The following is a 69,716-nucleotide window of genomic DNA, read 5'->3' as shown; positions in this document are numbered from 1 at the left end:
TGAACAACTGTGCTGGCCACTTCAGGGAACTTTATCGCACAAGAATGTATAGCTTGAATGAGCATTTGACGGTACTCAACACCCTTTTCAAGTTCCCCTCCCTGAGTCTTCATGACTTCCTTTTTCAGAGTAAGGACTACCTCATTCACGTTTCTGGGTGTGATCAACTCAAGAACAATGTCAAGTGTCTTTCTTTGAATATCAAGGTTTGGACTCGATAATACCCTGAGGATATCCATTATCATATCAACCATAATGTCTCTGTGGGACGACTTCAACTCGTTCAGTCGATCGAGCACAATCAGCTTTACATTGTTGTCACTCTGAGACATAAGAAGCTGACAGTAAGTATTAGCTGCGGCCCTAATGGCTGATGGGGCCGATGATAAAGATACAAGAGTGCCAGCACATTCATACATAACTGCAGCTGAAGGCGCATTCAATAGCGATATAATGATTTTTATATACTTCCCTTTCTCTGCCTTATTTGTTCTGCAAACTTTCCGAATTAACTCCAAGACAACCATCTGTAGTAGCTCCCCCCACTCGGACACTCTATCAGCATTTGTCAAAAGATATTTAATTGCTTGATCCTGTGCACAATTGTAAAGCATTAAGAATGCATTCCGCTTAGCTGAAGGGTCTTGATCTGATGATAGAACCTTCTCTATCATCTCAGGTGCATCGACCAGAAGATGCTCACAATGAGGAAGTTTGTAAATTGACATGATTGCGAGGATTGCATTTCGCCTGACATAAGGGTGACGATGCTCCAAATTGGAAAGAATGGAAGGAATCAAAGGCTCAAAAATCTCAACCTCACTCAACCTACAAAGGAACCTCAGTGTCACACCACGGATGTACTCATTCGGGTGCTGAAGATTATTCCTCAAATTCTGACAAATCAATATCATCTCCGGTAAAACTTGGCCCTTCGCATCAGTTTTCTCAATAATTTCCAAATAAAACAGTAAGAGTTTCTGGACAGTGTGGTCATCAGAAGGCAGAACATATCGAACAATTGTGATAAACAGCTGAGGTAGGGATTCACCGTTAAGTAACAACATTATAGCTTTTTTCATTGCGTCAATTTTCGCAGGCACGTCGCTACTTTCCAGAGCTTCCTTTATCTCATTGGCAAGGGCGGATGCCCCCTTCTCAAAGTGGACTAGCAAGGAGCACGATTTCTCCATTTCTTCGTGCCCTATTTCACCAGAAATCAAGTTCACAAATCACTATATCCTTGCACTAAATTTAACAAATATGAAAATAAAATTCCAAAAAAAAAAAACACGAACCCAATGCACCACGTAAAAAATATTTCCAACAGTCGATCATCACAGAAAAAAAGTAAATAAAAAAAACAAGTTAAATCGCAGCTCGCGATTAGATCCAGGATAAATATGCAGATTTCAAAGACAAAATCGTAAAATTCCTACGAGTTATCATCATTATCTCAACTTTCGATAGCTAATGCCGATGATCATAAAAGATAGAATCAAAGTAAATTCGCACACCAAAGATAACATTCGGATCCGGACGCAGAAAATTGTAATCCCGAGAATAATGATTGTTACCTGAAAGAAGAGAATAACTGGATCGAACACCTCGGGGAAGTAATCGGAGGGAGAGATTCTGAATGTGATACCAGATCTGTGCAAGTGTAGCTGTGTAGATGATGTAGCGTAATTGCAAACGAGTAAGAATCGATGAAGCAACTGTGCACAAATATTTTGTAAAACTTTTACATATTTATTTCAAGCAATTATATATGTATATATATAATATATATATATGTATAGAGTTTTGATATGTTGCACACCTACCGTGCACACTTATGCGAGCACCGATGAGATGTCACACACCTATTGGATGCACAATTTTTTTATATTTCATCACATCCAATAGTTGAGTGACACATCATCGGTGCTCACATAAGTGTGCACGGTAAATGTACAGCATATCAAAACTATATATATATATATATATTATTAAGGGTGAAACTCTTAGAATAACTATATTTGAGGACATCAAAATATTTAATTGCATAATTATCCTTCTTACAAATCTTCTCAAGTAGAAAAAAATCTATACAAAACTTCTCTTTTAAACCGAACAATTCTTTTAAATTGAAAATAATTTTGTGTTAATTATTTAGTATTATTTGATGAAATTAAAAATAATAATAAAGTTGGATGTATTCAATCCGAAAATTTATTAACTTTTACCCAAAAAAACAAATTAATAAAAAGATAATTTAAAAATTGATAGAATGAGGAGGGCAGGTAGTCAAGTCCGATTAAAAGTACAATGATGGATGAAAAAATGCCCCTTCTTTTAATTGTTTTTTAAAAAAATCTTTATTTTCGAAAAATAAATATTTTAGTCGATTTTTAGTAATATAAATCTTCCATTAAATAAAAAAATGTATGAAATAAATGATATTTATCCAATGTAATTCCTATTGTTTATTGACTTACAATATTATAACGTATATCATTTAATAAATAAAATTAAAAACTTTTTATTAACTTTGTGACTAAAAATCTTAACTTTTTCAGTGTTTTCAATTAATATGTAAAATATCATATTTTTATGTAAAAAAATTATATTCACACAATTGCAAATAATATTCTTTTCANTTTACTTTTTATGTCGTTTTTTATTGTCAACATGAGTAAAGTTGATTCATGTGAGACTATCTCACAGAAAAGATATGTGAGACCATCTCACAGTATATCTACTCATATTAATACATTGATGCATTTTTAAAAATTTACAAACTTACATACAAACCCACATATACACACATACATATGAGGATTAAATAATTCAATTTTTTAAAAAGTAAATTTATTTACAAACACAAAATTTAAAAAATATATGTGAGACCATATCAAAAGAGACTTACTCATATATATATTTCCAATTCAAACACAAGGTCACATATCAATACACTGATGCATTTTTAAAAATTAACAAACTTACATACAAACCCACACACACACACACACACACACACATATATATGTAAGAATTAAATGATTTAAGTTTTAAATAAGTAAATTTATTTATTGATACAAAATTTAAAAAATTATTTCAAACCGGATATGTTATTTATGTCTATTAATTATAAATTCAAAAAATTAATAATATGTTATAATTAGGTACGAAATCTATATAATTTTATTTAAAAAATTACAAAAAAATATATAAAAATATTAAACAAAAATATACATGAATGGGCATATATCTATTTACAAAGTGAGCGTACTCAATGTTATGAAATTTAATGATTTTGTAGATTTTAAAAGTCTAGAAGTATTCGATTAAGATTTTTGAATATTTTGTAAAAATCTAGTGATGTTCGAAATTGACTTCATAGAGTCTTAAAAAATAAAGTGATATTCAACATTGACTTTTAAAAAGTCTATAAAAGACTAGATGTATTAAATATTTCAATGGATTTTTAACTTCATAAAATTCATTAACAAACAAATATTAAAACCCAATGTACAACTATAAATTGTCAAAAACTGTCTTTGGTTCAACCCAAAAATTTGGATAGATTATTAAAAAGGCAAAAACTTATGTGAGACGGTCTCACATGTCGTATTTTGTGAGACGGATCTCTTATTTGGGTCATCCATGAAAAATATTACTTTTTATGCTAAGATTATTACTTTTTATTGTGAATATCGATAGAGTTGACCCGTCTCACAAATAAAAATTCGTAAGACCGTCTCAAAAGAGACCTACCTCCAACTCGCATGTTATTTCTTTCTCTCTCTCTTATCTTATCATCTTCTCTCATCTATCTATACTGCTCTATTTGATTTTCAAAATATATCTCTACATATATATTTTTTCCTTTTAGATTTTTCATTTTTTGACTGATTGTTCATTTAATAATTTTTTTATTTTAATATCATACGAAGATTTGAATTTTAGAATTGATTTATTGATTTTTAATTAATAATTTATACAAATAAATATACTATTCAGTAATAATAAAAAGATTATCCAAAAAATAATATCATTTAATTTTTAATAACTGAATAATCTCACAATAAGTACGATAAAAAAAATAAAATAAAAATTGAGATTTTAAGTTATAATTCTTAAACAATAGTTATGATCTAATTGATAAAATAATTTGTTTATTTTACTGTTTAAAAATTATATTTTATTTTTTATTTCATGGCTTCTAATTTTGAAATTTTAAAAAGTTTATAAATTTATAATTACGCATTTTTTAATAAAATTATTGCACTAGATATAAGAAAATCATAAAATTGTATTTGATGATAAAATTGAAAGTAATAGTGAATTTTTAATAAATAAAATTAATTTTTTATTAACTTTTTGACTAAAAATTGTTTTTTAATTCTTTTTAGTATTTTTAATTAATTTGTAAAATATAATTTTTTATAAAAAAATTATATTCACAGAGTGATAAATAATATTATTTTCACATGAATATATATATGTGTGTGTGTTACAGATTAATACGATGATACATTTTTAAAATTTTACAAGCCTACATACAAATCTATATACATATAAAGATCAAATGATTTAACTTTTAAAACTAGCTGGTACCTATAAATTGGTGGAAAATGTGTTGAAGAAACACACAAGACAATGTACAATTGCTTGTTTACACCAGTATATATCATGTGGCTCTTACTACTGAATCAATATTTTCAAGGGGATTCGCCCAGACGTTTCCGGGCTCTGCATGGACCCAATAATTGGCAGTGATTAAAGGAGCAATCTCAGATTATATTGATTTCTTTCATGCCATTTGTGGATAACTTCCGACAACCAACAAAGACTGCGATTTCAATAAATTGCAATGAAGGCATGAACTGGACTTAGACGGGAAATGGAAAAGGAAAGAACAAAAGAAAGAACACTTGACTCGATACAGATTCAGTGTGTACTATATTTAAGCTTAATCATTCTCTTTACAGTATAGAACAGCGCTGCCAATTCTAATTTAACGTCGGTGATGTGAGGTTCCTTTCTAACTCGAGATAAAGAGGTCTGGTTCTTAAAAACAACAGTAAACTGGATGCTAGTCCTAGAACAGAAATGCATCCCCACCACACAAAAGTATAGAAATAACATTTTTTGCCCATGCACACTATTGGATCACCCAATAGTCCCGTGGTGGTTGTACCATTCATGTCATAAACAATGGCAGCAAGAAAGCCATAAACAAGTGAACCGATGGGGATGTTTGCGATAAGAATGTTGTGGTTTACACCAACACTGTTGGGCCCAAATAGCTCGGATGTTATCGAAACTGCGGCTGCAAAGATGAATCCGGAGCTGAACCCGATTAAGGCTGTGCCAACTTGAACTGCCATCATATCACTGCCAGCTACTGCAAGCAAAACAAAGGCGATTGGAGTAGGCAAGAGTGCAACAGTAAGCCATCCGGTTCTTGCAAAGCACGCCTTCCTGTAAATGTGTTCATTTTGTATCAACAGTCCTAAATGTATCAACAATGAGAGCGTTGAGTTTTAATTGGTAGAAACTTAGTAGAAATACGGTGAAGAGAGAATACATTGCGACATAAGATTTGCATGGTTATCAAAGTCATGAAATTATATTTACTTACGGTCGCATGAAGTCCGGAGCAGCTGAAAGCAGACGGCCAAAGAATGAAAAAGAGGAATATATAGTGATGAGTCTTGAATTGAATGAACTGTGGCCTAGTGACTGTGCTATCTGCCCAAGATTATTGCTGTACACCAAACCAATGGTTCCCCCACAAAAATATGCTACAAAGTACAACCAAAAATCCAACCTGCGGGTGAGCATTTTTGCTTTATGCTCTTCTCCGAGCATCACGAGTCGATCTTTCTTGATAATGATGTCACAAGAACAACCTTCGGTAGTCCTCATGTTCTGTCTCGGCATTTCATTCATTGATCCATCAACATCAGGGGAAGAGATCATACAATTTACCGAACTATTCTCTCGACTAAGGAGCTGCTTGTGTAGTTCAAGATCCTCCACGTCAACAAGGGTAAATCCGTGAAGAAAGAAACTCGTGTAAATAGCTTCGTTGAACCACTCTCGGGCATAGATGATACCAGGGATACCTAAGGGGAGGACGAGAAGAAATATGGCGCCAGCGAAAAGTAAACAAGCCATGAACATGTTCGACGGATGGAGGAAAAGAAGGTATAGGCCGGTGATGACCGCTAAAAAATTTAACAGGAGGAACGTAACTTGCTCACGTTTAATGGCATCAGGGGGGAGAGTAACCACAGGGGGTTGTCTAAGAATCGGGATAAGTGCTACAATCGATGTGACAAGGGGAAGCAATGCATTAAGAAGAAGGTACACCGAAGTTGATGAAGGGCTAAATGACTTTGCAGCAAGGTTGTATAAGGCTGCACTTAAGCCATTGAAGCTCACCATGAGAGACACAGCAAGTGGACGATTGGATGGGAAATTCCTTACGCACAGAACAAAGCAGACAGTATTAAACCAACAGATGCTGCATCCAGCCAATAAGCAAAGTAAAAGTACCTGCAACAGAAAATAAAAATGACTGTGTTTCATGTGTAAATTTAACGGATAAACAAAAAACAATAAATAGTTAATATTATCTTAATTTTTTTATGTAATAAGATATTTTTTATTCAATTTAATTTATTTAGGAGAAGTAAGAATTAATTTGTGTAAGCCAATCAGACACGCAACACGTTTTCAAGGGACTGGCAGAAACCTAACCACGAAATACGGCGGCGCGACCGTACCGTTTACCACCAACCACTGCACGCCGTACCCGACCAACCCCATGCTCGCCGCCGTAAACATCACCGTCCACAGCGGCAGATTATTGAGAGCCAGTCCCGACGACCACCCCAACGCCTTTCCGAGGTCAGATGCCGTGGCGAGGTAGTTCAGCTGCACCTGCGGTACCCCGAGCTTCATCTTCATCTCCGAAGAGTAAGCCGAGAAATCGAAATTCGTACCCGTAAACGCCTGAATCCATATCGTCGCCACCAGGATCATCCACTTCCGAGATTGCCCCGCCATTAGACTTCGAAATCGTTTCACTCGCGGCGGTCCAGACCTCGTAGACTCTGATTAAATTGGTAATAGCATGCTCGCCTCTGACGATGGGGATGGTTCGTACTTCGTCGGGGGTAAATAAAAAATATATAATATATCCCATATTTATTATTAAAGATAGCAACTCATACTTACTAGTTAGTTATTTGTGAGAATCAAATTTTTTTTATCATTTATAATATTTGTTAGTAAATGTTATTTGTGCGAATTTATTAAAAATTTTTGTATATATATATTTTTATGTTTAATAAAAAAATCAAATTATCTCAATAAATTTTATCTACTCATTAACATATAAATAATATATCCTAATAAAATAATATATATTTTTTTAAACAAAAATTATAAAAAAAGTAAAATGACATGCTTCGTGTAAAATTACTACGCAAAACGAATTTAAATTTAGAATTTTGATGAAGCTCTAACTAATTCTTTTGATTGTTTAGATAAACAAAAAAAAGAAAAAAAAAATCAAACCTTTTAAATTGTGAATACTATAATTTATAGTTTAAGAAATAAATATATATATTTTTAATTAAGTAGAAGGAAATCTTCCTTGCTTCGATTTTTTGTGCATATGGTTAGGTACAAATTTTGGTTAGTCGATCGGCAATTGGAATGGTGAGTGGCGCGTTCCTTTCAAAACAGAGACAGCCAACGAATGGTGGATGACATGACTGGCTGCTTACTAGTAGTCGTATTCTTATTCTTATTTTAATTTTTAATTAATGGCTTATCCAATGCATATTTGTAAAGTCACGTAAACAAAAACTGGGGTGAGACGGTTTCATGAGTAGTATTTTATGAGATAGATATCTTATTTGAGTCATTTATGAAAAAAATATTACTTTTTATGTTAAGATTATTACTTTTTATTTTGAATATCGACACAAAAAAACATAGTCTAAGTAAATATTATAGCATGCAAATCATTTTTGTCTAAATAAACCAAACTAAGCAAATGAAAATACGACTGAGAAAATATCGATAAAGAACTTATTAACTTGTTCCCCATCTTTTATATGAGGCGACTTGAGATCTAGGACATGGAAGTGAAGCTCTCCGATTCATGATCCCCAAGCATCTGCTACTGCGCTGCTGTCACTTTCTATTTGGTTTACAGGGCCATTAAGTGCATTTTGGTAGGCGGGATGCGTGAAAATTACTGGGTGTACTCTCCTTTCCGAAATTTTTCGATTAAGAAGCTTAAAATTTGATTTAAAGACCTAATTTTACTTCTCAATTGACTCTGTGCCTGTTTAAAATTCGAATGATAATGTAACTGCTCGATTCATTGCATTCCTGGAACGAAACGGGGATGATTGATGAAGAATGCATGTGAGCTGCTTGATGAAATGACCGTGTTCTATTTGCCTCGTGCGGGCATTTTTCTTTTTCGAGTAAAGATTTTGTCCTTTTCTTTTTTATGTTTTGCAGTTGCTGAAGATGAATGTGGACTGGAGTTTTGTGCACAGAATTTGGGAAAAATGGGCGGCAAACAATGTGGGTTCTTTAGGTAATCTTGGGGCATTTGAAACAAGTTTTGGCCCTCTGTACGTTTATGTCCCCTCAACTAGATTTTTGGTCTACTTTGTCATTGTCTGCCCGATGCCACAGACAGATTTTTCATTGCCATCTTCTGATTATAACAGAATTATATGACGTTTAGGTCCACCACTGAAGGCTGCATTGTTGCTAAACTATGATCCAACTGGACCTTCTCGTCTGCTATCTATCATGTGAGTGTTTCCACAATCGTTTTACCTATACCTACATTTTTTTTTGGAAAAATAAATTGCCCTTTTTATCCGGAGAATCTGCTTGTTATTCTCCTCTCATCGAACACCAATGAATTCACAGAACATTACCAGTGGGTTGTGAAGGGAGTCTCGAACAAAGCCATCCACTATAGAATCATCGGGATTCTCTTTAAAATTAAATGGACTAGCCAGTACTCTAGGTTAATCAGTAATGTATTTGGATTTAGTCCAAAATTGTTTCCGCAAAGATTATTTTATAATGATTAGAGAATTATTATTTAATGATTAGAAATTTAATTTCTCAAACCTAAGTTACAAAAAAATAAACTTGAGAGTTGATTTATTTATAAGCTAAATAAATTTAAGATGCAATTTTATTCGAGAAAGGACTAGGGGGGTTTTGAACTTTGCTTCAGATACTATCTTCAATATCTTGAAATTTTCTCAACCTTTTGCCATCTAAACTCTGATCCAAAAGTCCACATAATTAAAAATTCTGCCTCCTTTTATATTCCCATTTGAACTCGGATTTTCTGGCTTTTAAGATCAGTGAAAATTGAATCTTTGAAATCCAGAATTTTCCCAAAATCCTTTTATTCTTGACTATTTTTTTTATTCTTGTTTTACCCAAAATCTATTTGCTTGGATGTTTGGGGCACAGACTTTGTTATTCTTGTTTTAAAGTTCTGACTTTGTTGTTTGAACATGTCATACAATATTCTACTGTTATTATTTGCTTCGTCATGTTCGCTAGGCTGCAAACACGTGTTTTGAGGCTTGATTTGAGTTCTTTTAGTGCAGAGCAAGAGGGCATTAAAGCAGATCCCATCGAGCTAAGTCAGCTTGTTGGTTTTGTTAAGAAAAACAAACTCCAGACTGAGTTCTTCTTTGTTGGGACAAACCAATGTGAGTTTGCCAAATTATATGATGTTATCTTTATCTCATCAATTTTCCATTACACTGAAACATACGTGGTAAAACTGGGATATTTATACATCAAGTACTTCATGTTTTTTACCCTATAATATTATTTCCTAGCGTTGTTATTCTTCAAGTACATGAAAACAGTGTTTTTAGTCACCTCAATATGATGAAATCAAGAATGTCCATATTTTGAATGAGCTTGATGAAATCAGTATGTCCATATTTTGAATGAGCTGTGTATAGTTGATAGAAATGCTAATGGCAACATCAGGAAACTGTTATTTTCAGATTCTTGAGAATGTTGGTTTTAATTTCTTGCAGACCTAGTCACCTCGATTCATGAGAACTGGTTCTGTGCAAGGTGTTTGAATAGCTCAAACCAGGCTGGTGAAGGTGCTATCGTGATGCAGACATCAGCGTTTCTCCTGGTTGGACTGTAAGAATTCTTCGAATTGGTCTCGTATGTATTCATTTTCTGTGATATATGTCTGGTGTTTTGGGAAAAGAGAACTTTTATTCAAATATCAAATCATGTCATGAATTGAATTGAAAAATGATAATGGTCGCACACATATATAAAGTATATTATTTTTTTGAATTGATGAAAAATTCAGCTAAGAAAAATGGGTATGTTATGGTTATGAACATGTGTGAAAATATATTTGGGAGGTAAGAAAATTTTTTACGTCGGTAATATCTGGTGTAATTTAGGGCAAGGAAAATGATTTCCCCTATTGAATACAAACAAGGTGCATATATATATTTTTATTCCTGGGACTTTATTTCCATCAGTTCTTTATTATCCATGCTATTTAATTCCGTATTTTATCTGGTTAGTTACACCTCAATTGGAATTAAAGTTTTGCACCCGTGTTTAGGAGGGTAAAAACCCGATAATCTGGTTTGATCCTCGTGGAACTCGAACCAAATAGAACTGATCCGAATAACCTTGTTCTTAACCTAGCAATATATTTTTCGAACGGTTTTCATCAACTGGTTTGGCTTTATCACCAAGTATGAACTAAATATTGGGATTTTAAATGGCGAGGCCAGGGGATAGAATAAGGCCTGGTCGGATCATTTTCACTCCTAATGTTTAGCCAACACCCAACCCCATCAAAATTTCTAAGCCTCAATAATTTGTTTCCTCTCGCACATTGATAAGGAACAAATGATTCTCTGTGACATCAATATGATTGAATTTTGCAGATACGAGGGCTCGACTGGTTCAGCTTCTCGAGCTATGGTAGCTGTTGATCAATTTGCATGGCTGTTAAGTCGAAAAAACTTTTGAGTCTGTTCAGTACATTAAAAATGCCCAACTGAGACCAGTTAGAGATTTCTTTCTTCCAGACACGATATATGGATAATCTTTGGATCAAATTGTTCTACTTTTCATGTAGTAGCCACATCGAACATATAAAAAAATAAATAAATTTTACCCTCGAGAACATTATTAAAAATGAATTTATCATCAAACGAATCATCGTCGTCCTACAGCCCTTACGGGAGGAAACAGTAGTCCTTTAGTGTGCAATGCTTTATCTTCTTTCCTTTGCCTTGTATTGCATTTTTTCATAATAATCCGGTAACCTTTTTGTTTAAAAGATCGAGTTTGAAAAAAATGGGAAACATTTTAACAAATAGTTGTGGTGTGACTCGAATCTTTTTGTTTTCTTCGTGTAATAAATTTGAGTTACCGTGAAAACTTTCTCACCAAGTGTCTGGTTATCTTTTACCCAAACACTGTTTTAGATGTCTTCCATGCCTCACAATGAGGAAGCAGCATTACAAAGAGAAGTCTTCTATATAAATATTTGGTAAAAAAAAACTAAACATCCTATCCTCGAAATACAAACATATGTTCCATCGCCCTTAGGCCTAAGGTGTTATAGGCCTCTCGCCCTTGTGGGTTTTATTAGACAAAATTTTACCATACTCGTCCTAAAAAAACAAAAACAAAGGAAATCCAAACACATCTTCGATTCACAAAAACAATTATTTTATTTCGTAGGACACACTCAAATATGTACTTCTCCCCCACATTGAAATTGGAACCATTTGCTTAGACCTTTGAGTTGTCCGATTTGTCGGTCACTGGGACCAACTCAAATTCAGTCCACAACTCTAGCAGAGAATTTCCAAACTGTGGGCACTTGTAGATATTATATGTACGCAAATTGTTGAACAATGCCGATAATTTATTTTCACTGCATGTTAATATATCTTTTTTATTGCTTGATTAGATTAAATGTCGATCCTGTGAACAAATTAATAAGAATGGGAGTGTTTAATAGATTGACAATGCGTGAAACTTTCTGTTGAGAACATAATTTTGTTTTGATGATTATAAAATCAGTTCGTGTTGCTTAACATGTTTAATTAGTTGCATATATTGTTATTCAGCTATGTTTTTGCCCTGGTTGGAAGCTGGTGGTTAATCGCTATCTTAGCCTGGAACGAAATAAAAACATTGACTCGTGTAAGAATGAACGTTTGTTGCTATAGCTGAAGGTGATGTCACGGCTCAAATATTTTAAACCGTTCAACAGTTTGAGTGATATTCAATGAAGTTCATGGCCATTAGTCGATGAGTGGAGAAGAGATAATCAGAAAGATTACACTACATTAACATAAAATCCAATCTCTAATATCAGCTATATATGTTCATTTCATTAAAAATCCAACCTCTAATTTACTACCAATCTCACAACTTGGTCAATATTCAAAATGTATACAACTAACGAATAAAGATCGAAAAAGAAATAAAGATCTGAATGAGAGTTTAAACCCTTAGACGAAACCTCAAATACATTACGCCAGATTACAAACAACATTGGCCTAAAAATTATCCTAAGTCTGACATACGATCGAAATTTGTCTTCGATGTGACAATGTCACGTGTTGCATTCGACAAATATTGACATCGCTGTGACATCCAACTGTTCCAAAGTATCGACCAAAAGTAAAGAAAATTAATGTGTAATAAGTTATCATAAATGCTTGATGAAGAGAATCCAATCAACCTTGGTAATTCAACAAAAGAAATGGATATCCATCGATATTTATTTGTTTATTGGAAATTAATTTCGAAACAAATTGTTAATAAAATTTTATGAAATAGAGAGTTCACAGAGAATGCAATAAGCTTTCAGGATATGACTTTTCTGTGAAGTTTCTCTCTTGCTGAAATATCTTAATTAATTGGTCATTTTTTTTTAAAAAAAAATATTCCCAGAGTTGGTGGAATGTGCCTATCCATCGTGACAACACTTGAAAAGCAAACTGATTAGCTACGAATTTAGTGATGGAAATCTTAATTAATGATGGATTAATTGTGCACCGAAATCCGTTGTAAATCATGATTAATGATGGATTAGCGAAGAGATTTTCCATGGATAATTGACGAGATTTTTGTAGTGAAGTTATCACAAGATTCACAAGGACTCTTCTCTTATCTTGAATTCTTGATCTCTAAACTTAATTAGCATGCGGATATTGAGGATTGAATCTTTGCAGGATTAAAATTGGTTATATTTTAGGATAGAAAATGATTTAATTTGTCAACTGATCAGCTTACACAAGTATAGTTATATTGTAATAGAACCCAAAAATAAGTTTTAAAAAATTAATAAGTCAAAATACGTAACACAAAAATTCATATGAAACGATCAATCAATTTTATAAGACGGATCTTCGCGCCGATCCGACCCAAATCATAAAAAAAATATTAATTTTTATACTAAAATTATTATTTATTATTCATGATAACTATGAATCAGGTCAACTCATGTCACGTTTATAGATACTTGAGATAGTCTCTTAAGATATAAAGAACCCTTTTTACCAAATTTCCATCCCCAAAATATTAAAATATTTTAGAAAATCATGACACGTCAANTGCATGCTACGTATTTCTCAGCTAAAGTTTTCTACATATTTTCGAAGAACCCAATTTTCTTTCTTTAGATTTTCTATTCTTCGTAGGAAAATATAAATAGAGACATTCTTGAAATTTGAATTACTGATAAATATCAAAACACTGCTACGTATGGTAGGCTGCTGACTTCAAGAAATGAGTGCAGGAAATCTGAATTCAGATCAGTCAGAAGCCAACTCGGTATCCTCCCCACCATCTTCCCTAGCTTCCACTCAGCTTCAATTCAATTCTTCAGCCGTGAGCAAGGAGGAGGGGCAGCAGCCGGGAGCCGCTTGCACGAAGAACAAGAGAAGCCGTGAATCCACCAGTAGCAGTAAGCATCCCGTCTTCCGGGGGGTCCGGATGAGGAACTGGGGAAAATGGGTGTCCGAAATCCGGGAGCCACGCAAGAAGTCGCGCATATGGCTCGGAACTTTCAACACAGCCGAAATGGCGGCTCGTGCGCACGACGTGGCCGCGCTGAGCATCAAGGGTAGTTCTGCAACGCTCAATTTCCCAGAACTCGTGGGCCTGCTTCCGCGGCCGACATCGCTCAGCCCCAGAGACGTCCAGGCCGCCGCCGTGAAGGCGGCGGCAATGGAGATGTTCGATTTGAAATCATCAACGGCGTGCATTTCTTCTTCCTCCTCCTCTTCTCCTTCGTTGTCTTCCACTTCTTCAAAGTCGTCCCTAACTTCTACGGCGGATTTATCAACATCATCCGAAGAATTGAGTGAACTTGTGGTGTTGCCTGATCTAGGACCGTGTCCCGATTCAACAGAACTGAGAAACGACTTTGTCTATATCGACACATCGATGGAGGAAGGATGGTTATACCCTCTTCCGCCATGGCATGCCGCCGGCGGAGGTCTGGATGATGGCTGGGCCGGAAGTTCAATCTGTTTTGAAACCTTGCCGTGGAATTATTGACATGTAATTTTCTCACTCTCTGCTGTGTCAATTGCTAGCATTCCGAGGTTCCCTGCTGAATATTAAATACTACAAATTTAATATAATTAAAGTATTATTATTAAATAATGTGTTGAACAATATGCAACTTATTTTATTTTTATTTAGCCACAAATCTTACGCAACAATCTGCTCTTTCAATTATATAGCATTTTTTTTTATTACACGAGAATCCATTTGTCGCGATATATATTAGGTAAATTATCTGATTAATGTAACATTATGCAAATTATTGAGATATCCCAAATTTAAAAAATTTAATCCAGTCAATTTGGAATATCTGACGTAACTCTCTTACGTTCATAAACGAATAACTAGAGTGTAAAGTTTACAATATATTAATAGATAGTTCATAAGTACAATCCAACACATAACGATATATCTGAACTATGTTTGAATGAGATTTTCATGTTACTCTTATAAATATTGTTTTCATGGATGCCTATATTTAACTCTGATCGAAATGCACTACACTTGCATTCTGGATATATATATCATAGACACAAACCTGAACTGAGATTGAATCGTACATCGAATTTTTTGGGAGTATATTTAGAAATAGCATATTCTATTGCACTGATGTCATCTAAATTTCAAGAGTACTTTCAAATCATAATCAGATCGATGATTGAATTAGTTTATATTTAAAATAAATATTTAATCAGTAGAATCAGTCTAATTGGACGGTGTGTCAATTTAATCAGACGATTAAACTAAAATACTGTTATATTATATTATGACAAAAACTTGTGTGAGACGGTCTCACATGAGACCCACTCTAATATTATAATGAATAATATATTTTAACTTTAAAACTTAAAATATGTATATAAATAAACAAAATTATATATTTATCAAAAATCTAAAATTAAATAATTATAGACATATATTAAATATATCAATTATAGTTATATATATTTTTAAAACAAAATAATATATTAAATGAATTCTAATATTATTAAAATAATATTTTTAACCGTTTCCTAAAGAAGAAAGATTGCCCAATTGCCCAAAAAATTAACAGATAAAAACAAACAATTAACATCATGATTTAACAACTAAAACTACAAAAATTATTACCCATCGCTTTACTGCAAGATAAAAATTTGTGTGAGACGGTCTCACGGGTCGTATTTTGTAAGACAGATCTCTTATTTGAGTCATACATGAAAATATTACTTTTTATGCTAAGAGTATTACTTTTTATTGTAAATATCGGTACGGTTGATCCGTCTCACAGATAAAGATTCGTGAGACCATCTCACAAGAGACCTACTTTTACCGTAAAATGGAACCGAGGATGCATTGCATATACGAAACTGTGTATATCCAAAAAATCGAACTGTTTTGGTTTTTTTTTTTTTTTTAAATATACTCGCCTTATTTTGTGTTATACAACTATAATTGATATTTAAAAAAATCGAACTGTTTTGGTTTTTTTTTAAAAAAATATAGAAATTTAATTATATATTTGAGACAAACGAAAATAAAGATAAGTCTGCACAAATAATATATACAAAAATGGAGCATAATAAATACAAAATCGAGAATAATAAATTATTATTTAGACTATATTCTTTATAGTGACGTAACACCAAAAAAATACATATGATCCAGTTTAAAACATGTGCACAAAAAAATAAAATAAACGATGGTTGTCAAATCGTACATGCGGACATGTTCATCCAATGCAACGTTTTACCCACCACTTAAATTGATAGGCACATGACTGATTATTATTATTATTTTAAAAAATATAATAATTCTAATTTTTTTTAGTCATAATATTTGCTCTCACGTTATAAATAAATAAATAAAAATAAATAAATCACGTTATAAATAAATAAAAATAAACAAATCGGAAGATAAAATTGTACCATTCATTTATTTTCCTTTTGTCTTATATATGACATAATATTTGCATATTAGATATATTATTTTATCATATTCAATATATGAATATCATTTTATATAGAAGAACATAGCGAGTTGCCTAAAATATCAATTCTCATATTTAATATTATTTAATTTTTCATTCGCTCCATACAAACTAATTTTCATATTTAATATTGTTTTTTTTCCTATTATTTCAACATTCTACTCTTATCATTAAATACAACTAGTGCACCGACGCACGCGTTGCGTGCTTGTATAATATTTTTTTTATAATTCATTTAGTTTATATTTAAATGAGGATCAAAATATAATTATAAGAAATAGTGAGAAACTACATTGTAATTTTGATATATAAATTAAAAAATAAATAGAAAAATAAAAGAATTAAAAAAATGACCTCAGCAAGAATTGAACATATAACTTAATTTCTAAAAAAAACGACTTTATCTGCTGAACTACGCATAACTTACATTAAAATTTTAACATTTTATTAATATATATAATTATTAAAACAGATCATGACACTAAAGTTAATTACTCTAAGTGTCTCAAACTTAATATAATAGTATAGTTAAGTATTTCCAATAATTTACCTGAAAACACAAACAGGTCCAAATGTATCCGTGTATAATGTATACGTATACATGCTAATTAACTCCTATAATAATCTATAAATTGAAATCTAGGTATGATTTTTACCAATTAAGGTTGGAAGTCAATAGCTCATTTTTTTTTTGAAATATTTAAATTAATGCTGTATCCTTCTTTTGGAATTCAATTTTAAAAATTATAGTTACTATTTTTATAGTTACTATATAATCTATACATATATATATTTATTTATTTAATTAAAATTTATAAAAATAAAAATAAAATAACTGGCACAAAAATGGTTTGACAGAATGCGTAATGCACGATTTGGAGGTCCCCCCACCATGTGACACTCTGAAGTTGTTTTCTATGCAAATATGTTGTGCACATTTATACAATGTATTTTGTGTGTGGATTTTCATTGTACTTGGATAATGACACGTATTTTAGTCATATCTGAGCAAATAATATGCTTTTGTCGGGTTTGCCGATATTATCGATCCAAAAACTATAAGAGAAATCACGTCATTTTTTCATTAACGACATGAAATAACATGTATGATTGTTTTGTAACAATTGAATTAATTATAGACAGTGTATCCAATGTATGATAGAATAAATCGGTCTCTGTCGAACAAGTACCAAGTTTTTACGAATAGATCTCTTGTGAGACAGTCTCACGAATCTTTATCTGTGAGATGAGTCAACCCTACCAATATTCATAATAAAAAGTAATACTCTTAACATAAAAAATAATAGTTTTTATAGATGATCCAAATAAAAGATCTGTATCACAAAATAAGATTTCGTATGATTTCAAATTCGATTTCCATAAATCAAAAAAAAAAATTTGACCACAACCAGAATCCTTGTGACCTAAAGTCTTCATTGAAGCCAAAATTATATAGAAATTCGACGTCTAAGTTGAACTGACTCCGAACGAGTCGTTCCTTTTTACATGCGCAACTTTGAGCTTCGATCTCGGTCATTTTAGCTCCGATTTGGGAACTCTGACCACCGATTTAAAAAAACTCAAAATTGTTGTGACGACTGACAAAGAGAACCGGTCGGAAATCACCTGAAAAAAACTCAAACCAGTCGGAACTATACTTAGACTGCGTGAAACCCAAACCCCCAAAAATTGATCAAGAAAACCACCCCAAAGATGATATGGTAATTGAAGGTTGTCAAAGTCATTTGATATATTTCTAATTGAGTATTAACTTATGATTTTTGATAAAGGAATTTGTGTTAATTAAGATTTTCACTGAGGATCCCAATGTCATCAGCCATATCAATCATCGTCGTCGGTAAGAACATAGGAAAAAGCTCAATTTCATCGGTAGGGACAAATTTAATTACGACAGTGTTTTTGTTAAGAATAATGTTAAAAACAAAAATAGAAAGGTGTAAATTCTTTTATTTTTAAAAGCAGCTAAAAACTGTGGCATTATGCATGTTTGTATTCGGTTTCCCAAAACAGGCGACTCCCAAGAATATCCTATCTATTATTATGATACATATATACTAACCAACCCAATTATTCCGATCAAATTTGGCATCCGTAGCACCAATTTCATATCTCCAAAACAAAACCATATTTGTTTCACCAAAACTCTCAAAACACCTATTCTTGTGAAAAGAAAATTGCTTCCAAACGCACTAAATTGGGGTATTTGAAGAGAAGATTGAACAAGAAATCTGAACTCATAATCCATGCTCAAATCTGGATGACATACAAGACAGAATTTCCTTCAGACAAAGCATCTTTCAATTTCTATCACTACATAAAAATAAACATCTCCAAAGAAGCATAGTTACCAGAAATAAAATCTCATCACTACCATAACAGGTCTAAGATTTCCCAATCCAATTTCTTCACATGCTAACTTTAACCCACCAAACCTGAGACAATATGAGATTCAAAACGCAGATAGACGGCAATAGTAACCAAGGCCAGCTTGATGGCAAAAACAACCAAGACCAGTTTCAACCTGAATGACAAAGCAACCAACAAATTCACATCAAAATAAAAATTCCTAGCCGCAGCACCTCTGCAATCAAGTGGATCAAAGTAGCATCACTTTATAACTACACATACTTAAGCTTACGATACAAGAACGAAAAATTAATCAGCAATGCATAAATGCATGTTCACTTATAAAGTTTACATTCACAAATGCTAGTGCAACAGAGAAAAACTTGGATTAATTAATGCTTCGACAAAGATAAGCAATAAACTTAATTGGTCAATCATCGGGTTCATCCTTTTTTATGTATTTTCTTGTTATCTGGAGGATGGAATGGCTGGAAAAGTAATAGTTTGGAAATACAAGGCAGAGGGAGCATTGAACATATAAGATACATGCAAAATTGAATGCACATCTAATGGAGTACATAAAACCTAAATTAGGGTTAATTAGTTGAACTCCTTGAGGCTTCCAACTATTACAAAAATCCAATTAATTTTAAAAATTACCGCCTCCCTCTACTTTGTAGGAGTGTATAAAATATAATAAAAATGAGAAATGTCTATTATATCTCAAAAACTTTTCATAAAAATAATCAAAAAATGAAAAAAGTTGAAAATATGGCTAGACTATTTTTTGATTTTTGGTATATGTAATAAAAAACAGTAAAAATATGAAAAAAAAAATTGAAAATAGTCAAAATTACTATTTTATTTCCCTAAATGTAATATTCTAATTTTTATATAAATATTGTAATCGTTTTTTTATTAATTTAATTTGATTATATATAATTTTAGTCATTATGATCACAAAAATAAAATTAATTAAAATGCATTCAAATTTGATAATAATAATAAAATATTTTTTATTAAATTTTTTTAATGGAGAGGATAACATTTAACGTAAAATAAGTAAAAATGCTAAGGGGTGGATGTTATTTTTAAAACCATTTGGGTTTGGTTGTAATTGTCGTAAACCACAAAGGTGGTCAATGTAATTAACCCCTAAAATAACACAAATGCGCATACGAGACAGTTTACGTCAAAATTAGACAGGGTCGGTCAGTATACTTTCTGGTCCAATTCATAGTTCCAAAAGGTAAACTTTCATTTTGACAATCTACTGACACCGAAGGCAATTGATCGCATCCTCACAGATAATTAACTTACAATCCAGCCCGAAGATTAAATTAGTAAAAACCCAAATTAGGAATAATAAACCAGTTATGAAATTGTTCCATCACAGAGGACACGAGGGCTCACCAGGAGAAAAGCTGGACCCGCTACTACTGCTGATTCTGTGGAGCATTTGGCGGAGGAGGCATTCCAGGCCTAGGAGGACCAAACATAGGAATCTGTCCACCAGGAGGAGGCGGTGGCATTCCAGGCCTTGGTGGTTGTTGTCCAGGGGGAGGAGGTCCAGGCATTCCAGGTCTTGGCGGCCCAGGTGGTGGGGGAACCCTCATCATCTGAGGAGGTGGCATCATCTGAGGCCTCTGTCCATACTGCGGTGGTGGAGCAAACTGCCCAGGCGGAGCTCCAGGTCTGAACTGTTGTGGGGGAGGCGGCATAGGTCCACCTGGCATCCCCGGCCTCATAGGAAATCCCCCTGGCGGCGGCAAGGTTGGAGGCCTCACCACCTGTGGTTGAGGTGGGTAAGACATCGGAGGCACAGCGATCTGCGGTGGGCGTGAAATCTGGGGTTGCATCATTCCAGGAGCCGGCCCACCAACGCCCCTCACGGGCCCAGCAAGTCCTGGCTGGGCTTGAATCAACGGTCCAGTGGGGACACCTCGGCCCGCCGCGCGACCAACTCCAGGGCCGGAAACAGCATTAGCGCCAGCAGGTTTGAGCCTCGACTCGTCGGGAGGCGGAGGGCCCTCCACCATGAGTGAAATAACTTCTTCGCCACGGAGGAGAACAAGGCCAAGAGTACGACGGTCTTCCCGTTCTTCCTTGGAACCTTTCGTCGGAGGTAGTTTGCGAAACTCTTCGCAGTCCCCGAGAACAAGATTCATGTGTCGATCGAATGCCATGAACTTCCCAACAAGCTGGCGGCCGTCCTGTATAGTCACTCGCATGCGGTAATTGATGTATTGAAGCATCTTCGAGCTCTTCGACATCGACATCTTTGCAAATTCCAAAAATTAATCCGAATCCCTATAGGGTTTTGAGTCGGAGTGGAAAAGGGGTTTAGGGCTTGAAGGGGAGGAATAGTTCAAGTGACGGTATTTATATTTGGGCTTCTCATAATGAAAACCCATGATCTGGGCCGAGCTACATATGCTGGGTAAGCCGAAGGGTTTTGGGCTTTCACAAACACATCTAAACGAGGCGTATCGTACCCTTGAGGCCGATCAGCAGTACTGCTCCATTTACATGGTTTCAACTTTATCTAATAATTTTATGTTCAATGTTGGGTTCTTACTGAAACACTTCTCAAATCTCAAAGAAGGTATCTTGCCTTTTTTATTTAATTTTTTTGTAATTATAATTGACAATTTCCTTTTTCAGAGTTCGATAAGTTGCAATGAAATTTCGTTTTTTCTTTGACAAAATTAAAATGGTAGCAGCAGAAGCAAGAAAAAGAATGGTCAGGAGTTAGCTTCAAGCCGGAGAACTTCATTCCGGGTCTCGTTATCGGGTTCATTGTCGGGTTTTTCTTGGACTTATCGAAGCCCATGAAAACTTCGAGTTCCCAGAAAATTGGCGGCAAGAAACGTAACCAATCGAGCCTTTATTTGCAAGAGTGATGAAGAGCTCAAAATGGTCTGCAAATTTTTCCGTTCGCTCAATATTGCACTTTTCGGTTTTTATAATGTTGTGTTATTATTTATGATGGTATGAAGGTCCATATTTTCGGAATTTGTGAATTTCGACAAAATCTTGAAATGAATGCAGTTTTATATGGTTGTGACTTGTGATACGTCATAGCTGCCATGTCTTTGTGTTTTGTGTATAAGAATAGATTCTTTGTGTTGTGCTGCAATGGGAACGTGTTGGAAAGACTGCTGTAGATGAAATCCATTTAAAGATTGGATTTTTATTTGAGTGAATGCTCAGATTCTTCATGGTGCATTTGGCCATTGGGTCAGCAAATGATAAATTGTGTGACTTGGCAATGTAATTTGTTTGTTTCCTTTTTGTCTGCTTTCTTGCCTGATTCAAAGTGGCAATATTTGGTTTTTGGTTAGAGAAACTGAAGCTGTTAAATCTGTGTATTAGTAAGTGATAGTTTGGTTGTTTGAATATCCACAAAATCTGCTTTTTGATTTGAACTTCATCCAGTCAGCGAGTGCAACTGCTAAGTGTTTTGAACTGCGCATTTATTGACAGGTTTTAGTGGTTAGGCAAGACCTGAAAATGGGAGCTGGAAAGATCGCATCTCAATGTGCTCGTAAGCTGATTTGATGTCAAATGATTTTCAAGCACCAATTTTTTTAACCTTGACTTTTGCATTTATTTATCCTTGTGATTGCTTTACTATGCAGATGCAGCCACTGGGATTTATTCAGAACTTATGGAAAGGTTCCCCTTTTTTTTGTTTCACCTAGTTACTGTTATAGCTGAAAATTCTGCATGCTGTCCACTTTTTACCTGCTGTACTATGGAATAATATGCTCACGAAGAGGCACAATTTTCCAGTTCGAACGTAATTGTTCTGTAGTTTTTTTACTTTGAGGGGGGCGGTTTTTTTTTTGAATTGGGGTAGTTTGTGTTTTAAGAAAAGTTAAAAATAAAAATTCAAAATTTTCATTTGAAAGTGGATTGTTTCTCCCAGAGGGAATGCCACTACCGCCTGGGGTCTCATCACTTCGACCATGCGGTGATGGTGGGAATGGATTGATGTACATGGGTCGGAAACTTACACTTTTAGGGAAAATACAAAAAAATTGACATCCATTTCATTTGAGTATATGAATTATGTCCATTTATATGTAAAATTGTAGCAGAACTCTGAATGAGGACATAAGTTATGGATGCAGTGTGCCACTGGGCATAGCCACTCGTCTTACATTAGTGTGTTAATCTGGTAGTGGAATAGTTGGTAAGTCGAGATTTGAATGCCTTAACAAATAACCAGAGAACTATTTTGTTTTAGATGGATGCATCTGTTATGAGTTATATTACTATTCAACTTTAGCTATCTAATACAATGAGCTCCTCTTATTTTCTTTGCATTGTTTTCTTATACTCTAATAGTTAACACTTCCTGATGTAGCCATCAGTCTCTTTTAAGGCAGCGGGAACTTTGTGGGCAGGCCAAAATTGTTGTTACTTGCAAGAATCAACAAGAAATGTAAGCAAGTCGCAACTTTTTAATATGTAATCATCCCTTTGCAAAACTGAGTCTCTCTTTTTACTTGCTTAATGTTTACTATGTTGTGATTCATTTAATCAGGAATAAGCTGAGGGATGCAGCTGAGAGCATTCGCCTTCTGACTTTCATCATTGCTGATGCAGGACGTACCCAAGTAATACATTGAATTCTTACCCTTTTCAAATCATCGCTGTTAGAAGCAACGGAAATCTGGTATTGTGTTACTTTCTCAGTTCAGTGTGTTTCACTAATCAAAATATCAGCAATTTTACTATGCAATTGTATAATCAATATGGTGATTTTCTTATTAGGATATTTGTATTAATATATGCAGGTTTCAGCGGGGTCAAATACCGTTCTTGCTATTGGACCAGGTGCTTTTCTCATCCAATCTTTTATCATCATAAAATGTTCGTTTTTCATGTCTTTGGAAATTTAACTTTGTGTGGTTTCTTGTAGAAATCAAGATATGTTTAATTTTTCACACAGATTTGCTAAAGGTGTAACGACCATTCATTTTCCCAAATCAGTTCCTTTGGAAATTGTCAAGATACGTTTCCCTGAATTAAAACACGAGCATTTCTTGGAACCATCAATGTAACACTATACCATATAATTGTTGCTCCCATTCATTCGTAAATATTGGTGTGTTTATGATGCACGTGCTATTTAAGCATGTAAAAAGTACGAGGGCATGTTTCTCGAAGAAAACACTGCCAGCTTCATGTTTTTGACAGTTTTCTTGACCTGGACATCAATTTATATGAAAGTTGTTACTCAAAACTACCCAGAGTGTTTATGTAATGAGACTAAACCTAGGTGATTGTCGATGTAATTTCCCTGCTATAACCGCGACTCCTTGTGTAACCTTGTTCATGCCTTTGTACTGTGCAGGAAGTAAATCAGCTGTGGATTCTGTTACCGGGAATCATCGGCTGCTTTGACATTGGTTCATAACTACAGCTTTTTAACAGTTCGAATATTTTGTTCCACTAATCTTCAATATTGTATATCGAATTATTCTTGAACTTGTATAGCTAGCTCTCTCCAGACTCTCTGAAACAACTTGGCTTTGAAATTTGTATTAATTTTAGTTGGATTTTTCCTTCTTGGAACCAAATATGAGTGGATCTCTTATACTGCGTTTGAACCCATCTCTAAATTTCTCGATTATCCGGTTTGGTACTCAGATTCGAACCAAACGTGATATTGAAATAACAATTTTTCTTATAACCAAGTTCATGGCAACACACACACACACAGATATATATTTGTATATAAGCATACAAATAATTTGTGCACGAAAACCATGATGAGTAACAAAATTAATACTAAAAATTATAAACTTCCCTGATTCGGCTTGAAATTTTTTCTTTCCCCAGAACAAGAAACTGTACTTTGTGATAAATTATGATGATTAATTGTGCTTTATCATCAGATTATTATTAATATATTTTCTCAAGCAGATATAATGTGTTCATAAGAACGTAAATTGTTAGTATCCACGTGCATTATTCAACTAAAAAAAGGGAATAAAACTATACCCTTGCGGATGATCCTATACGTAACTTGACCATATTGTATTAGTAATTCATTTCCTTTGTAATAGTCGGAACCCAACTTGAACTTCTAGCGATCCCACCTTTGTTCTTTGCAGCACCATTCTTATGAGCTCTGGTCCTACTCTTCCTCAAGATCTCTCTCATGGCCTCCGCTTGACAAAGCACCGGATACGCCCTACCGAGCCGATTGAAACTCGCACAAGTGGTGAAATGTGCTTGTAACGCCTCCTCCCTCTTCCCACCATTCTTCTCCATCTCTTCGTTCACAGCCTCGGAGCATATCCCACAAACCATACGCCCAAAGAACTTCTCACGAACCCTTTTCACGTACTTGGGCGTACACTCCTCCGACATACCACAGCACTCGCATTTTGCATCCTGCACCTCGGATACCGGAGGTAAGTGGTCCTTAGTGCTTTTGTATTCGGGCTGGTTTAGGGTTTCTTGGTTTTTTAGTTCGAAAGAGATATCGGACATCGTCCGGGATAGGGTTTCCATGGAGGGTTTTGAGGGCTTTTTGGTGTATGTAATCTCCATGTTAGGGGCCATTGTCGTATATATAAAAATGATGAATGATAGAGCTATAGGGATAATTATCCTCTACACCTTTTGTTTATATAGAGTAAACAACCAAGCAAGCAGTCTAATATATTATTTAAATAAATGAATATGCACTTAAAAGTGAATTTGAAAGTGTTCCAAATGAAAAATAACATTGAATACAAATAAATAGCGTGTGGACAGTATTGCATTGGATTTGTGTTTGTGGAGTATGATCACTATAGCGTGATGCGTGGTTGAGAGTAAAAGAAATATCATCTTTACATTTGCCAATTGATGATTGATAACTACAGCTTCGTAGTGAAAATTCACTTTTGATATGTTGTCCATTCATCGTGCTCATTTCTTTGATTTATCGCATCTAATAGATGAGTGTTACTTCATTGGTGAACACGGTAGGTGANTAAGGAGATGGAAATTACATTTTTGGCGTTGTTTTATTTATTGGCACATTATTGATCAATTCACACTCTTATGATGTGTTAGTGATGTCCATCGCCAATTCTCCATGTCAACATTTTCCCCCAACACCTCAACACTCTGAAAAAAACTAAATAAAATCGGAACAAAGTGAAAATTAATGGATTAAGACCGTAAATTGACCGACGACATGCAAATTATATTCCCAAAAATGTAATTTCCCTTTACTTATATCATATTCTTAAAAAAAAAAAGGTCTCGGGACGTACAATAACTAATCAAATTCTTGTTTAAATCTGGCCATAATTCCTTTAATCTTCTTTTTATGGTTGTCCAAAAATGCGAACACCAAAAAAACACAATTAACCATCACGAGAAAGCAAGAGAAACCAATAAGAAGAAGAGATAACTTAAATGAATTAGTTTCGGGATCATAAAAAAGAGTTCACATGAGTCTTGAACTTGAACTAATTAAATTAAGTGCTGGTGGATGAATTTTAAATCCATTGCTTTCATTGAAGCCATGATTTCGAAAAAGGAGTGGATCGGATCCAAGATAAATATCGTGGTCCTCCATCGTCTGGAATTTCAGGCATCAATAAATTATTGTTTTTATATTATTCAACTCTTTTACGAGGATGATTAGGACTGTTTGCATATATATATATATATATATAAAGAGTGGGTCTCATGTGAGACCGTCTCACAGATCTTAATCTGTGAGACGGGTCAACCCTACCTATATTTACAATAAAAAGTAAAACTCTTAGCATAAAAAGTAATATTTTTTCATGGATGACCCAAATAAAAGATATGTCTCACAAATACGACCCGTGAGACCGTCTTACACAAGTTTTTGTCATGTATAAAATATTGGTATTTTTTGAAGGACTACGTCTCTTGTGAGACGGTCTCACGAATCTTTATCTGTGATACGGGTCAACCCTACCGATATTCACAATAAAAAGTAATACTCTTAGCATAAAAATTAATATTTTTTCATGGATGACTCAAATAAGAGATTCATCTCACAAAATACGACCCGTGCGACCGTCTCACACAAATTTTTTGCCTTTTTTAAGTGTCAAAATGAATGTATAAATAATATCATTACTTAACAAACCAAATCTTCCATTTAATTCCTCTACTTCACATGCTTGATATATATATCGAGTACTTGACGGAAGCTTCAGAAAATTATGGTAAAGCCATTATAAGTTCAGTAGGTATAAGAAATATATCCTAAAAGAAAATCACGAGCACGAATCCGTGGGCATCTCCATGCATGCCTTGGTCCATGTAGGAACATGTCGAGTGTTGTCGTCGTCGCCGCGTCCGTCCGGTCGACATGCTATACAGCAGGAGTGTATCGATACATCATATATCAATATATATATCACTATATATACTACGAACCACAATAAATGGTATTATCTGATCTATTTTATATTTTGTTTGTTATACTAAGGTGATTTTGCAATTCTCGACTTCTATATACTATTTCTAAACATTTCATTGGCTAAAATATTTAAATAAGCTCTTACAAATTCTAAGTATTTAGCATGATAAATTATATAAGTATCATTGAATCCAATTATATCTCTTTTATTTTTTTTTATTCTTTATTACCCTTGAAAAGAAAAAAAATTGATTTTGTGTGTCAATCTAAATGTGTATCTAGCATTACTCTTTTTTAAAACAAGTATGAAATCATGTATATTTATTTTCTATATATAAACAAAAATTTATAATGGTAAATTGCTTAAATCCATTCATCTATACTATTATATAATACACGAGATTTAATCTTTATTTAATTAAAAAAATAAGATAAAAAAATCTATTTTAGTAAATTTATAAATTATTTTAGTTGTAGAATCAACTAAAACAATTTATTCACCTATTATAAAAATATTAAAAAAATTGAGGAAAAAGTTCCGATCTTAGTGGCCAATCAAACCCTAAAGCAAAGGTGAAACATAGTGGATTTCTCTTTTGACCATTTCATGAAAAGAGAGTGAAATCATATAAAAACATGCCAAGTTTCCAATGATAATTTCTAAAGTTTGTTCAACTACCTCATGATATAAATCATCTCTAGAAATCATTTGTGTCTGAAAAAGGGTTGTCTTTATCCTGTCACCATTTTGATTATGATGAATTTTATATCTATATATCTAAACTAGGTGAGTCCAATTGTATCATAAATTATATTTAAAATTGATAATTTGGATGGAAATTCTCTACCAAAATTTATATGTATTAGTGACACTTGAATTGTGAAAACTTTATTTCACTAGTGCATATTTTATATGTTGCACATATATATAACAAAAAACTCTTGTGAGACGGTCTCGCGGATCAATTTCGTGGGTCAAATCTCTTATTTGGGTCATCCATGAAAAATTATTACTTTTTATGCTAAGAGTATTACTTTTTATNGGTACTATAAGTGTACAACATATCAAAATTATATATATATTATCAATAAAAAAATGAAATTTAGTGCTCCAATACATCATAGTTGACTAATTTACCGCTAATCAAGCTGTAATAAAGCAAGCACTCCTGCATTTCTCGACAATTAAACTTTGGTATATATAAAAGTTAAAACGAACACAAATGCGGTGCTAATTCACAGCATTTCAAGAAGTTAATTGAAATGGTGAAGTTTCAGAGGAGTCAAGGCCTCTACTGGTTCCTGTTCTTCACTGCCTGCTTTTGCTTCCCCTACTCTGAACCATCTCAAGAAGATGATGAACTTGTTATGGTTCGAAACAGGCTTGATGCGTCTCCAGAAAGCTGTGATTTTAGCAAAGGAAAATGGGTTTACGATCGAAGTTACCCTCTCTATGACTATTATACTTGCCCTTACCTTAGCACGGCAGTTGCATGTCGGAGAAATGGACGTCCGGATTCTGACTATGAGAAATGGAGATGGAGGCCAGATGCTTGTTCACTTCCTAGGTACATGACTGGGTTTTCTTTTTTAGTTACTAATGGAATATTGTATATATAGTAGCAATGTGGTGAGTTTATAATTATGAAGAAAGAACCTATTTTTTCATACAAATGTTAGAGCAAGATTTCACATTGTTGACTAACTGAAGTACGTTCTTTTATGCTCGTGTTACTTTGATGTTGTCGGTTCAATGCGTGGCACGATCTTGTACCCGCGTTAGACGATATTGTTACCTTTATTCGCAGGTTCGATTCATTGGATTTCCTTAGTAAGATGAGAAGGAAAAGGATCATGCTTGTGGGCGATTCCATAATGAGAAACCAGTGGGAGTCTCTTGTCTGTTTAGTTCAATCAGTTGTCCCAAGTGCTCGAAAGACGGTCATCTACAATGGTCCTACCATGTCCTTCCTTGCTTTAGTGAGTAAAAATAAATGGAAAGCTACCATTTGTTTATCATAACTTCTACTGAAAATTTAAAGAAAGCAGTTTGAATAACTAGATTTCGAGAAAGTAAAAAGAATTGTTTCATTTGTAGGACTTTGAGATGTCAATAGAATTTTGTTGGGCTCCGTTTCTGGTGGAACTGAGGAGAGGGGAAGGCAACAAGAGAATATTGCACCTGGATTTGATAGAAGAGAATGCTAAGTATTGGAGAGGTGTTGATGTTCTTGCGTTTGATTCTGCTCATTGGTGGACACATTCTGCTACATGGAGCTCGTAAGTGCACATCTAATCTTTTTCGTCGCTTTCGTTCGGGTTTATAAGCTACAAAACTCTGTTTCTTCAAATGAATTACTTGGTTTTACCTTGATTTGTATGTGCTCGTCTCATTGTCAAGTATCATAATATCGTATAAGGCGAACATGTGAACAAGATTCTACCATATTACAGATGGGATTATGTGATGGAAGGAAATAAAGTTTATGAAAAAATGAGTCCGATGATTGCTTACGAGAAAGCACTCACGAAATGGGCTAAGTGGATAGATCTAAATCTTGATCCCAGAAGCAGCAGAGTCTTCTTCCGGAGCATGTCACCAAGGCATAACAGGTGACTCTTTTACTGCTTACAAAATTTCTGCCGTTTCCCGACTAAATATTCCAATATTAGATTAAATCTCATTTGAATTCCTTAATCTGTAGAGCAAGTGGCTCGAAATGTTACGATCAAAGGAAACCGTTCCAAAGTGTCAACCTCCCCCATGTCCTGGAACCATTGCTTGTTCTACAAGAAGTGCGGAGAAAAATGGTGTTTCCAGTATCTATTCAAGATATAACAACAATGTCTACTCTTAGAAAAGATGGGCATCCTTCGATTTATGGCCGAGCTCTGGGCGAAAAGAACAATGACAGATTAAAAGATCCTACTTCTGACTGTAGCCATTGGTGTCTGCCTGGAGTACCTGACTCCTGGAACGAGATCCTGAGCGCCGCGCTTTGAGTTCGAATGAACACACAAGGTTTATTGGGTGTTAATGTTGTGGTTGAGGGGCTGCAAGAAAGAGGATTTGTGAGTTGACACGATATACTACAACTTTAGGGAGAAGTCTGGCAGACAGACAGTAGCAGTACCTAAGTTAATGTACTCTATTCTTCCTGAGTGCCTTTGGGAATGTTATCTTGAGTGTGTTTTTAAAAATCTTACTCGAAATTTAAAAATGCTAAACATAGCCAACTTTCAAACTTTTATAAAATCCAGTGTCATTTATTATTCGCGTTTCGCACTCGGAATTTATCCATCGATGGAGTCTCAATCTAAACACTCAGCCTGATCATTTTGGGACTACTATCAATATTTTTTAGACCGTAAATGATAGTCTCCACATATATATGTGTTCGTTCCACATACCCACGTCAATAAGAGATTTGTTCATGCTACCCTATGGGGAGTTCCTCAATCCTTGATCCAAGGACTACAAAGAGGCCAAGATTCTTTCTCATGTAATCAAATGTGTAGACCATGTAGTCCTTGTATTAAGGGTTGGGGAATCGAAGAACACCGTCAACAAGAAAGACAAACGAACTAGATATTGTCAACAGATAACTGCAAGAAAGGTAGTCATATCTGCAACTGCATGAAAGCCCACAAGGTTTTAGAAAGTTGTACGGTACCCAACCGAACTATGTATTTTAGAAAGTTGTACAGTACCCAACCGAACTATGTATTTGGTCTAACATTACTGAAATAACAGATCTCGAATGTAAGAGAGAGAATACAACTGTCCTCGATGTTTTTCCTTATTTGGGAAGCACAAATTAACAAAAATATTACAACTTCTTGGCTAAGAGATATACTCCATGTTTTGGCTCAATGATGATTGTCATAGTAGGTGAATGGACATACTTAGGAGATAGGGTGAAAGAAAAATTTGACAAGATAAGAGCAAACAACATCTTGAGCTCAAGCATGGCCAGATGCTGGCCAATGCACACTCGTTGCCCGAATCCAAATGGCACATACGAGTTGGGGTTCGTGCAAGCACCCGCGATTCCATTTTGGAACCTTTGTGGTTTAAACTCTAAAGCATCTGGTCCCCACAATGTAGTATCAGTGTGCAACGTCGCCACCATGGTCCACAAGTTTACACCTTTGGGTACCCAAATGTTTCCAATTTTCATGTCTTTCAAAGCTTCCCTCGCCAAGGTAGGACCAGGAGGGTAAAGGCGCATAGTTTCTTGAATCACCATATTCAACTGCAAAATCAAAAGATAATAAAATTCCAAAAATTACCGAGGCATTGAAAATGACTTGGTCTAAACTTCAAAGTTTCATGCTGTGGCAAAAGCAAATGAGATTAAAATACGTACTAGTTTCATCTTCCGAAGCATTTGTACGTCAGGGATTTGACCTTGGCAAACTTCTAAAACCTCTTCTCTGGCTCTTGTTTGCCATTCAGGGTTCGAAGCCAACAACATGAGACACCATGATGCAGCCACCGCAGATGTCTCGAATCCGGCTAAGTAGATGTTTCTGCAGTTGTCAACTATGAATTGATCCAATGCCTTCGGGTTCAAATCACTGGCCTTCGCACCTTCAACAAGAGTTTGCAACAAATCTTTCTCATGTCCAGCTTCTTGTCTTTCTCTCACTATCTTCAAGATCAATGAACTTATTTCTTTCTCTAGCCTCCACATTTTCCTATTGGTTTTAGTGGGCAAATATCTGTTCCACAAGTAGCACGATATCCATGCTTAGAATAAATTAAAGAATCACATTACATATTTTTCATTAATTTTTATGCATGATGAAATATGAAATCAAACACATTATATGGAAATAGATATTGGGATGTGAGTAGCTGTTCTCATGAATTTTTTTTTTTTTAAATTCAAAAATACCTTAGACCAGGAATGCCCATATATAGTGTCTTTTTGGACATAATTTCTTGGAGATCCCCCAGCTTCGAGAAAATCTCCCGACCCTTGGAGTAACTACTTCCAAAACAGGCTTTGGATATTATGTCTCCTGAAAATCTTTTCATGTCTTCATCAACTTTAATCTCAAGAATTTCTCCTCCACACTCGAACTTCTGCTTCCACGAATTCACCAGCTCCAAGGATGATTCGGTAATAATGTCGATCATTCCCTACTTTCATCCATCCATCCATTTTTTTGTCATTAAAAAAATGAGTAATAAAATCCATATATATTGTTATACCTCTTGCGTTAAAATTAAAGATTCAAAATTAATTTATGATGGACTACAAAAGACTTCTATAACAACTTGGCTAAATCATTTCGTAAAACGATCACGGAAACGAAGTAGTTGCTATATAGTTGTTATAGAAACTCATTATGTAGCTACACTGGCGCGGTCGTGAGCGTGAACCTGTTTTTAATTCGAAACACATGTGATAAGCCACATACACAATACATACATTATAAATGTTCCATACGTAAATTTCAAAGATTAATAAATAGCATAGATAAGACACGAAACAAGAAGAGAACAGAAATCATGTGTACCTTGACTTTGTCCATGTACAATTCAGGAGCCATAATTTTCCTCTGACGGGCCCATGCAGGCCCATTGGACGACAAGACACCTTGTCCAAGCAAAGGCCCAAATTCTTTCTGCTGGTAAGCAGGCCGGCCCAAGTCCAGTGATGTACATGTAGTGATTTCCTTCACTAGATCCGAATCAGTCACGTAAATTACTTGCATATTACCAAGAGCAAACCTGAACAATCTACCTGTAACAAAAATAAATAAATATATTATTTTGATGTAATTATTTCCCCATTTTTTTAATTTAAATCATGCCGATATCTTAAATCTCTGATTATATTATTTTCTAATTTTCACATTAAAAATATCCAATTTCTATTATTACTGTAAATAATTAGTTACATATTAATGTTTCATTATTAAATTTATTTCAAAATAAAGCATATAAGTTTATTAAATTTACCTTTTCGCCTTTACATTTAGTGTGTATGTTAAAATAAATTTGTAAAAGTTTTATCATTTATCAAGTGTTTTAAAATATATATTATTATTAACCCATTATTTTTTTTTTCAGTTAAAATTCATCTGAGAAAAATATTACTGCCGGAAAATTACTTTATTATATTGGAAATAATTTGAATAGGCGTTTTCGAAAAATAAAAATTATGTACATGAAAATAGTTTTAATATATTTTGTATGAAATATTCTTTCTTTATTTTTTTTAAAAAAATATAATATATAGTCATTTTTTGAAAATAAAATAAAATAAAATAAAATAAAGAAGAAAGGTGGAAGGGTTTTCCAGAGTAACGTGCTTGAATGAACAAGCTGTTTTCACGGACAATAACCTACATATTCACAGTTTCGTTTCAAACTCTGCATGTGCAGAAGAGTTGATAAGTTTGAGCGAATCGAGACCAGAAAGCCGTACCGTACTTCTTTTTCCATTGGTCGAAGAAGGGGAAGACAGCGGCGGCGTTGTGGATAACCGGAGGATTGGGGTGATTCTCCGGCGCATTCTCGGCTTCTTCTCGAGATCTTTTGATCTCGGGAATGTTTCCCAGCAGGATTCTGGCGGGAGGGCCATCGATCCCTTGCCGCTTGAGTATTTCACGGATTCTTCGAGGTTTGATCACCAGTGAAATGAAGATTCGAGTGAAGACGGCCAGCAGGATCAGAAGCAGACAAGTGGGAATTATGAACATCATCTTCTCCATTGGTAAATTGGGCAACCTTAATTGTATGGGGAAGCTGGTGATAGAGTTTGGTTTTATTCCCGGCCTGATCTATACAAACATTTTACCGCGGCTAATTTGCATTTATGTCCTTACACTTCTTCTATTTTAAAATACACTCTCATCTTCTCATTGGATCCATGCTCCAATACTTATATTATTTTTTTTAAAACGAATTTAACATTCATTAAAAGAAGACGTAAAAAATTGTGAATACAAGTATGCTGGTTATCTCCATGAGATAATAAAATTATAACCAACTAAACTTCAAATTTACATCAATACATCAAGTACACGAAAAGTCATAATTTGTATCTTCTTGATAGTCTCGTCCACCCTTGGTTTTCATTCTCGAAAATGGCTCGATTACGGATGTTCCAAACGTGATAAATCGTAGCTAAAAGTGATGTCATTCTCATCTTAGATATGATAGAATTTCCCCCATAATTTGTTCTAAAAACCTTCAAGATCGTCGTATGAGAGACCCATAGTCTTCACCATGCCGAGCCATTTACGGAAGTCTCTCTTATAAGAAACTTCTTATAGACAAACATCCATAATACAAATATGTGCTTAGGAAAAACAATACCTATTCGAAAGAGATTTCCACGACCATCTCTCTATTGAATGGACGAAAAAATCGTAGGCTCGATTCAGTCCCACCCTGCCCGTGACAGGAACATGATGCCGGGCCAAGTTTGGTTCGGTGGGAATGTAATAATGAGCAGCTATGCCAACTATGATATATGCTGATTATTATATTACATAGAATTAGTGCAGTTAGGTCAACTTATTTCTGGAATTCCATTATACATTTAATATATTTCAAGTAGGGAAAAAGAAATTGTTCAAATATATCAAATTAGAATATATAATAAATAATATTTTTATGAATATTTGAGATTCAAAGTATCTGTTTTCTACAAACGAACCTTATAATACCCCGAAAATAAAAGTTCAATTTGGATCCTTAGAAAATTAAGGATTTAAAATCATCGGTTAATTTGTTCATTACATTTTATATGGATGTTTGAATGAGTTTATGACAATATACAATAAACTTTTATAGCAATTTTAGTCAGTCATTTTCGTTAAAGAATTATAGATACGAAGTAGTTGCTATAATTGTTCATCGTGTAGTCACGATATATTGTGGGAGCATGAACTCAGAGTGTGACATTTTGTATGTTTAAGATAAATATATCGATAAAATTTTGGTGTTTTAAGTGTCGAAATGAATGTATGATAATATCATTACTTAACAAGACAAATCTTCCATTTAATTTCTCTAATTCACATACTTGATCGACTCGAGGGGAGCTAATCAAATTTTCTTGAAGAAAATTATTTGAAACACGTTCTTAGTTTAGTATGTTGCAGTGTCATATCAACACCATTAATATAAAAAAAACTAAAATTTCAAAAAAAAAAAAAAGATAACAAACTGACACTGAAATTCGATAGCATAGATGACCAAATTAAATACTCCGTAGTTTTTATTATTATAATTTAAAATAAATCGTTATATTTTAAGGTAGGGGATAGTGACATTTCGGTGCTCGGTGGATTTTGAACAATTATTCAAAATATGCACTCTTTGAAAAAAGTATTAATTAAATTGAAATCATTAGGTAAACGAAAAAGAGTGAAAAGAAAACAGACTCCCGTCAAGTGACTTTGGTGCTCATTTCAACTTTTTGGAAAACAAACTAGTCAAAATATTGCAAATGACTTGTTTAGTGGATTGTTCTTATTATTATTTTATATTTTTTTTGCATCGATTTAAGACCGCACTTATTATATATATAATAGTAAAAGATGCACACGCATTATATGTATTATTATTATTTTTAATTTGATCAGATAATATTAAACAATAATTTTTTTTATTGTATACATCCTTTTATTTTTTATGAAGTGAAAATATGTAATCATTACACTTGGGTGTATATTAAGCAAACTTTTGAGTTAACGTTCATGTATTAGTCAAATAAATTGTATTAGACAAACTTTATATAATAACCTCGTTTCAAAAGTATTCATAAAAATAATCGATATTATGATCATCATACAACCACTCATTTGTTTCACTAACTCCGAAGCAGCTTCAATCCTGATTATGCTGCCAGTGATATTTTAATTAATTATTCTCGACAAGCTTACGATCTAGAGCATGCCTTGTCTCCAAATAAATACCATTTTTCGTCAAATAAAATTACTATTTAATTATGAGTCAAATTTAATTAGTTCTTAATTATTCAAGATTCTGGATGGGAGTTGAGCTTTAACGAGTCCAAATTTCGATTTTATTGACTTCAAGCTCAGTTGATTTTGTTCGTGAATACACACACACACACACACATACANTATGGGCTTGTGTATGAAACTCAAACTCTTGATTTGTTTCTATGAAGTCACGTATATACGTAGGCCCAAGAATTATTGGGCTTCTGTTTAGGCCCACTCCATAATTTCAAGCTCGAAGCCTCATTCAACGATGATGATCAAGGGATTATACCATACTACCTCAAGCCTTTATGATTCTCCTGCCTATCTACCTCGTGCATTTCTTTCTTTATCTTTTTTTTTTTTTTTAAACTGTTGGGTGGTCTATTCATCTCAAAATCATGTCAAACCTTACATTTTTTTCTTCGCAGAGATATCGGTTAATTATATATTCATCTCTTCTATATCGATTTTTTCATGTAAACATGATCCAACAACGATAAATAATACATTTCACATCTTCTATATCGATTTTTTCATGTAAAAATGATTCAACAATGATAAATAATACATTCACCGACCGCGGTTGTCATAACAAACGGTTTCACGGATCTAAATATGTGAGACATGTCGATCTGATATGATGACATATAATATTTTTGACGTAATTAAAAAATTTTCACGAGTCGTGTTGATTCGGATAACTGTCTCACAAAATTATTATGTAAGAAGATCTAATAAAAATTTGAGTGTTGAGGATAATTTTAAATTTTAGAATCCGTTCTCTTCGATATATTTTAGTTCACATCGTATCGCAATCTCCTCTATGTTTCAAGTCGATGTCACGTTTTCCACCCACTTTTCATTACTAGGCAGTTTCTCGTACATTATTATAGAAATTTTATGTGTGCCATTTTAATACATATTTGAATTTTTTAAACTAAAAAAATGTCTAATTAATCAAATTTCCTTTTTTGTTTTTTTTTTGTTATGAAAAACCCACATTTATTATCGTCAGATGCGTACTGAATAAACTTTCGAACTTAACATAATAAATTGTAATTGGGCATTAGACAAAGAGTAGGTGAAAGTCTCTTGTGAGACGGTCTCACGAATCTTTATCTGTGAGACGTGTCAATCCCACCGATATTCACAATAAAAAGTAATACTATTAGCATAAAAAGTAATATTTTTTCATGAATGATCCAAATAAGATATTCGTCTTACAAAATACGACTCGCGAGACCGTCTCACACAATTTTTTTGTCGCAGACAAACCCAAAATGATCGACTTTTTCTTACTTGAATATTGATTTTTCAAATCATGGCATTATTGTGTCCTTATCTACCGTCCAAAAACGATCAATTTTAGGTTATAAAGTGCGAGTTGTGCTCCGCCAAAAGGGGGTATGTTTTACACAAAGTGAATGGCGTATCCAATTGCCTAATTTCAAATATAATTTAAAGTTCCCTTCCTTGCCAACATATAAAATTCCCACGATTCCATTGCTTATTATTTTAGGTTGCCAACATTTAAAATTCCCACGAAACTTAAACATACTTTAAATAAGAAATTTATTATGCTATGATTCTGTGTAATCCTCCAGAAATAATAGGTTTTTTTATGAAACGAGATCGACACCATCATACATTGAGTGAAAAAATACCATTGACATAAAAAAATAACATTTATTGACAAGTTGAAGCGGATAGGATGTCCGTCCCACATAATTGACCCTTGTGTGAAGATCCTCCTTTTCTAAGGTTTCGCGTTTAAGTTAACTATCGATTAAACTTGTGTTATTAGTCCAATGTTATAACACAGTTGAGATTGGTAAATAAAAGAAATATGGATTTGTACAATATGGAATTTCACCTCTCTTGTTTTTGTTCCTTCAAAAGTCGATCTGTGTAAATTAGTAAATACTTGATTTCGAAGTTGCCACAACATTTAAAGAAATTAAACTCACGTTGAAAACCACAAAGATTTTTTGCAAAAATATTTACAGGAAACCCCTCTCTAACCGTCGCAACATTCAACATGTAACGTTAGATTTCCAACAAAACATCTTTCGACCGTCTTATATTACTTAAATAAATATAGCAAGATCTACTTCAATCGGACTCTCTTCTCGCCGTGCAAGCAGTCTTAGGGGAAGAAGAGAACCTCAGTTATGCCGGGGTCCTAGCACTAGATATCAGACGACTTCTGGCTCTTCATGGAAGTCCCACTCTTAGTCATGATCTGCGTTCTGCGAATTGTGTTGCTCACGCCATTGCATCTTTTGCTTCTTCGTCTCATTCCCTTTTTGTTTGGGAGTGTGGTTTTTTTCCTTTTTGGTTGATTGATCTTGTAATAAAAGACATTTTCCGTTCTCAATAAATTACAAGAGTTTTCATCGTCAAAAAAAAAAAAAAGATCTACTTCAATCAGTAGATCGTTAACTAACAAATGTTGACTGTAAAGACATGATACTGGACAATCCAGTCTTACCATATTCTTACATATGATAATGATATATAACTCTAATTATGGTATAATTTTACATTATTCATACAAATTTTTAAGAGCAATCACTTACTTATACATGATGTTTATTGTGTATCCATTTCGCTTATCAAGAAGACAAAAACTTGTGTGAGACGGTTTCACGGATCGTATTTTGTGAGACGGATCTCTTATTTGGGTCATGCATGAAAAAATATTATGTTTTATGCTAATAGTATTATTTTTTATTGTGAATATCGGTATGGTTGATCCGTCTCACAAATAAAGATTCGTAAGACCATCTCACAAGAGACCTACTCTATCAAAAAAAATACCAATTGTGCACTATCTGTCATTATCATAACTTTGGTATGTAAATGTGAGCTATATTGGTTAGGTTTGGATTAGAGAATTCACACCCAAAACTTGTTACACCCCCTTTGACTGATGTTGAGCCCACCACCGTCCACCAATCCATGCACCATGATCCCCACCGTCCACTACCCCTAGAGGCATTTTAAATTTCATAAATTTATCTGGATTTAAATGTACCATTTTCTTTTGAAATATGTACAAAACTACAAATGATATATATAGTATCAGTTGAAAACATATCTCTATTCACTTTTCATCTCAATTTTAATTTTGTCTCTTAAAATTGAGACAAATGTTAAATTAACTAGGTTTTTTTTTGGAAGTGTTTATAATCACTAAAAAAAAAGTTATTATTAACTTTGAGTATGTCTTGTATAAGACGAGTCGACAAAATTTATACTTATAATGAAAATTAATTTTTTTGTATTAAAAAATAATTTTCATGATTCAGGACGAGTATGAGATCCGTTTGACCAAATTGATCCTTGAGAAGATCCTATATGATTTTTTGCGATTGACTTTTGGGTTTTGTAGATTCTTTAATCTATATTCTATATTAAGTAGGTCTCATGTGAGACCGTCTCACGCATCTTAATCTGTGAGACGGGTCAACCTTAGCCATATTCACAATAAAAAGTAATACTCTTAGCATAAAAAGTAATATTTTTTCATATATAACCCAAATAAGATATTCGTCTCACAAATACGACCTGTGAGACTGTCTCACACAGGTTTTTGCCTATTCTATTTTAGTTTATATTTAATTTAATTGAAATTCAAAACCTTAAGAGATGGTAGTCTTATTTCTATAAAAATATTTTAGTAAAAATATTAGTATTATAATAATTTATTTATCAAAAAATACGAACTTCTAATGATTTGTTTTTCACTTTTATTTTTAAACACTACTGGTTTTTTCATGATTTATAAATTTAATCACGTTTCGAATAAATCACCGACCAATTTCCAAATCTATATATATCTCACATAGGGTATCCATTTTATTTTTCTAAAAAATATTATTGCGATTTCAGCCCCACTAAATCATTTTCTACTCGATCTCTTCAACAATTCAGATAAAATAGGAAAGAAGAAGAAGAAAATAACTGAGAAAAGACTTCGAGGATGCAGTCTTCTACTGTTACTCAAGAACCCACAAATCCGTTTGGTTTTGTATCTCAATTGGGTTCGTTTGTATTCGACCATTCCAGGTTGAATCCTAATGGGAATCCCTTATTTTTGTCGAGTGACTTGTACTTTGATTCCAAGCAGAAGCCTAAGGCTGTGGCTTCATTAAGTTTAAGTACTAGAGGTGCTTGTTTCGGAATCAGGAGAGCATTGAATGATTTTAATAGAGTTATTAAATTTCACTGCGAACGAATCCCACTTGGTTTTGCTTCTGTTGGGCTTGATTCCGGGGAAAACAACGGGTTAAGAGATGATGGGAATGGGGTTTTGGAGGAGTCTGAAGAAGGGTCGTTCAATAATGTCGTGTCTAATTCTCCAAAAAAAGTTTTGATTTTGATGAGTGATACTGGTGGGGGTCATCGAGCTTCTGCAGAGGCTATAAGGGCTGCTTTTAGCGAAGAATTTGGAGACGAGTATCAGGTCAGTGTTTGACTTGTTTGAACAGATAATTCTGTTTGATTGCAGGAATGAAATAATAATGGCCGGTGCCCACTTCTGAAAATGGTAGGACTCCGGAGAGCTTGTACCTTCGAGCTTGGGACGACCCCATAAAAGAATAGGCAATAGAAATTGAGACATTAGAGAGATTTTGGAACAATTTTCTATATCATTTCTCATATGATGAAGGAGATTACATTAAATTATTTATAGAGTAAAAACAGAAGTTCTAGTTGTATCCTGTCAGAACTTCATGTTTTTAAATTTCTTAGAAGCATTATGTCCCGTGTCTTTTTATCCAGGTTTATTCAGGTACTAAACGTGAAAAACATTAGTGGCTTCGCCCGATTAAAATTCTCGATTTAGTCCCTGCATAGTTGATTAATTTGTGGTGATTTTTGTGTGAAAACGATTGGTAAGTTGGCATGTTTGGGTTGTTGCTAGGTTGCAGACCTATATCATGAGGTAGTTGATGTTTTGTACATTTCCAAGCTCGAACACCTCGTTGCTTTACCATTGATGGATTTTTTTATTGCCATGGCTCAATGTTGTTGCTTTGTGTTGTGAATCTTGTATGCTTGTTATTTATTATAGTTTCTTGTGTAGGTATTTATCACTGATTTGTGGACAGATCACACCCCATGGCCTTTTAATCAGTTGCCAAAGACTTACAACTTTCTCGTGAAACATGGTTCATTGTGGAGATTGACATATTATTTCACTGCTCCTCGTCTTATTCATCAGTCCAATTTTGCTGCAACCGGAACTTTTATAGCCCGGTGAGGCTACTTTTCTGTTTTATTAACCATGATATATTTGAGTATGGTTGTTTAATTGCACCACAGTCCACAAACAAGAGGCATCACTTTTCATTCGTTATATATGTGTTTGGCTTATGTATAAACCCGCGCTGATTGTAATTTCATCTTGTGTAGCACGTAAATAACTTCAGTCATTCTTCACTTCATGTAATTTGAGTTGTGCATTTTTTTTTCCATATGTGAATTGATATTCTATTTATTTTCTTGGTGTAAATAGGAAGAGTATATGTGTTTATTCCTTTTGACTACTGGAATAATTTGATTTTCCTATCTCTGCTGTCGCAGAGTCATGGAACTTATGATGTTGAAACTTATTTATGTGATATTACCATAATATTGGCTTCCACTTTCAGTGCCTTTGTGATCAACATGCATTGTTGAACCTTGATGATTTCTTATTTATCAATTGCCATGTGAAATTATTTTATTTCGTCTTCCATCAATGACCTCGGCTTGCAGTTTTAGTAATATTTGGTGTCACCCAGGCCACTTTGTTTACTGTTTCTTTTTCTTGATCCTTAGGCTGCTACATCATAATATTCTGTTTTGTCCCTCAAAATTATTTTAATCTTCTTTAAAAAACTGTTGCTAGAGAGGTTGCTAAAGGACTGATGAAATACAAACCAGATATTATCATCAGCGTTCATCCTTTAATGCAACATGTCCCCCTTCGCATTTTGAAGACAAAGGGCCTCTTAAAGAAGACCGTTTTTACCACTGTAGTCACGGATTTGAGCACTTGTCATCCGACATGGTATGTGTAGCAGCCATTTTTTATGTTAAGTATATTATGCGGGATGTGGTGTAAATATTTGATTTGTTCTGTTGTTTCATGGTAGGTTTCACAAGCTTGTGACAAGATGCTATTGCCCGTCACAAGAGGTGGCAAAACGAGCACAAAGAGCTGGTCTTCGGTCTTCTCAAATTAAGGTTTACGGCCTTCCTGTACGGCCCTCATTTGTAAAGCCTGTTTGCTCGAAGGTTGGTTCATTTTTCTTTTGCCTTTTTTCTGTTTAGTAATTTGTTTTCCAATTTTTCAGTGAAATTGTAGAGGAAAAAAGGAGAGGTTAATTTGAGCAACATTTTAAAGTCAAAACTATTATTTGGTCATATTTGGACAGCTGAAAGTAAAATTCGGGCTAATCCAGATACTCAGATACTTGGCTCAAAAAAGTAGTTCATTGAGCATGGGTTATTTCAGAGGATTTTACAAAAAGCAGAATTATTTTCTTGTTCGCAGAGAATTGTGGGAGAAAGCTCTTTTTAGCTTTTAAAATAAAGTAGATGCAAAAGCCGGATTTTCTGTCCTTACATATATTTTTTTTTTTAAATGAACTACTGCAACCACTCTACAGTCTCTACCAATGTCCTATAATCATTTTTCTGAAAATATTTCCATCCTCGCCTTTCAAAAACATATTGTTTGTGTCTCCCTAACATATGATTGCATTTTTCAATACATTCTTCCAAAATACATTTTCTGAAACATATTTTCAAACCTACGAAAACACGGTCAGCTATGATGTGCAAATACTTCTAAAATGGCCGCTGACCTATTTCGTATCAGATATTTTATGGATATGGGTACTATTTGATATTTGACGAATATGCAACGGATGCTTCTATTAGGCTTAAATAAAAGTATATGTCAAAGGATATCCAAAGCATTTAAGGATCTTGTTTTGATGTATCCAATATGATCTATGAAAATTCCCTATTTATATATTTCAATATTGCATTTGAACCCATAAATATTTGTATATGTATTATAATTGTAAATCTCTGCAATATTTAATGTAGTTATATAGTTATATATGCATGTTGTGTGTGCATGCATAAACCAATCATGTCACCCTCATTTTGTATAATTTTCAGCATAGGTATCTGTATTCTGTCATATCCGCAGTTTGGTATTTTTGTTCATGGAAAATAGTTACCAAACCTTATCTGCTTTTTTAGCAAAAGTGGTCTCATCCAACAAACTTTTGTTTTCGGACGCACTCTATGCTACTTCTCATAAGAAATTAAATCCATGATGGATGATAATTCAATTAAAAATATTTGTCTTTTTCATTAAAATTGGTTATTTTTCGTTCCCCAAGTGGATAACAGATATTCAGGATTTTGTAATTGGGATCTCCGACTTTGTATGTATGCATATATACTACAGGTTGCGTGTTTTTGTTGTTTGATTGATAACCATATAATCTTACACCAATAGAAATATGTTTTTATACTGTAGAATGAATTGAAGAAGGAGATTGGATTGGATGAGGACCTTCCTACCGTTTTGCTGATGGGTGGTGGTGAAGGAATGGGTCCCATTGAGTCCACGGCTCGTGCTCTTGGGGATGCATTATATGATGAAGTTAATGGAGAAGCAATAGGCCAGGTTCTTGTGATTTGTGGCCGAAATAAAAAACTTGCCAACAAGTTGCAATCCATTGAGTGGAAGATTAACGTCCAGGTAAATGTTTTATCGGAATACTCACTTTGGGTTTGCGATTCTTTGCTCCCATCTCTCAAAATAGGTTCTTGCTATATATAGAGCTAGGGTGGGGTGTGACTTTAGTTATAATATAAAAGGAGGGTTGTCAAACTCATGCTTTCAAGAGATTATTTATGATGTTTGAACATATTTCCGCCTTGCCTTCCTCGTGGTGGGTCCAGCCCTTTTTGCCAGTCACTTACCTACAAAATATGTGTGCATTTTAGGTGAAGGGTTTTGTCACCAAGATGGAGGAGTACATGGGTGCCTGCGATTGCATTATAACTAAGGTATAATAATCGAGACAGTAAATAAACTTCCCCGCCCCTATTATCTCCATGGCTAGAAAAAGAGCATATTTATTGTAAACAACGTTGCCTATCTGAAAAATTGGATATTCTGCAGGCTGGCCCTGGAACAATCGCGGAGGCTATGATTCGAGGACTTCCTATAGTCCTAAATGGTTACATTGCTGGACAGGTAATAAATTAGTTTTCATCTGCTTGTAGGTCCTAAACGTGTAAATTTTGCTCCTTGAGAGTTTTTTTTCCTCTAAAACCTATTTATGATAATTCTGTATTAAGTTGCCTGTTTCAAATGTGCTCACTTTCATTATGAGTAACGCTAACCCAAAAATAAATAAATTCTGCTTTCAAATATATTGATTTTAATTCGATTTGTACTCTGTTGCAGGAGGCTGGGAATGTCCCATACGTTGTTAAAAATGGATGTGGAAAATTCTCAAAGTGTCCGAAGGAGATAGCCAACATCGTTTCAGAATGGTTTGGTCCCAAAAGAGGCGAACTCATAGCCATGTCTCAAAATGCACTTAGGCTTGCCAGACCAGACGCCGTTTTTAAGATAGTTCACGATCTTCACGAATTGGTTAGACAAAACAACAAGGTACCTTTGTATTGTACGACTTAAATAAAACCATAATCATGTATGGACACAATTTTGTTGTCATCGAGCTGTTAGAATACATAATGGAAATTCAATTATTTCGTGTTTATCGTCGTTCAAGTATAGCACTAAACTTGTTCGGATCGGTTCTTTTTCAAGAAATTTGGTTTGTCGGAGTTCAACAAGAATCATTCGTGAAGGAGATTGGAAATGAACTATCTAGGGAGCTTTTTATTATTAAGTTTCATCCTTTAAAAAATTTAGATAAAGTTCCGAACTTCTAGGCTCTAGCATGTCTTTTTTTGTGAAAATGAAAGGCGGCAAACAACAGACATTCCTCATCGGGCAATGCACCTGCTTTGCGGTACATTTTCTTGTTTATTTTATTCACAATAATCAGATACTATGGAACAATACTTCCATTATCAAACCACAAAGTAGAGAAAAAAATGGTAAGAAACCAATAAATAAATTGCTATTAATTAATTCATATGGACTCTCAATTACATAGAACTTTAAAAATAAACTAATATTAATAATCCCTTAAACCAAAAAATCCATCTAAATTCGACCATCCCCCAAGGCTCTCCTCACTCACATTACAAAAGAACCCACTAGCGCCACCACGAAACCCACCACAAGTCCACCCATTGGCATCTCACCACCACTAGTTGGCAAGGGGGCCGGGCTCATACCCTCCTCCGGGGAAGCAGCTGGAGAGCCACCAATAAATCGGTTGTGCCTTTCGGATATCACCACCACAATAACCTTCTGTCCATTCACGCAGTTGCCCTGCTCCCCACTGATAAAGTAGTATGGCCCTGATCTCTCCAGCTTCACTGTCGTGTTTCCACCGCTGTAGCTTTCGATAGGACTCGACGTGTTGCATGCCAGGTAGTCTCCTTTAGTCACTAGCAAAACCGAGTCTTTCGAGCCATCGTATTCAAACACTGCAACCTCAAAGTTAAAAAAGATCAGAATTTCCCAAAAAAAGGAAGAAAAAAAAAACACAACACTCTCTATAACGGCAACAACTAATTTGATTCGATATGTTGAAACTCTGCACGTACCCAGAGAATCGCCGATCAAGAAACGCGATTTCTCCGACCAGCTACTGAGAGAATCGGCTTCCGAAGAAGGAGTTCTCCACGCATTGTTTTTCCCTCCGACTAGATACACTCTAGCTTCCGACAAGCCCAAGAACATAAAAGAAAAGAACAATACCGAAGAAATCTTTGTTCTTGAAAAACAACCAGCCATTTTTCTTACTGCTTGCTAATGGAGATATACAGCTGCAAATGTAAAGAAATTTCTCTATCAATTTTAAGAGAGCTTGAGAGAGAGAGAGAGAGAGAGAGAGAGAGAGAGAGAGAGAGAGAGAGAGAGAGAGAGAGAGAGAGAGAGAGAGAGAGAGAGAGGATTGATTGATAGTTGCAGAAATGGAGACAGACTCTGCCGAAATATATAGCAGCGGAAGAGGGTAAAAGTAGCCGTTGAGATGTCAAAGCTGCAGAGCTTCGGGTGGGGCGACGAATTGCATTACTCACTCTGGTGTAACGGTTGTGTTTCAACGGTAAACAAGACAAAATTTGCAATTACTTCTTATATATTTTGAAATATAACACATACTTACAGCATGTAATTATTTGCCTTCAAGAATTACAATCGCTTAATTGGGAACATTTTTTTGATGGAGAAATATGGAAAAGTTTGGTGAAAGTAATAATTTGTGAGTATTATATGAATTATTATAGAAGATGTAACTTAAAAATTTTGTAGTCGTTTGTTGGTTGAGAGAAAGCGTAAGAGTTGTTAAAATAAATTCAAATGAGAAGTTTGACTCTTCTTAGAGTACGTATTTTGTAAGACAGTCTCACAAATCTTTATCTGTGAGATATGTCAACTAATATTCACAATAAAAAGTAATATTCTTAACATAAAAAGCAATAATTTTTAATGGATAACCCAAATAAGAGATCTGTCTCACAAAATACGACCCGTGAGACCGTCTCACACAAGTTTTTGCTTTTTTTTTTTTTTGGTCTTATAATGAATACATTTTTGCATAATTACTGTAGAATATAGGGGCTCATAATTTCATTTTCATAAAAAAAAAAAAAAAAAAAAAACTCTTGTGCTCGTGGCATAAAATGTTTCATAACAAATAGTATTTAATTAATTAAATTTTTATTTTTTCCAACTACAAAAATTCCTTCTCAGCTCAATTTAGGTCTTTGATCCTTGGTCTCCCGACCATTACGGGGCTTTTGTAGTCCGTATACCTCAAAGACACGTAAGCTATACATACGATTCAAAGTCTTGTTAGCTCCCTCCCTCACTCTAGTCTAGATCTTGGCTTGGCTCTCAGCTTCTCACCCCCGAAAAATCCGCAATTCACTCACCAGGAAGTTTCTTGCTTTTTGATCGGTGATTGTTTCATGATTTTTGGTTTCGGATGAACTAAAAGCTGGAGTAGCTAAAAGACGATTGTCCATGAATCATCATTCGGGTACATTCACGCGGTTAAAATGACGCACGATGGGAATCTGCACTTGAAAAGGACTGGGTACTTAGCGGTTGCTCTGTTTTTGAATGAGGACCATGATTTGATTATCTTGATTGTGAATACGATTCAGAAGGACTTGAAGAGCGATAACTATTTAGTGGTTTGTGCCGCGTTAAATGCGGTTTGTCGGTTGATTAACAAGGAGACTATTCCTGCGGTTTTGCCGCAGGTGCTCGAGCTTTTAGGACATCATCAGGAGGCAGTAAGGAAAAAGGCTGTGATGGCGCTCCACCGGTTTCATCTGAGGGCACCCGGATCCGTTTCTCATCTCATTGCCAATTTCCGCAAGGTACACGTGTTTCAGGGATTAAGCACTAATGTTTTAGTTGTTTGCATTCCAGTGTTCACATGTAGGATGTCAGACTGTCAGTAGTCATGTTGTAATTTAAAGATGGAATAGTGAAGATTTGTATGTTCCATTCGATTGGAAAAACCAAGTAGTTTGTTCAGTGTGTGCATGATTCTGTATCGAGGCAGGGCATCGAGAATTAGCAGTCACAAAAAAAATCCTATATAGTTTGTCTGATATTTTACCAACACAGGCTCTGCACCTCCAATGTTTCAAATCTTTTGTCGTAATAAATGTAGATTCGTACACGACTATCTTAGTATCATAAGCTTGAAAACAGTTAACAGCTGGTTGCACATATATTTTTGGAAAGGACTGTCTGTGTGTGTTGAGATACTAATTAGATGTTTTCTCGGGCATAATAATCCTCACGACACTCTGCTGGAAGATTCGAGTTTGACATTGCATGAAAGTATGTACGGCAAACATGGAGAACAATGAATCGATCCCTGGATCCAGGCATTCCAATCTGAAGATTCTTTCTAACGCGGCCTCTGGTCCTTGTTGACTGCCTGCTCCGAAGAGGTTCTTTGGTTTTCCTGTTTTTATTCGTGTTCATATGAAAATTGAGCCTATGATTTGGTTATGTGCTGATTTCTAGCTATTGGATTGCTCGTATTGGAATTTTGGACGAATTTCGTAAAGCTTTTCCGAGTTTAGCTGCATCTGAACAAGAGCGCCTCCACCGCCTTTTCGTCCTGGTGATGTCTTGTTGCATTAAGGATGTCATTATTATTCAATATCATAGGTTCTGTTTCTTGTTGTGATGGAGCTTATTACTCGCAATTTACATTATAGAATTTGAAAATTGCTAGTAATGAGCTTCATTACAAACTATAGAGATTTGATTCATTTTGTGACTAGGAAGAATTTGAGTCAATATTGCATCAGACACAGGTATAGCCATGTTGAAGTATTTTATGTTGTTTTTATGCCCTCAACTTTTCATCAGGTTTGTTGTTTCTTATATTTTGTTTCAGTATAAAATGTGGAATTGAATACTTGTCTCAGATCATTATAATCGTATCTTCCATTTTCTATCTACGCTAGAAGGTCCGATAATCGATCATCGCGTTTCTTTGTTTACTTTGTGGTCGGGTTGCTTTGTATATGCTTAGTTTTGTTTTGAATTTTAAGCTTGTCGGGTCATGTTCTTGACAATGTAGTGCTCTATTTTAAAATGACATTTTTTTGAGTAGAAAGCACAATGTTCACGTGTTTACATACAACCATTTTAGAGGCGAAAGAGACATGGATTCTACGAAGCCTAGACACAAGGCACTAGGGGAAAAACACATCTTACTGAAATAATGCTTACACCGAGGGATTCTACAAATAATTTAAGCCAAAGTTAATGTCCTCTATTGTTTTCTTCTGTTTTGCTACTTGTGTCTCATCTCACTTTCCCACGAGTGACTTGTGACCGACCGAATACTTGAGTCCAACCGAACCTTAATGTTATTCAAATCGTTATCAACTTTGTTAAATATGATGTTGTCCAATCAAATCAAATATCTGTTAGAGTAGATGTCTTATAAGCTAACTGTTGGTTAAAGAATTTATTGACTCAGATGTAATTAATAGTCTTTATTTTAATTTAATTTACGTTCTATATATTTTTTTTAATTCTATATGTATATACCCATGCAAATTTCGAAAAAGGCTCTCCCTTCTCCTCTCCCATTTTCAGCCAACAAGAAAACAAATGGTTTGAGTCGCCTTTCGTTTTTTTATCTCAACGTTAAAAATATTTCTAGATTTCTAGTGCAATTTAGAAGAGGAACATTCGATCCAGTCTTGGACCAGATTAAGAGAATTGATGAAAATTGTTCAAGAAGATTGTTCGTAGGGATTACTACAAGATCTATATCCGCTAAACCCGGAATAGTTGGTGTCAAGTGATTAAATCACCCAAAGTATATTCATAAATGTCCTATGAATGTTTTAATTTATTTAAATCATACGAGTGTCTAAATACATTATCTGAATTTCAAATAAAAATTTTAAAACTTTCGATATGTTTTGGACATGAGAATATCAATTTCCCAAAAATATATGATACTATTTATTTTTGTTTTTCAATTTCATAGTTTGGATGTTGTAGACCTGTCATTGACAGCTTAACAGCTTAATAAAATCTCCATCCCGTTAATCTTTTTTTCCCCCCATTTTCGACCAAATCGTTGTGTTATTTTCCATGTTTCAAACATGATATATATGTTTTTAAGGTTTATACTTGCTCATATTGATTATAGCATATTAATTTCAAGAAATACATGATGTAAATTGTTGTAGATTCAAAGCTATAGATTTTCATAAGTAATTTAATATGTTAAAGCTATAGATTGAGTAGATTTATAACTAAAATTCCCAAACAAATAAGACAAAAACTTGTGTGAGACTGTCTAACGGGTCGTATTTTATGAGACGGATCTCTTATTTGAGTCATCCATGAAAAATATTACTTTTTATGTTAAGAATATTACTTTTTATTGTGAATATCGGTAGGATTAACCCGCCTCACAAATAAAGATTTGTGACACCGTCTCACAAGAGATCTACTCAATAAATAATGCCATACTCGTTGCTGATGAAGCCTTGTTAAAGACTCCCTTCCATTTTTGGCATCTAAATTTATTCTTTTCATAAGGTTTATTTACTTCATCATCTTCACTTATTTTAATGGATAGTATAAGAAACGTGTTGGTTTGTTTGTGATGTATGTTTTCATTGTGAAGGAACGTCAAAATTTAGCTACTTTTATTTAAATAATTTAATTTAATAAAAATAAGCACATTATAGTAAAAGGATTATGACTGATTTATACGGTTGGCATGTCCATTCCTTATAATTTTATGTTTTATAAATTTTTTTTTTGTTTTATCACATATTTAAAGTTTCATACTTTTGTGTTTGTCCTCTAATAAAATATAATTTTAATAAAAAAATCATTATAATTTATTTATTTATAAAAACTAGGGCGATTTTTCCAATTTCTTGGCCATTAAATTTGGTTAAATAGTCAAATTGTAGAATGATCTATAATACACACGTAACATGCTCATTTGTGAGAGACCAATTCAAAATTTGAGAGTGAGCGCAGGCAGAACAGAAAAGGCTGTCATTGATGAATCACATGTCGGAGTTCAATAGTCAAGACTTTGAGGTTTAATATATAATGGATATTTAAGCCTCGTACAATTTCACACAATTGAAAACTAAAATTGGAGGATTAATGGAATCAGTCATTAAGAAATAGATTTGGGTTTACAACACATGCGTAGTTTAGTGGCATCCAGAGTTTCAATTTGAGACAAAATCTCGAGTTTGAGATTAATATAAATCATTGTCCCAAATGTTTATTTAAAATTTAAAAATGAAAAGAAAAAAAAAAGAGATTGATTGTGTTTACGATTTGATTTGGATTAAGGATAAAAACGAGTTTTAGACATGTTTCGCCTTGAAACCCAACGGGTTCAATCTGGGTTGAATTTTTTAAAAAAATATATAATTTTATTATTTGAATCACTACATAATAAAAAAATATTTAAAAATTAATAAATTATCTTTAATTTCTAATTTTATATTAATAATATTTAGGAAAAAAATATTATAATAAATTAAAATATATTAATTTATATTCAACATATAACAAAATTAAAATAATGATTATATATTTTCGTATTAAACATAGAATAAAATTATATAAAACAAAAATATAATAAACTAAGATTAAGTGGCTCTGATTTGAATTAGTGGTTGAGTCAAATATAGATTGTCAAAAGTGATACTCCAAAAACTATACTTAATTGTTTATATCTATTTCATATGTAATACATACAAAATAGTGTTTTTATGTAATTTTTAAAATCTTTAAAATATATCCTTTTTTTTCCATCCCTCTATTTCTTTTCTTTGTTTGCATGCAAAATTAATTTTTTGTAAAAAAATATATAAAAACTTGTGTGAGACGATCTCACGGGTTGACAAAAACTTGTGTGAGACGATCTCACGGGTTGTATTTCGTGAGACAGATCTCTTATTTTGGTCATCCATGAAAAAGTTACTTTTTATGCTAATAATATTACTTTTTATTATGAATATCGATAAAGTTTACCCGTCTCACAGATAAAGATTCGTGAGTTTTTTTCAAAAAAAAAAAAAAAAAAAAAANTCGAACTATTTTTTATTGATGACGCATACAATATGCAAACTAGGCAGCAAAATTGACAAGTGAGGTTCTTATTTATTGACTTGCGGATCTTTTACATATTAATTTATTATCTAATTTTTTAAAAATAAAAAGAAATAAAGAAAAAGATCCATGCTTTCCTACCCTCGAATTATTTATATCCTATTAGAAATATATGCACTTTTGACTTTCCTTCACCCTTCTTCCACCAGAAATCTTCTTCTGGTTTGTGGGTTTTTTTTCCTTCTGTATTTTTCTCCATCATACTTCGAGAAAATACAGAATATTTTCTTCAATATTATTCTTTCCATATTTAGGAATATTTATTTTTGGGCAAAATTGTTGGAGACCATTTTGCGAGTGAGCTTGATTGGCAAACCATCCTGGGGAAGAGCAAATGGTCCATACTGAATTCCATTCTCTGGATCCACTGTAGACCACCTACAGCATAGTACATCAAACTAGATGATTAAAAATCGATTATTATATTGTTTTTTTTTATGTGTTGCTTGTGTAAATGATTTAAATCCAAACAATAAACTAATACGATGAAATTGCATGTGACAAGATTTGACTTGTCTATGATATTATCCACCTGTTAGAATTGAATAGTTTGTGAATGGACTAGGTTGTCGTTATGTACATATTTTCATATATTTGAGTGAACGACAAGTGCCCTTTAAAATTACTTACATATATAATATGACAAAAGATCATGCATGTCAATTAAACGCAACCTAGACTGATATGAGATGCCTCTGCCACATGAGAATGATTTTTAGATTAGATAAAATATATAGAATTGGCCGGCATAAGAATTCTTTGGATTAAATATATAAAAAAAATTGTTTTATAGTCTCACGAATCAATTTTATGAGATTAATCTTCGATCTAATTTATATAAAAAAAATAAAATTATTTTATTATAGATATAAGTCAGTTCGACTCATAATAATAATAATAATAATAATAATAATAATAATAATAATAATAATAGATTTTCTCTCAAGCTCACTCATATAATTTAAAAGACACTCACTCATGACTCACCTGTACTTGGTGGTGAGGTGGTGCACAAGGACCAGTGTCTCAAGTTTGGCTAACTCATTCCCAGGACATGAGTGGGTCCCACTACCAAATGGCATGAAACTATTGGGCTTGGGAGCAACCTGTTAAATCAAAGGGATAGATACGTTAAAACCCTCGAATCATGGAAAGATAAGGACGTGCCATGATTTTAAAATATATATATAAAAAATTATTTTTAAAAAAAAACAATGAGTGTTTTGTGAAAATTTATCAAAATTCACGTGCAAAGAAAATGGTGGTTTACTATCTTTTGTAATATAATTTTTACCTCAAATCTTGAAGGATCAAATTTCTCAGGTTCCTGGAAATTGTCTGGACTATGATGAATGTTTCTGAAGAGGGGTAATACTTTCCATCCTTTGGGAATGAGGTATCCTGCAAGTTAGTTTTTGGGAAAAAGGACAAATGTTCAAGATTTCGAAAGGGTATCAATTTTATTTGTCCAAATGATTAAATAAACTCACCATTAAATTCTACATCTTCAACAGTTTCTCTGAACGTAAAAGATAGAATAGACGCAACTCGAAGTGTTTCTTGAATAACCCTTGTTGTGATTGGCATTTTCTTGGTATCTGCCCAAGTCAATAACTTCTCTTCTTTGTACTTCATGATGGCCTCTTGCTCTTCCTGTAAAGTTAAGATATGTAAACGATTCCGCACAAGAAATCGATCGAATCGTGTAATAGATAGGATTGCATTAGAATTCTTACGGTGACAGCTTGAAGAACACTTGGATTTTCAGCAAGGAACTTAAGAATCCATGTTAGGACACTAGCAGTGGTGTCTCGAGCTGCGAATATGACACCGATGATATTGTCCGTGATCTGTTCATCTGTTAGACCTACGGCCTCTCCCATGAATGATCCGAGCAAATCGACGTGGTCGCTTTTCGTTTGTCGCCTGAGTGACAAGATTTTGGCCAAGATTTGATCCAATTCCTTCCTAGCTTTCATTGCTTTGTAAAAAAGTGTTCCGGGGACGTTGATTGGCATCGAATTGTATCCCTTTTCAAGAATGTAATAACACCTCTTTAGATCTTCTCTGTACAGAACTTCGTCTTTTCCAAATATTGAAATTAACGCCACGTTGAATGTATACTGCAAGAACCAATCTGAGAGTCAAGATTTGAAATATTGCTAGCCAAAAAGAGGGGAACTCTATTTTTTCCGAGATCTTTCCCCCTTTTGTTTTTGTTCAAGAAATATGTATTAAGCAGGACGTACTGTTTTCATTTCTTGATAAGTGGTGATCAATTTTCCCTCCCATGATTCCAGAGATCCAACGGCTAACGACTCGATGTGTGATACGATGTTTTTGATCGACTCGGGCATGAATGCTCGGAGGACAAGTTTCCTGAGCTTGGTGTGGTAATCTCCTTGGTGGAAGAATATGGCTTGCTTGCCTATCATTCTCTCTTTGCTAGCCGGAAACGTGGGCTTGAAGAGATGAGATTTGGACACCAACACAACTTTTGCTGCCTCTGGACTTGAAATCATCACACAAGGACATCCTAGTATGTGACTCTTGAATATGGAACCATACCTGGTTTCAAGTCATATCAACAACTCCTTCAGCCCAATCTTAAATTTAGTTCCAAAGAAGGACTAAATTCATCGCCACTAAATTCAAACTTCTGTGTTAAAAATCATAAAAAATAACAAATGCATCCAATATGAATAACATTTAAAATCTAACCTTTATATCCTTCTATTCAAACACATGCTCAATGATTTAGCCATTGGTTTTATTCAGTATTCCTACGACTCAGGTTCTAGACATGCAAGATGAGTGCTTTTTATACATAACAACATGAAGAAGAAAAAAAAGAGAAGAAAATCTCATACTAACTTCTTGACTTTGGAAGCAAAGAAAACATTAGGGTTTTGTGAATATAATATCAAGGTTTCACCAATGTAAGGCCAACCCATTGTGCCTGGTGGAAGTGGCAATTGCACAGTCCCAGATGACAAGATTTTGAGGATGTGATTTAGGACAAAGATCAAGAATAAAACCAAGGCCACAATCAAGAAACATGAAGAAATGAAACCCATGATTGTGTGCACTACTAAAGTTCAATTCTTTCTCATTTAATTTTCTTGTGTGGAGATGAAATTTATGCAACCTAAGGGGGTATATATATATAAGTAAATATTATAGATCTCAATTGAAAAAATAAAAAAAAAAAAAAAAAAAAAAAAAAGAAAAAAAAAAAAAAAAAAAAAAAAGGAAGAGAGAAACGGCACTTTCAATTACAGCTCAATCCCACATCAATAATCCCCTTCCAGCTCATGAATTTGTTAGGGCACATAGAGACAGAAAACATGAAGAAAATTATATGTAATGCAATGTATTGTGTATGTAGTGAGGTACAAGTGATGACACATGTCAGTATATGTTGAGCTAACAAAAAAATTATCTTTCCTACTGTTTTTTTTTTTCAAACTCATTCATATAAAAATATATAATTTATTTAGGATATATATTTATTTAGGATATTTAGCAAAAAAATTATTATAAAATTATATATAGCTTGGAGATGGGTTTTCGTGAGTTTTGGTAGACCATGACTAGTCCTTATTCAAGAGGAATTAATTAAACAATACATTTAANTATTTTATAAAATTTAGTTTTTATTTAAAATATTGATTGATAATTAAAACAAATTAGATCGAAATTATCAAATATTTGAAAATCCAAGAAATCAGATGATGTTGATCATAGAGATAAGGTGGTTTATAAACCGTCCTCGATAAATTGTGAGAAATTATTAGAGATATAAGTTTGAGATGTGTTTAAAAGAAAATGAAGATGTAAGGATATTTTACAAGACTTCACCAAATTGATTGTATATCAATTAGTAAATATTGACATTCCACGTTGATAATATAGATAGATAGATATGGAAATTTGGATAACAAAATGGATTCTATACATAACCTAACATTTACGGCATTGGTGTGGGTCGTAATAAAGTTTTGAAGACAAATAGGAAAAAATGGCATAGAATAAATTTGTCCTGCTTTGGTAAAAAATATATATTTTGTATATATTATTTGACTCGTAAAATGAGATGATGAAAGACATTTATAGCATGGGCATGGGTCGTAATTAAGTTTTGAAAACAAATAGGAAAAGGCGGTATAGAATAAATTGGCTTGTTTGGTAAAAAATAAATATTTTGTACACTTTGTATAAATCACTTGGTTCGTGAAACGAGATGATGAAAGACGTTGAATCTCATCTTCCGTGATAATGATTTAAAGTGGAGGTGGTTTAACATGTTATTTTTTACTTCATATTCGACAATCAGCGTATTGGTCATGGTTTATTAACAATATCGTTAAATTCTTTGATTTCAAATATTTGAAATTAAAAGTAAACATTATATCATTTGACTTTTTAAAATAATTATAATTTATTATGAAAAAGGTTTTTTGATGTCATTTATATAGCATGGGCTGGATCTAGAAATTGACTATATTCATGGACGTGAAATCTTGATCAGATCAATTTATGATTTTGAATATAAAGTTATTTTTCGGGATATAAATATTTATTGATATTGTAACTTATATATTTTTCATTTGTGGTTCGATTATCAGTTGATTCACATTATTATTTTGTATTTTTTTCAATTTGGATATATTTTCATCGGAATGTTGACGTAATATCGAATAATATTGACGTGACACTATAAAACGATTACATAGCTCCGAGTACTATCTACATGTCCAATGTCATCTCAACACTCCTTTGAGAAAATATTACAATTGCAAAAATAGTAGAAGTTAGTGAAATAAAATCATGAATTAATCAATAACAAAATCAAAAATATAAAATGTAAGTTACAAGATCAAAAATATCGTTTTTTTTATTAAAAAAAATGATAAATATTAAATTTTAAAAAAACGTTTAGATTTATAGAGTTTGACGTTTTAAAAAATAAAAAATAAATAAGAAAGAAAGAAAAGAAAGAACAATCAAGAGGGATGATCGATGGGGACTTTGGTTTATGTCCCTCTTTGTAGGCAAGTCCAAGCTCCTAAAAACCAAGACACGTGTGATATATTTGGTCAACTCTTGGAGTCGTAGTTGACTTTTTCATTATTTTTTAAATTTGAATTTTGACCATAAGACTAATCAATCGAAATTACCTCAAATTTGACCAAAAGTATTTCAAAGTAAACAATCAGGTATTTATTTATGACTTTATTTAAGTTAATTTTTTTTATTAATTCTAATATATAATAAAAAGGAGATAATTTCAAAGAATTAAATTTCACATTTTTATACTTAAAAACTTATAATATTTATTTCTTGAATTCAATGCTTCATATTTTTTTAGGATATTTACAAATTTAATTTGGAAAAAATGAAACATTAAGAGGTCAAACACGCTGATACACTTTTAAGTTTATGTTGAAAAAATATATTATTTAATATTACAAAGTCGCTTATTTACACTTCTTGTAATAAGGTCATTGGTGACATCACTTGTTGTTTTCAATATTTTCTTTATTTTTTAAAAATATTTTTGAATAAAATAATATTTTAATGGGTCAGATAAGGTCTGATCGGATATAACATATTTCTCACAAGATTTGTAATGTGAAATAGTCTCATAAGAATTTTTATTTGTTTTAAATTAAATACAATGGCATACCCATTTAAAAATCTTTAATGATCCATGAAATATGTAAAACATTATTAGAGAACAGTTAAAAAAAAAACAAGTGTTTTCAAATGTATTGCAGTTATGGATCACACTTCACACACACATACCCATATATGAATAACTCTTGTGTGAGATGGACTATCTATATATGTGACATGACAAAAACTTTTGTGAGACGGTCTCATGGGTCGTATTTTGTGGGACATATATTTTATTTGGGTAATCTATGAAAAAATATTACTTTTTATGTTAAAGAGTATTACTTTTTATTGNGAGTGTGTGTGTGTGTGTGTGTGTGTGTGTGTGTATAAAACAAAAATAAATAAATAAAAAGAAACGGCATGATATTGTCTCTTCCGTACATTAATCCCTTTATTTTTGATTTACCAACGTATGCATATATGTGTTATATAACAATCTTGTTTATATATATATATATTGATTTACCAACGTATGCATATATGTGTTATATAACAATCTTGTTTATATNATAACAAAATGGATTCTATACATAACCTAACATTTACGGCATTGGTGTGGGTCGTAATAAAGTTTTGAAGACAAATAGGAAAAAATGGCATAGAATAAATTTGTCCTGCTTTGGTAAAAAATATATATTTTGTATATATTATTTGACTCGTAAAATGAGATGATGAAAGACATTTATAGCATGGGCATGGGTCGTAATTAAGTTTTGAAAACAAATAGGAAAAGGCGGTATAGAATAAATTGGCTTGTTTGGTAAAAAATAAATATTTTGTACACTTTGTATAAATCACTTGGTTCGTGAAACGAGATGATGAAAGACGTTGAATCTCATCTTCCGTGATAATGATTTAAAGTGGAGGTGGTTTAACATGTTATTTTTTACTTCATATTCGACAATCAGCGTATTGGTCATGGTTTATTAACAATATCGTTAAATTCTTTGATTTCAAATATTTGAAATTAAAAGTAAACATTATATCATTTGACTTTTTAAAATAATTATAATTTATTATGAAAAAGGTTTTTTGATGTCATTTATATAGCATGGGCTGGATCTAGAAATTGACTATATTCATGGACGTGAAATCTTGATCAGATCAATTTATGATTTTGAATATAAAGTTATTTTTCGGGATATAAATATTTATTGATATTGTAACTTATATATTTTTCATTTGTGGTTCGATTATCAGTTGATTCACATTATTATTTTGTATTTTTTTCAATTTGGATATATTTTCATCGGAATGTTGACGTAATATCGAATAATATTGACGTGACACTATAAAACGATTACATAGCTCCGAGTACTATCTACATGTCCAATGTCATCTCAACACTCCTTTGAGAAAATATTACAATTGCAAAAATAGTAGAAGTTAGTGAAATAAAATCATGAATTAATCAATAACAAAATCAAAAATATAAAATGTAAGTTACAAGATCAAAAATATCGTTTTTTTTATTAAAAAAAATGATAAATATTAAATTTTAAAAAAACGTTTAGATTTATAGAGTTTGACGTTTTAAAAAATAAAAAATAAATAAGAAAGAAAGAAAAGAAAGAACAATCAAGAGGGATGATCGATGGGGACTTTGGTTTATGTCCCTCTTTGTAGGCAAGTCCAAGCTCCTAAAAACCAAGACACGTGTGATATATTTGGTCAACTCTTGGAGTCGTAGTTGACTTTTTCATTATTTTTTAAATTTGAATTTTGACCATAAGACTAATCAATCGAAATTACCTCAAATTTGACCAAAAGTATTTCAAAGTAAACAATCAGGTATTTATTTATGACTTTATTTAAGTTAATTTTTTTTATTAATTCTAATATATAATAAAAAGGAGATAATTTCAAAGAATTAAATTTCACATTTTTATACTTAAAAACTTATAATATTTATTTCTTGAATTCAATGCTTCATATTTTTTTAGGATATTTACAAATTTAATTTGGAAAAAATGAAACATTAAGAGGTCAAACACGCTGATACACTTTTAAGTTTATGTTGAAAAAATATATTATTTAATATTACAAAGTCGCTTATTTACACTTCTTGTAATAAGGTCATTGGTGACATCACTTGTTGTTTTCAATATTTTCTTTATTTTTTAAAAATATTTTTGAATAAAATAATATTTTAATGGGTCAGATAAGGTCTGATCGGATATAACATATTTCTCACAAGATTTGTAATGTGAAATAGTCTCATAAGAATTTTTATTTGTTTTAAATTAAATACAATGGCATACCCATTTAAAAATCTTTAATGATCCATGAAATATGTAAAACATTATTAGAGAACAGTAAAAAAAAAAACAAGTGTTTTCAAATGTATTGCAGTTATGGATCACACTTCACACACACATACCCATATATGAATAACTCTTGTGTGAGATGGACTATCTATATATGTGACATGACAAAAACTTTTGTGAGACGGTCTCATGGGTCGTATTTTGTGGGACATATATTTTATTTGGGTAATCTATGAAAAAATATTACTTTTTATGTTAAAGAGTATTACTTTTTATTGTGAATATCGGTAGGATTGATCCGTCTCACAGATAAAGATTCGTGAGACCGTCTCACAAGAGACCTACTCATGTGAAATTGGTAAAAGCTGATTCATATGTTTAGTGAAAGATAATATTTTTGACATAAAAATAATATTTTTTCATGAGTTGAATCAGGTTGAAGATCAATAACAAAATTGATAAGTGAGATGATATAATATTACTTTTGTGTGTGTGTGTATGGTGTGTATATTTTATTATTTTTAGGGAACAAAAAGTATATTTTCCAAAAGCATACGGAACTTAAAATATTATATTTGAATACAAGTTTTTCCCACACATTTCGTGTCTGAACTACATTTTTCATGTGAAATAGTTTAGATAATATTAAAAATAAATTACCAGTATTAAAATATGTTTTGACAAAGTAATGATTTTAACACGCATACTTCCATCGAAAATATTTTAATTATTCACTAAAGTTTCCAATTCATAACTTTATCTTTAAACTAAATTAAAATCATGTATTAAATAAATATATATATATATATATATATATCCATTAGCCAGCTTTAGAATATCAATCAATGTTTTACAAATTTATGTCAAAATTAATTTTTAAAAAATTTTAGGCCTAAATTTTCCGAAACCCATATTTTCCGAAATTTAGGTTTTTTTCATTAATTTCCATCCAAGATCAGGTCAAACGTTATCAAACTTACTGAATTTTGAATTATAGACCAGCTGGTATTTCATTCAATTTGTTTATTATTAAGTTACTTGTGTCACAAAATCTATTTCCGTAAGACATATCAACCCGAAACATATTTACAATGAAAAATAATAGTTTCAGCATAAAAATAATATTTTCAACATAAATCATATCGTATTGGAGATACGTCTTATAAAATTGACTAATAAAACTATCATAAGAGATTTTTATTTTTATTTTTATTTTGTTTATAACCTTTATTTACTCGGTCAAAATTTTCCTTTTTCGGATACATATATAGGTATGAATAGACGACTTTTTGTTAGTATTTTTTTAATCATTTTTTATTATCGAAAGTAATATGATAATTTAATTTCTAGATGTCAGATATCTGTGTGAAAGGTGTCATCAGATTTTGGATTCCATCTGTTAAATATCTCTTTCTATTTGTTAATTAAGTGCCACATTCTTATTGTGGCCTTATAATATATTACTATATATAGACCTAACATTGACCCGACAAATTTATTATAAAATTTTGAAACGTCCTGTCGATAACATTCTGTCTTGACTTTTGAGTATGTAAAAAGATATTAGTTTTGATAATATCTTATGGTCGGATCCAAATTGGATCGAAAAATAGAGCTTTAGAGAAAGTTTCCAATTCCTATTATATTACATGCATAATATTTGGCTCGAATTTGATTATTTCGACGAGTTTTGATTAAAACATTAAGATTGTATTGATCATATGAATTTGAAATTCATGGATTTCGATTATAATTTTATTGTTTACAATGAAACAATAGAGCAGATGTTAAACTCATACACTACTTATTTGCATATTAATAACACAAAGTATAATGAATTTCAACCGACACAACCGTTGGGTTGGGTGAACTTGAAATCTATCATATTTAACATGAAATACTATGTAAACATTTAAACGGTAAATTTTAAGTTTATGACCTTACTTCTCTAAATAACAAAAATATATATGAAATTCATAAGTCTAAGCACAACCTAAATTTCGAGGTACGTGTGCGATCCCATGCATGTTATTTACTTTCGAATGGTTTTCGAGCACATTTTTTAATGTGAATTTGAGTTCATGTTTTGATGTATATATTTGGATGGGTTTTTAGTACATTTTTTTGTAGTTATTGTAATTTGGTAGGGAAAAATATTTGAGAAATTAGGTCTTATTTTTTTCAAGTGTGTTACACTGCAAAAATTATTGGGCCGAACAGGAGGTTGGGCTTTTGAATCACGGTCCAAGTTCAATTGAGCTTGCCCGTGGAATATATGTAACGATATAAAAACGAATGCAAACTATGATAAAGGGCCTGATTATCATGCGGGCGGAGGCCCAAAGTTAACCATGAAAGAAGTTATTATGGGCCTGATTGTATTATTCGAGGCCTCATTGGCCAGTATTAGGTGGGTTTGGTTAATTTTAAATAATCAAAATTTATTTATCAACATTGTAATAAAATTATATTAGACAAACTCAAATTTAAAAAAAAAAAATTACAAATAAAAAAACCAAACTAACCAGATCTATCTAAATTTAATATGAGTAGGTCTCTTGTGAGACAGTCTCACGAATCTTTATCTGTGAGAGGGGTCAACCCTATGATATTCACAATAAAAAATAATACTCTTAGCATAAAAAGTAATATTTTTTCATGAATGACCCAAATAAGAGATCTGTCTCACAAAATACGACCCGTGAGACCGTCTCATACAAGTTTTTGCCATTTAATATATAATTTGAAATCTGGTGAACTTTAATTTTTAAGCTACAATTGCTTAGTTCAAATATCTTATATTTTTGGCACTTGCATAATATCTTATATTTTTGGCACTTGCATAATATCAAATTTAAATTTCAGGACACGTCTCGATTTTTAAGACTATTTTTATCGAAAATCATTTGTAGTTTTGAGAGATTTAATATTATAATAACAAATGAATTGTATAATTCAACTATTAATTATATAATTCATTTCAAAACACGCGTTATGAGTGAATGATTAGTTATAATTTAATTTAATCGCCATTCTATAATTGCTTCCAAATAATAGCGACCAGCCTTCTTGGAGGCATTATGAAACCATTTTCTTATATACATTTAATTTAATTAGAAACACTTTATATTTAACTTCATTGCAACAATTATATTTTATTTTCAGATTTGAGATTGTCTAACTGTAAAGGTACTTAATATTAAGTCCAAAATAATATGTTTGTCTAAGTTGGTAGAGTTAGTGTACATTTTATCAATACTTTAGAAGTTCGAAAACATTTTTTCGGGTGAATCTGTCGTACATGATTTGTCCAGTATATTTTACTTGATTATTCTGATTGGCAGGTTATTGTGTTGGCTAAGGGATTTATTCGATATACAGCGAAAGATAACGGCGGTAAATTTCATTGTCATACAAAAGTAAGAGTTTACTCAGTGCACATTGAATGGTCGCAGATTCCTACTCATATCGTAAAAATAAATAAATATAAATTTATCCGGTTTACATCGAAAAGTAACAGCTGCAGATTTCTATTGTGCTAGCCCGAAATTTATTCATTATACATCGAAAGGTATAACAATTGTCTATTATGTCAATCCGAAGTTTATTTATTATTCATAGTATGATAGCTCGATGTTTCTATAGTTGTTAAAAAAGTATTTAAATTTTTTCAAGTAAAAAATATAAATGAGCTGTAGGTATTTATTTTCCATATAATAATAATTAGGTGAATGATATGTTTTTTTAATTATTATTAATTAATTTTAAAAAGGGTCAACTTTGTTTTAATAAATAAGAAGTGAGGCCATCCATGGACGTACACTACGGATGACAAGCAAGCATTTAGCTAATTTTCTCCTACAGAAAGTCATCGTGCTCACACTTATTTTATAATAATTCAGCATCATGAAGACTCTAATTCAATGAATTTGAATCAAGATTTCAATCGTAACCCAACCCAGAAATCACCCGGATCATAAATAAGAAAAACCCATTGATTTTTTTTATTTTTACTCAAGAGAGTGATCGATCCTTTGTTTTCTTTTGGGTTTCTTCTATCTTGTTGGGTTTCTGGGAAAATTAATTGTGGAAATTGATAATGGCTTGGAACCCATTGAAGGAGGTGGCGCACTCCAAGCCATTGTTTCTGACTGTGTACACCGCTGTGATTATCGGAATTTTAGTTTCATCCTTTTATGTGTTTTCCTCAGTCTTCTCCAGTTCAGGGTCTTTCTCCTCTTCATGGTTGTCCAGTTCAACTGCATACCGTAACGTAGGTATGGCTCTTTTTTTTCAAGGCTGATTATGAAAAGTAGACAATTTTATTGGGTTTTAGTATTTTCTGCTTTCATACTTGTACTTGGATGGTGGTGTAGTTCTTTGATATTTCCATACTTATATACATAAATATATATGTGAGTATTACCTAGGAGCAATGTATTGGTGATGGAGTTTGATGGTAGTAATTGCTTTGAGAAAAATAGGTGAATCAATATTGGGTACGATGTCTTGATTTGGAAGGATGATGTTTGATTTTTTGACTGTGATTTTTCTCCACGTGAATTATTTGATTCGGGAATATGATTTTTCTTTATTGTTTTATTTTAAGGACGATTGTGAGAGTTTGAAATTTGTCAAGACCACAATCTTTTAGTCAAAGGTTGAATCTTGATTGAGAGGTGTGAATGTTTGTGCTTGAGTAAGCCAATAGCGAGTGTTTCATCTAGTGTATAATCTTTAAGATATGCACTATATCCCTTGAAATTCTGATTTCATGAATTAGTTCCGTAGCACCTTTTGGAAGTCAGTGTTTCTATAAAAGGTCCAATTTTCTTTAAATTCCCAACTATTTTGCTGCACTGTATTAATTAGTTTTTGAAGTAAATGTTGTTCTGTCCGCTGTTTTGTTTTCCTTGACAGACTTTGTGCGTGTGTGTTTTGATCTTGCACTCACACAACAAAGAGAACCATAGAAATCTGTTTAGCATTCTTGATTTGTAGTTTATGAAGCTTTCATTTACACCTTGCTGTGGCACAATGAATGCATCTCTATCATTATATGGATTGGCAGTTTCTCTCAATACCTTTGTCTAATTAATTTATCTTTGATTCCCTCACTGTTATAGAAGAAGTTAGTTCAAGATTCATTAATCAAACGGTTAATTCTTCTCAACAAGAAACAACGCCCATTCAAACACCAAGGAAATTTCTGAATCCCATTTGGAAGGCCCCTCCTCCTGGATCAAAAATGCCACCTCTGAATACCTTTCAGTTAACAAAGGAACTGGTTCAGCTAAGAGCTAAGGATAACGTTATAGTGGTGACCTTTGGCAACTTTGCATTCATGGATTTTATTATGACTTGGGTTAAAAGCTTGTCGGACCTTGATGTCGACAACTTCCTTGTTGGTGAGTTTTCTTCGGTGTTGAAGAATATTTTGTCATGTTAATCATTTCGTAGTCTAAGCTAAGTAACTTCATGTACTCAGGTGCAATGGACACGAAGTTGTTGGAAGCTCTTTATTGGAAGGGTGTTCCGGTTTTCGACATGGGTAGTCACATGAGCACGATAGATGTTGGATGGGGTTCAACAACATTTCATAAGATGGGAAGAGAGAAGGTTATTCTGATTGATTCTTTTTTACTTTATGGAGTTGAATTACTGATGTGCGACACTGACATGGTCTGGTTAAAGGTAACCTTCATGATCAAGCACTCACCTTCTTCTATAAGCTCTTTCACATGTGTTGCTCCTTGTGCCGCCTCATAATTTCAAACAGTTCTTACGCCTGGTAAACTTTTAACTAAATGAGGGTATATGCATGTCTTTTCATTGCTTTTAGATCTTACGCCAAGATTCTATATATTCTGTTACTGTTAAAAAGGGATAATTGTGAGCTTAAAATAGAAGACTTCTTTTTAAATATTCTATTTAATTGAATTCCTCGTTTGGGGGGTTTGGAAGTAGAAATTTGGTGTGAGTGCTATTTGGTTCTTTTGATTTCAACCCTGTATTATTTAACTCTGTCTCAACATATATATATATATATATATACTAGAAATAAAACACGTGCGTTGCACAAGAAAAACATATGTTAAAGTAATTAGAATTTGAAATAAAATTAGTTAATTCAACAAAAGATAATGATAATAATATTGTAAATTTTGACAATTCGTGTTAATTAGCTTATGTAACTAATTTGGAAAAAAATTATTTTTTTAATTTTAAAAAAAAATTTGGACTATTAAAATTTTTCTCATATCTTTTTTATCATATTGTTTTCTTTTGTTATTTGTCATATTCTCGCAATAATGCATATATTTTATTATAATATTCAATTATTATAATCTTTTTTGACAATCAATGATATGCAATTTTTTATTTACAATGTTGTTTGATTTATTATTCTCTTTCATGTAAATTGGCAACAATTTTTACTGGATGCTTTTACTTTCCTAGTCACCTTTAATTTATTAGACACTTATACTTGATAACATATAAACTACACATTATTATTAGGGGTGAGCACAATTTCGGTTAAACCGAATTAATCGACCGAACCGAGTTAATTCGGAAATTAGGTTTTGAAATTAAAAAAATTCGGTTAATTCGGTTAGCCCGAATCGAATTAACCGATATAATAAATACTATTATTTAATAAAAATTTTATTATTTATCAATTTTAATATATTTTTTAATTTTTAATTTTAAAATCAGCCCTAATTCTAAAGAAAAATTTGTGATGTATTTGATTTTATGTTTTTATGCATTTGTGTAGACTGTAGTATTCAAAAAAATTACATATTTAATTAAAGTTAAATGATAATTTTTAAAAAAAACTAATCGGTTAATTCGGTCACCAACCGAATTAACCGATTTTAATTCGGTTCGATTTTCATCGGTTATGAAAATTAATTCGGTCGGTTCGGTTATTGCTAAATATTGCGGTTCGATCCGATTATGACTAATTCGGTTTGGTCAGTAACAGAACCGACCGAATGCTCACCCGTAATTATTATAACAATCTATCATCACATAAAAAATACTGATGGATTGATTTAAAAAAATATTGATTAAATGTTGTTATTTATTTTCAATTTATAATAATAATATTTTTGACAATAAATCATCTTTTTACTGACTCTTAAACACTTATTTTAATATTTCATATTAACTCATAAGTATAATTAGCACAATCATATTGGTATTACCTCCAGAAAAATAATATATTTAATTTTTTTAATTATTTAAATATCTTAACGGGAACATTTGTGTACCCTAATTATCTTGAGAAAAATTCATTGCATTTATAAAGTTTGAACGGTAAATATAACTTTATAGTGTACATTTAATTTGGAAACTGAATTCATTGTATGACAAACACTTCTTCCATTACTATTTTTTTGTGTAACCCAAAAGAGTTAATATTTTTTCTCTTTTATCTTCTCCAACTCACTATAAAAAGTTATAAAAAAATATTTATATCTAGAAAAATATTTTTATTTATTGTTTTTCTTGTCTATATATTTTGTTATATGTGAACATATATTCTACTTCATTGTCTTAATTGTCATATATCTTTACTATATAATTTGTGTACATTGAAGATGAATAAGTTCATTTTGTAGTTTTTTATTACCTGGACTTAGGTTGATATATTAATATGTGATATACATAGATATAAGAATTTTCAAATTCAATTTATTCACAATGATTTTTCATAACAAAGGCCAACTCAAAATAATAAAAATTAGGATTCATAATTATTTTAAATATGATATAAAAATAATATGTGAAAACTTTTTTTGACATTTTAGTTGCAAAATATAGTGATAAATGCATGTAGGTGCATTATTTCATTGTGGCAATTATAACTTTATTTAAATATCTTTTTTCTCATTCAAGGATCAAAATTTGTTTATTTCTTATTTTGATTATCGACAAATCCAATATTTCATTTAAATGTTTTTGTTAATAATATTTACACGAGTTTTATTGTATATTTATCCAATTCGAAAGGGATAAATTATAATTCAATATATAATAATATTTGAAAACTGTAGAATACTTCTAAATTTAAAAATCGAGTAACATGTAAGGGATCAATTCAAAACTAAAAGTTGATGCAACCTGTTTCTTCTAGCTTTACAATCGAATAATATAGGATCGAGCGTTTGTCACTTTACCAAAAACTATAACTGATGGTAATTATACAAGTCAAATCTTTAAATCATACAACTGTTCAAACGCCTACCCATCGTGGACAATTATTGTACCAAACAATCTATCTCCTAATAATTGTACCAATTGAAATCAATGAAAATCAAAGTCACGATCTTGGCTCTGATACCAATTGTAAGCTCAAGCGTTTACTGTTTTATCAAAACCTATAGATTATGGTAACAGTGCAAATAAAATATTTTATCCACTAAAAATATTGAAAGAATTGTTAATACAATTTAATAAAAAAATAGTCAAAGTACATCATTTTTTGATTCCGAATAACGATCACATTATTATTGCGTTACAATGATAAATAAATTATTATTTTTAGTTTATCATCATAGTCTTTACCTCAATAAACACATTTTCGAATGTAAGATGTTAAATTTAATATTAACATTATATAATTATACTATTAATTCTAACTTACTTTTTTTATTTATCTCAATACATTACTTTTTTATCTTCAAATATATTAATCTATTTATTATTGTATACAAAGTATAATAATTATTTGGTTAATTGATCACATTAAAGATTAGATGTTTAGAAAAACTTTTAATATATCTTTAAAGACCAATAGATGATGAAATTAAATTTGATATCAAGAGAAAAATTAAGAAAATGTGGAACACTACAGTGCATAAACTTTTCACTTTGTACAGTGACAAAACATAAGGTGAGACCAAATGAGATACTTATATATATGAGTCTCATTCAACCTAGCCCATTATAATATTTTTATTAACACACTTTGTCACTTCACTAACTTTGCAGTGTGACTCATTCAAGCATTTACTTTTTATTTTTTCAGTACATAGTGACCTCCATTCTCACCGACTTCAGTTTTTAGAAGTCGGTATTAGTAGTTTATAGGTAATAGACAATTATTTAGTTTTTATTTTCTGTCTTTTGATTAATTGTGTAATTTTTTATGTTCTACCTAATTCATTTTTAGAAATTTTATTGAAATGATTAGAAGTGTTGCACGCATACAATATAAAATTAATATATTTTAAAATGTTAATATTGAAGTGTCTAATAAATGTATTAAATCATTATTTAAGAACTTTTAGAAAAACAATATACATCATAATTCAGATTTAAAGATTAACATACAAATAAAGAATTGCGATGAATATCTTATAAAATAAATGGTGTTAGCCCAAAAAGATTAAATATGATTATTGTAAATGAATTTTTCTTAATTAATTAGAAAATTTTCAGCAAATACGCTGAATTAATTAGATGTTTTCAATATAGTATGTCGATAAATGTTTTTCCATATGAGTTAGTGATTGAGTCCTTATG

The 69,716-nt window shown here is 32.5% G+C and overlaps 12 protein-coding genes and 1 long non-coding RNA gene across 16 annotated transcripts in view; 6 read left to right on the top strand and 7 right to left on the bottom strand.

Annotated features, from left to right (window-relative positions):
- Positions 1-1,748, bottom strand: part of LOC140989541 (coatomer subunit beta-1-like) — a 6,015-nt gene extending 4,267 nt beyond the window's left edge. Inside the window, exons 1-2 of the mRNA XM_073458776.1 lie at positions 1,578-1,748; positions 1-1,204 (exon numbers count right to left, since the gene is read on the bottom strand). The exon at positions 1-1,204 is cut by the window's left edge and continues 856 nt beyond it. Coding sequence (XP_073314877.1) covers positions 1-1,193 — 1,193 coding nt within the window. The 5' untranslated portion in view covers positions 1,194-1,204; positions 1,578-1,748. The remainder of the gene's footprint in view (positions 1,205-1,577) is intronic.
- A 3,153-nt stretch (positions 1,749-4,901) lies between these two features.
- On the bottom strand, positions 4,902-7,189 carry LOC140990315 (protein NUCLEAR FUSION DEFECTIVE 4-like). 2 transcript variants are annotated; one of them, XM_073459934.1, is made up of 3 exons: positions 6,754-7,188; positions 5,630-6,549; positions 4,902-5,469 (listed from the first exon to the last, which is right to left on the bottom strand). In XM_073459934.1, the coding sequence occupies exons 1-3, from the start codon at positions 7,060-7,062 to the stop codon at positions 4,998-5,000; spliced, it is 1,701 nt and encodes a 566-aa protein (XP_073316035.1). In that variant the 5' UTR covers positions 7,063-7,188; the 3' UTR covers positions 4,902-4,997. The 2 variants fall into 2 exon arrangements, with proteins under 2 accessions (XP_073316035.1, XP_073316037.1); XM_073459936.1 differs by having other exon boundaries at positions 5,283-5,500; positions 6,754-7,189.
- A 1,352-nt stretch (positions 7,190-8,541) lies between these two features.
- LOC140990613 (uncharacterized) lies at positions 8,542-11,245 on the top strand. The gene is made up of 5 exons (XM_073460391.1): positions 8,542-8,614; positions 8,768-8,837; positions 9,655-9,764; positions 10,104-10,218; positions 10,992-11,245. Exons 1-5 carry the CDS (start codon positions 8,545-8,547, stop codon positions 11,074-11,076), a joined length of 450 nt encoding a protein of 149 aa, XP_073316492.1. The 5' UTR covers positions 8,542-8,544; the 3' UTR covers positions 11,077-11,245.
- A 2,471-nt stretch (positions 11,246-13,716) lies between these two features.
- Positions 13,717-14,785, top strand: LOC140990612 (dehydration-responsive element-binding protein 3-like). The gene has a single exon (XM_073460389.1). It carries the CDS (start codon positions 13,858-13,860, stop codon positions 14,629-14,631), a length of 774 nt encoding a protein of 257 aa, XP_073316490.1. The 5' UTR covers positions 13,717-13,857; the 3' UTR covers positions 14,632-14,785.
- Positions 14,786-18,845: 4,060 nt separating this feature from the next.
- LOC140989673 (uncharacterized) lies at positions 18,846-21,351 on the bottom strand. Its single transcript, XM_073458988.1, has 2 exons — positions 20,390-21,351; positions 18,846-19,151 (listed from the first exon to the last, which is right to left on the bottom strand). Exon 1 carries the CDS (start codon positions 21,253-21,255, stop codon positions 20,413-20,415), a length of 843 nt encoding a protein of 280 aa, XP_073315089.1. The 5' UTR covers positions 21,256-21,351; the 3' UTR covers positions 18,846-19,151; positions 20,390-20,412.
- Positions 21,352-25,030: 3,679 nt separating this feature from the next.
- Positions 25,031-25,558, bottom strand: LOC140990129 (uncharacterized). Its single transcript, XM_073459710.1, has one exon. It carries the CDS (start codon positions 25,556-25,558, stop codon positions 25,031-25,033), a length of 528 nt encoding a protein of 175 aa, XP_073315811.1.
- Positions 25,559-28,580: 3,022 nt separating this feature from the next.
- On the top strand, positions 28,581-30,630 carry LOC140989666 (protein trichome birefringence-like 36). The gene is made up of 5 exons (XM_073458978.1): positions 28,581-28,957; positions 29,198-29,369; positions 29,488-29,669; positions 29,844-30,002; positions 30,095-30,630. Exons 1-5 carry the CDS (start codon positions 28,653-28,655, stop codon positions 30,390-30,392), a joined length of 1,116 nt encoding a protein of 371 aa, XP_073315079.1. The 5' UTR covers positions 28,581-28,652; the 3' UTR covers positions 30,393-30,630.
- Positions 30,631-30,959: 329 nt separating this feature from the next.
- On the bottom strand, positions 30,960-34,212 carry LOC140989665 (cytochrome P450 714C2-like). The gene is made up of 5 exons (XM_073458977.1): positions 33,833-34,212; positions 32,919-33,145; positions 32,291-32,538; positions 31,760-32,114; positions 30,960-31,645 (listed from the first exon to the last, which is right to left on the bottom strand). The coding sequence occupies exons 1-5, from the start codon at positions 34,116-34,118 to the stop codon at positions 31,220-31,222; spliced, it is 1,542 nt and encodes a 513-aa protein (XP_073315078.1). The 5' UTR covers positions 34,119-34,212; the 3' UTR covers positions 30,960-31,219.
- A 6,039-nt stretch (positions 34,213-40,251) lies between these two features.
- On the top strand, positions 40,252-45,161 carry LOC140989662 (probable monogalactosyldiacylglycerol synthase, chloroplastic). Its single transcript, XM_073458976.1, has 8 exons — positions 40,252-40,833; positions 41,458-41,630; positions 42,265-42,426; positions 42,512-42,653; positions 43,915-44,139; positions 44,388-44,450; positions 44,566-44,640; positions 44,854-45,161. Exons 1-8 carry the CDS (start codon positions 40,351-40,353, stop codon positions 45,085-45,087), a joined length of 1,557 nt encoding a protein of 518 aa, XP_073315077.1. The 5' UTR covers positions 40,252-40,350; the 3' UTR covers positions 45,088-45,161.
- Positions 45,162-45,501: 340 nt separating this feature from the next.
- On the bottom strand, positions 45,502-46,446 carry LOC140989348 (early nodulin-like protein 13). The gene is made up of 2 exons (XM_073458549.1): positions 46,134-46,446; positions 45,502-46,013 (listed from the first exon to the last, which is right to left on the bottom strand). Exons 1-2 carry the CDS (start codon positions 46,321-46,323, stop codon positions 45,658-45,660), a joined length of 546 nt encoding a protein of 181 aa, XP_073314650.1. The 5' UTR covers positions 46,324-46,446; the 3' UTR covers positions 45,502-45,657.
- A 30-nt stretch (positions 46,447-46,476) lies between these two features.
- Positions 46,477-49,526, top strand: LOC140989349 (uncharacterized). Its single transcript, XR_012177480.1, has 4 exons — positions 46,477-46,636; positions 47,294-47,918; positions 48,367-48,684; positions 48,847-49,526. It is a non-coding gene; the product is annotated as an uncharacterized lncRNA (long non-coding RNA).
- Positions 49,527-52,204: 2,678 nt separating this feature from the next.
- On the bottom strand, positions 52,205-55,396 carry LOC140990169 (abscisic acid 8'-hydroxylase CYP707A2-like). 2 transcript variants are annotated; one of them, XM_073459744.1, is made up of 7 exons: positions 55,108-55,396; positions 54,483-54,801; positions 53,970-54,356; positions 53,724-53,886; positions 53,528-53,634; positions 53,221-53,339; positions 52,205-52,611 (listed from the first exon to the last, which is right to left on the bottom strand). In XM_073459744.1, exons 1-7 carry the CDS (start codon positions 55,308-55,310, stop codon positions 52,494-52,496), a joined length of 1,416 nt encoding a protein of 471 aa, XP_073315845.1. In that variant the 5' UTR covers positions 55,311-55,396; the 3' UTR covers positions 52,205-52,493. The 2 variants fall into 2 exon arrangements, with proteins under 2 accessions (XP_073315845.1, XP_073315844.1); XM_073459743.1 differs by lacking the exon at positions 55,108-55,396 and adding an exon at positions 54,955-55,061.
- Positions 55,397-64,016: 8,620 nt separating this feature from the next.
- LOC140989985 (arabinosyltransferase XEG113-like) overlaps positions 64,017-69,716 on the top strand; it is a 12,151-nt gene continuing 6,451 nt past the window's right edge. Inside the window, exons 1-3 of one of the 2 annotated variants that reach the window (XM_073459573.1) lie at positions 64,017-64,459; positions 65,312-65,590; positions 65,671-65,876. In XM_073459573.1, the coding sequence (XP_073315674.1) occupies positions 64,282-64,459; positions 65,312-65,590; positions 65,671-65,876 (663 nt within the window). In that variant the 5' untranslated portion in view covers positions 64,017-64,281. Of the gene's footprint in view, positions 64,460-65,308; positions 65,591-65,670; positions 65,877-69,716 lie in introns of both variants that reach the window. The other variant, XM_073459572.1, reaches the window with a different exon arrangement.

This window comes from Primulina huaijiensis, chromosome 12, assembly GCF_012295235.1.
Source record: "Primulina huaijiensis isolate GDHJ02 chromosome 12, ASM1229523v2, whole genome shotgun sequence".
Classification (NCBI taxonomy): domain Eukaryota; kingdom Viridiplantae; phylum Streptophyta; class Magnoliopsida; order Lamiales; family Gesneriaceae; genus Primulina; species Primulina huaijiensis.
The sequence above is the reverse complement of the archived record's forward strand: the minus strand, read 5'-3'. Positions and strand labels throughout refer to the sequence as shown.

Excerpts from the sequence above, each read along its gene's own strand:
- LOC140990315 (XM_073459934.1), bottom strand. The coding sequence starts at position 7,062 with ATGGCGGGGCAATCTCGGAAGTGGATGATCCTGGTGGCGACGATATGG. Across the intron at positions 6,550-6,753 it reads TCGCGCCGCCGTATTTCGTG|GTACTTTTACTTTGCTTATT; the intron begins GTTAGGTTTCTG and ends TTTCTGTTGCAG. Across the intron at positions 5,470-5,629 it reads GCTCCGGACTTCATGCGACC|GAAGGCGTGCTTTGCAAGAA; the intron begins GTAAGTAAATAT and ends ACACATTTACAG.
- LOC140990613 (XM_073460391.1), top strand. The coding sequence starts at position 8,545 with ATGAATGTGGACTGGAGTTTTGTGCACAGAATTTGGGAAAAATGGGCG. Across the intron at positions 8,838-9,654 it reads TCTCGTCTGCTATCTATCAT|TGCAGAGCAAGAGGGCATTA; the intron begins GTGAGTGTTTCC and ends GAGTTCTTTTAG. Across the intron at positions 9,765-10,103 it reads CTTTGTTGGGACAAACCAAT|ACCTAGTCACCTCGATTCAT; the intron begins GTGAGTTTGCCA and ends AATTTCTTGCAG.
- LOC140990612 (XM_073460389.1), top strand. The coding sequence starts at position 13,858 with ATGAGTGCAGGAAATCTGAATTCAGATCAGTCAGAAGCCAACTCGGTA.
- LOC140989673 (XM_073458988.1), bottom strand. The coding sequence starts at position 21,255 with ATGTCGATGTCGAAGAGCTCGAAGATGCTTCAATACATCAATTACCGC.
- LOC140990129 (XM_073459710.1), bottom strand. The coding sequence starts at position 25,558 with ATGGCCCCTAACATGGAGATTACATACACCAAAAAGCCCTCAAAACCC.
- LOC140989666 (XM_073458978.1), top strand. The coding sequence starts at position 28,653 with ATGGTGAAGTTTCAGAGGAGTCAAGGCCTCTACTGGTTCCTGTTCTTC. Across the intron at positions 29,670-29,843 it reads CATTCTGCTACATGGAGCTC|ATGGGATTATGTGATGGAAG; the intron begins GTAAGTGCACAT and ends ACCATATTACAG. Across the intron at positions 30,003-30,094 it reads ATGTCACCAAGGCATAACAG|AGCAAGTGGCTCGAAATGTT; the intron begins GTGACTCTTTTA and ends CTTAATCTGTAG.
- LOC140989665 (XM_073458977.1), bottom strand. The coding sequence starts at position 34,118 with ATGGAGAAGATGATGTTCATAATTCCCACTTGTCTGCTTCTGATCCTG. Across the intron at positions 33,146-33,832 it reads CCAATGGAAAAAGAAGTACG|GTAGATTGTTCAGGTTTGCT; the intron begins GTACGGCTTTCT and ends TTTTTGTTACAG. Across the intron at positions 32,115-32,290 it reads ATGGGCATTCCTGGTCTAAG|ATATTTGCCCACTAAAACCA; the intron begins GTATTTTTGAAT and ends CTTGTGGAACAG.
- LOC140989662 (XM_073458976.1), top strand. The coding sequence starts at position 40,351 with ATGCAGTCTTCTACTGTTACTCAAGAACCCACAAATCCGTTTGGTTTT. Across the intron at positions 41,631-42,264 it reads ACCGGAACTTTTATAGCCCG|AGAGGTTGCTAAAGGACTGA; the intron begins GTGAGGCTACTT and ends AACTGTTGCTAG. Across the intron at positions 44,140-44,387 it reads AGTGGAAGATTAACGTCCAG|GTGAAGGGTTTTGTCACCAA; the intron begins GTAAATGTTTTA and ends TGTGCATTTTAG.
- LOC140989348 (XM_073458549.1), bottom strand. The coding sequence starts at position 46,323 with ATGGCTGGTTGTTTTTCAAGAACAAAGATTTCTTCGGTATTGTTCTTT. Across the intron at positions 46,014-46,133 it reads CTTGATCGGCGATTCTCTGG|TGTTTGAATACGATGGCTCG; the intron begins GTACGTGCAGAG and ends TTGAGGTTGCAG.
- LOC140990169 (XM_073459744.1), bottom strand. The coding sequence starts at position 55,310 with ATGGGTTTCATTTCTTCATGTTTCTTGATTGTGGCCTTGGTTTTATTC. Across the intron at positions 53,887-53,969 it reads GTGTTCTTCAAGCTGTCACC|GAAGAGCAAGAGGCCATCAT; the intron begins GTAAGAATTCTA and ends TTAACTTTACAG. Across the intron at positions 53,340-53,527 it reads TTGATCCTTCAAGATTTGAG|GTTGCTCCCAAGCCCAATAG; the intron begins GTAAAAATTATA and ends TTGATTTAACAG.